At 40.3% G+C, this 72,089-nt stretch overlaps 2 long non-coding RNA genes and 6 other non-coding genes across 8 annotated transcripts; 1 reads left to right on the top strand and 7 right to left on the bottom strand.

The window, feature by feature from the left end:
• The first annotated feature begins 34,047 nt into the window (after positions 1–34,047).
• On the top strand, positions 34,048–34,452 carry LOC145156564 (uncharacterized). The gene is made up of 3 exons (XR_013736800.1): positions 34,048–34,143; positions 34,254–34,317; positions 34,400–34,452. It is a non-coding gene; the product is annotated as an uncharacterized LOC145156564 (long non-coding RNA).
• An 8,268-nt stretch (positions 34,453–42,720) lies between these two features.
• LOC145159629 (uncharacterized) lies at positions 42,721–45,641 on the bottom strand. Its single transcript, XR_013737813.1, has 2 exons — positions 45,190–45,641; positions 42,721–44,615 (listed from the first exon to the last, which is right to left on the bottom strand). It is a non-coding gene; the product is annotated as an uncharacterized LOC145159629 (long non-coding RNA).
• On the bottom strand, positions 44,223–44,316 carry LOC145161817 (small nucleolar RNA Z221/R21b). Its single transcript, XR_013738691.1, has one exon. It is a non-coding gene; the product is annotated as a small nucleolar RNA Z221/R21b (small nucleolar RNA).
• LOC145161816 (small nucleolar RNA R64/Z200 family) lies at positions 44,426–44,528 on the bottom strand. Its single transcript, XR_013738689.1, has one exon. It is a non-coding gene; the product is annotated as a small nucleolar RNA R64/Z200 family (small nucleolar RNA).
• LOC145161898 (small nucleolar RNA SNORD18) lies at positions 44,583–44,659 on the bottom strand. The gene has a single exon (XR_013738756.1). It is a non-coding gene; the product is annotated as a small nucleolar RNA SNORD18 (small nucleolar RNA).
• Positions 44,742–44,821, bottom strand: LOC145161810 (small nucleolar RNA Z199). The gene has a single exon (XR_013738684.1). It is a non-coding gene; the product is annotated as a small nucleolar RNA Z199 (small nucleolar RNA).
• Positions 44,885–44,969, bottom strand: LOC145161895 (small nucleolar RNA SNORD24). Its single transcript, XR_013738753.1, has one exon. It is a non-coding gene; the product is annotated as a small nucleolar RNA SNORD24 (small nucleolar RNA).
• On the bottom strand, positions 45,022–45,124 carry LOC145161813 (small nucleolar RNA R12). Its single transcript, XR_013738686.1, has one exon. It is a non-coding gene; the product is annotated as a small nucleolar RNA R12 (small nucleolar RNA).
• Positions 45,642–72,089: the final 26,448 nt, after the last annotated feature.

Raw genomic sequence — 72,089 nt, 5'->3', positions numbered from 1 at the left:
TGAATTAGATACTTATAGGTGTTCTTGTAGACTGCTCCATAGAGCATTGTATCAACATAACCACCAACATCACTATTGAGAAATGATATAGTTGCAACTGAATGCACACATCCATACCCATTAAGTTGCCACACTCTAAAAGTGCAAGTCTTCTTGTCCAGGTCAACAACATACGAATCAGCCATGTTTCTTGTTTCAAATTGGTTTAGACCACTTGGTAAAACCTGTCAATACCTAATGTAGACATAACATAAGTAATTACATACAATTATGAGTTTAAAGATTAGAAAGTACCTTTGAGCTTTTTTTTAATTGATTCAGTAGGAGTGTAATTGTTGGGCAAGGCTTGTAATCAGGCCATGAACTACCTTTAATCTTTAAATTGTATATTCTCTCCATAACATACAATCTAATCTCCTCTAACATGGTAATGATTGGCTTTTTCCTAGCATCCCTTATGACACTGTTGAAGCTCTCAGATAATCCATTCTCCACTACATCACACATCTTTCCCTTTTGAAAAAATGCTCTACTCCAAGATTTGGGATTTGTTTCCATAAGATAAGCAAAGGCTGCAGTGTAACACCCCAAGTCCAGGTATACCTTGTGAACCCTAATCTATTGAGCATTTGTTTCATTTGGCCCTTTATAGAGAAAAAGTGATAAATAGGTACGTGGGGCGTACTAGAGTGTACTCTCAGCGTACTCATGTGCGTGCATTGGACGCGGAGGCCACCTAGTACGCTGGGCGTACCAGAGGGTACACTGGGCGTACTAGGCCCAGAATGAAAACCCTAATTTGAGGTGTGGACCTATATAAAGGAAGTGATGGCCTCATTCCTGGCCACCATTCCCAGACACCAAACCCCTCTTAACCCTAAATATTCGTCTTCTTAGCTTGAGAGTGCATTGGAGAGCTTGTGAGCATAATCTTGTGTTTTTAAAGAGGAGAAGGAGCTTTGGAGAAGAAGGGTGAGAGTCCAGGCTTTTGGATCTGAGCTTAGCAGTGAGGAAAGCTTCACATAGAGGTATAAAGCTTCAAGCTTTCTCGCTATTTTGTTTTGTGCATTATATGGAGTATTTTAGGGTTTTGTCCCAAAAGATGGAGACTTTATGAGATAATGAGCTCCAAAGACCTTGATATACCCCTTTTCAGTGTATTTTGTGGAATAGAGTGATAAAAATCCAATCTTGGACGTTAGGAGTAAGCCATGCATGAGATATGAGCTTCATGAGGAAAGAGGATGGATGTTTTGAGTGTTAGTGACCCAATCAGCCATGCAAACGCTTAAAGTCACTGACTTTATGGATTAAGAGACATTATGGAGTCCAGATCTGTGATATGAGCCAATGTCTTAACGGATTAAGACCAAAAACGTGAGGAGAGTGAAACTGGGATGTACGCTGGGCGTAATCCCAATACGCGTAGCGTAGAGGTCGAGCATCCCCGATGACTTGCATGACAGCCGAGTACGCCCAACGTAGAGAGCTGGTACGTGCAGCGTACTCCCTTGCGTTAACTTTCGGTTGACTTTTAGGGTTTGGTCAATTTGTGGACTATAAGGCCATAGAGGGGTAAAATTGTCTTTTTCCCTTCTGTGAGTTTGTAGAAGGGTTAGTTTAGCTTCAGTGAGAGCCTTATTAATTAGGGGTTATTATCGTTGTGTTAGGCGGAGGCTAGACCGGTGATTCGAGTTCGAGACTATCCGAGTTCTTACGAGGTGAGTCTTCTCACTATACTTGCCTTGAGTGGTAATCTATGTGTGACCGGAGGGTCTTATGTGCATATACTATGTATTGAGTTATCCTGCTTATTTGTCTTTGTGATATGTATGATGTGTATTAAATTGAGTTACTGAGTTGAGGGACCGGAGGGTCCATCTGAGTTGTGGGACCAGAGGGTCCCACTAAGACACATTTGACCAGAGGGTCTTATCTGAGTATAGCCATGAGAGGCTGATGATTTACGAGTGGGATTTTGGGGAACTCACTAAGCTTTGTGCTTACTGTGTTATGTGTTATGTGTTTCAGGTACTTCGCAGGATCTCGGTGTAACGCCCGTAGATCCGGGCTAGTCAATTTAGAGACAATAAGTGTCGAAAACGACTTTTTGATAAAATATTATTTAGAAGTATTAATCTTAACCAAGTTATAGTATATGTTACAAGGGTTTCGCACATATAAAGAACGCCGAAATCCGAGTTATAACGAAGGAGTTATGACCTGTCGAAGTTTCGCGACAAAACCGGCACGGCACCGGGAGACGTAAATAGTGAATTTACGATAGAGCGAATTTTAGCCTTAGCGATCTAAACGAAAGTCGTAGAATACGTTAAACCGAGAGCGTGCATGAAAAGAACGCCCAAATCTGACTTCGTATGATGAAGTTATGAATTTTCTAAGATTTGGCTTAGCAGTGCACGGACCGAAACTCGAATTTTAGTTCGAGCAGTTTTTGGCTTACGCGACCTAAATGAGAGTTGAAGATCTCATTAATAGGAACTCAACGATAAAAATACAAACGAAAACGGAGTCTGTATGAAGAAGTTACGAATTTTACGCGGACATTTAACAGTGTAATCTTCTCATACTATTAAATTTAAAATCGGTCGAGAATTAGCCGATGGGTCAAAAGGAAATTCGTAGATCTTGTCTTTACCTACGTGTGGATATAAAGAACGTCAAAAACGGAGTTCGTATGCGAAAGTTATGAATTTTTAAAGATTGGTTGTTTTACCTGCGTCCGGCGCCACGTGTCAGCACCACACTTCGCCTTAGAGCCTACGCAAGGCTCACGACGTGAGCACCCTTTCTCACGACGTGAATCGGCCCAGACAGCCTATAAATAGAGGCATAAATCACCCCCAAAACTCACACCTTTCATACTCTTTCTCTCCCATTACCCCCAAACCCTCTTCCCCCTTCCCTAGCACCTCCTAGGTGTTAGAGGCGAGTCCCGGAGCGCCGGAAGGCTCCGAGAAGAAGAGATTTCGGCTCGGAAGTTCTGCCCCTGCAGATCCCGGCTCCTAGCCAAACCCCTGGTAAGTGAGATATGCTTACCCTACCTTAAGTATAGCTTATGTTTAAATATAGTAATGTTATTAGGACCTTATAATAAATATTTGGGCTATTTTTATGAGTTATATGAGTGTCGTTGACCACTCGCGATACGGAGAATCTGGTTTAAAGGGCCGCATAGGGTTGTTGGATTTCAGAAGTGTTATATGCCAAAATAGTCCTGCCCTCCGGTGTTTTTATGTCTGGCCCCTGTCTGTACATAGTGGTTGGAAAATATTGTTTAAACGCTTATATAATAGTAATAATAGCTAGACTATTAATTAGTCGCGGTTAACGTCGGACTAAACTCTAGTGGTATTGATACTAGGTTTTGTCAAGGGATAATTGTTTTGAGATAACGAAGTGTTGTCCGAGTACCGAGTCACCACCCTACCAGGTGAGTGCATAGTTACTTTCATCTTACAGATAAATATGAAGTATTTTATATAAACTACGTGTTATGTGTGCATATTATCTGTATACTTGTTATCTATTCTGGATGAACGATTTTATACAAGTTTTATATGATTTAAACTGTATATTTATTTATATCTACGTAATATGTTGGGTAAAACATAGGTAGATGAAATATGAGGTGGATGATAAGTTGAGAGATGATATAGACCATGAGGTAAGGGTGAGAGGTGGACGATGTGAGAAGCCTTGTTCCCAAATGTTGGCCCCGTCATCTAGCAGAGTATGGATGACAACCACGGACTATTCTAGACAGTCCAGTGGAACACTAGCAGGCTCGCAACCTGTAGGTGTTGTGAACGATGTGTTCACCGGTGTACTCTAAACCCTGGCGACCATGCAGACTTGGTGCCTAAACCTTGGCGATCATGCAGATTTGGTGCCTAAACCCTGGCGACCATGCAGACTTGGTGCCTAAACCCTGGCGACTATGCAGACTTAGTGCCCGTTGTGTAAACCGTGGCAACGATGGACTTCGTGTCGATTCCTTAGGATGATCCTTAGGAATGAATGAACGAGGAATAGCTGATTCTTAGGGTAGATCCTTAAGAGTAAAGAAGATAATGGGGATGGGTAATTGGGTTGATTGTTTGATGTTTAAACATAATAATTATATTATTGTGGGTTGAAAACCCTATGTACTCACCAGGTTTCCCAACCTGACCCACTCAGTTTATTTGAATCACAGGTGTCGATATGAAGTTACATTACACTGAGAGATTAAGGAGATATAAGTCACTAATGATAATGAATGTAAGTTCTGTTTATGCTTATGTTTCTGTATTGACGATGACATCCCAATGTTTTAAAATGAATAAAATACATTTCTTCGGAAATGCTTTGATAACGTATTTATCATGTTTTTTTTCTGGGAACAAATTCCGCAACATTTTTATTAAAAGGGTACTCTGATTTTTATAAAGCATAAACAAAATCGGTCTTTTCTGGCCGTGAAAATGGGGATGTCACAGTTGGTATCAGAGCATTAGTTTAAGCGAACTAGGAATAAGGATTTATTTCTAGACTTAAACTTAGAATGCTAAGAGATGATCGTGAGGAGTGTGTCTAATAAAATTTAGGTAATACACCTGAATTGACACAAGCACTAGCTTATTTAGGGAAAATGCCTAACATGCTTTATGTGCTAAATGATTTATGATATGCATTATATGATCGAATCTATGGTCTGTTGCCGACCGGATCTGGAAACTTTATGTGTTCAGAATTCTAAACGTTTAATTACGGTATTAGAACTGGCATGTAACTTTTCGGAGTAATAAGGAGGATTACACGTCTAAATCTTCTCTATCTATATTCTCGTCTTGATGCGCTGAACGCATGCTTCCTTGAACGTAACGTAATGGTGAAGGCTCGTAGTAAATTGAGTAAATGGAGGAAATGAAAAGGCTTATGATAGTGAATGACACCTATCGGAAGATATCGTAAGAGTGGTATCTTGCCTTTAGAATATGTATGGTAAAATAACAGTGTGTTTAGAAGAGTACGATACGTCCGAAGTACACCTTCGATCGGCGGGATGATGGAACGATTGGTGTAATTCCTGAAGTTGTCCCATCGTATGAAGTTTCCACCGCCAACCGAGTTGAAGTAGAATTAATGATTGAACATACGCATGGAAGAAGTCCTAGTAGAGTCTAGGGAAATATTTATGATTATTTGGACACATTCGTATGTGTTAAATTGTTTGGTGCTGTTAAGAAATAAGAACTTGGGGACTGCGAGACAATACTTGGGACAAGTATGAGTAGGTGTGGATGGTAGTAGAGGCCTATACTACCGGAAGCACAGGACTCACACTTGGATCAGGGAAAGTCACAAGGTTACCAAGAAGCTAGTAATTGATTCCGTTTTGTTCATGTATGTCGTTACCATCATTTTGGTAATGACTAAGAAGATGATTGTTATTTCGACCCTAGTGGTCATATCAAATTGAGTCCGGCTACGATGAGTATGTTACGTGGTTCAGAGAACCAAGTTTGATGTAGCATCTGACTTAAGCCAAGAAGATTGAAGTAAAAGATAATCAAAGCAGTATCGCGCTCATAGTTAAAGAAGTTGGTAGCTAGAAATGATACATGTTGAAATGTGATTATATCACATTAGAACATGAAGAAAAGTATATTCCATTCCGGAATTTGACTCTAAGAGACCTGAGTCTAAGCATTGCAACATACGTTGAGAGGTCATTAGAACATGACCCATCGGTCTATTATGGAAATCGAATAACTTATCTTAAGTTTGTTAAGAAGAAAAAGGAGTCTCCAATAAGGATCGGGAGTGTAAATCAAAGGTCATGATTAAAGGTCTAACATGAGACAGAGAGCGGGAGCGAGATCGAGCGTCGCCTGTAGTCAAGAAGTCAAAGAGTTAGATACGCATTCGAAGGAACATAGAAGTTACGATTATTACCTAGGATGAAGAGATAACGTATGGAGTCATTATACAACCCTGTTTCGTTGATGATTCCGGGACATAATCATCCTAAGGGGGAGATAATTGTAACGCCCGTAGATCCGGGCTAGTCAATTTAGAGACAATAAGTGTCGAAAACGACTTTTTGATAGAAGATTATTTAGAAGGATTAATATTAACCAAGTTATAGTATATGTTACAAGGGTTCTGTACATATAAAGAACGCCGAAATCCGAGTTATAACGAAGGAGTTATGACCTGTCGAAGTTTCACGACAAAACCGGCACGGCACCGGGAGACGTAAATAGTGAATTTACGATAGAGCGACTTTTATCCTTAGAGATCTAAACGAAAGTCGTAGAATACATTAAACCGAGAGCGTGCACGAAAAGAACGCCCAAATCTGACTTCGTACGAGGAAGTTATGAATTATCTAAGATTTGGCTTAGCAGTGCACGGCCCGAAACTCGAATTTTAGTTCGAGCGGTTTTTGGCTTACGCGACCTAAATAAGAGTTGAAGATCTCATTAATAGAAACTCAACGATAAAAAGACAGACAAAAACGGAGTCTGTGTGAAGAAGTTACGAATTTTACGCGGACATTTAAGAGTGTAATCTTCTCATACTATTAAATTTAAAATTGATCGAGAATTAGCTAATGAATTCAAAAGGAAAGTTGTAGATCTTGTCTTTACCTATGTGTGGATATAAAGAACGTCAAAAACGGAGTTCGTATGCGAAAGTTATGAATTTTTAAAGATTGGCTGCTTTACCTGTGTCCGGCGCCACGTGTCAGCACCAGACTTCGCCTTGGAGCCTACGCAAGGCTCACGACGTGAGCTCCCTTTCTTACGACGTGAATCGGCCCAGACAGCCTATAAATAGAGGCGTAAATCACCCAAAAAACTCACACCTTTCATACTCTTTCTCTCCCATTACCCCCAAACCCTCTTCCCCCTTCCCTAGCACCTCCTAGGTGTTAGAGGCGAGTCCCGGAGCGCCGGAAGGCTCCGAGAAGAAGAGATTTCAGCTCGGAAGTTCTGCCCCTGCAGATCCCGGCTCCTAGCCAAACCCCTGGTAAGTGAGATATGCTTACCCTACCTTAAGTATAGCTTATGTTTAAATATAGTAATGTTATTAGGACCTTATAATAAATATTTGGGCTATTTTTATGAGTTATATAAGTGTCGTTGACCACTCGCGATACGGAGAATCTGGTTTAAAGGGCCGCATAGGGTTGTTGGATTTCAGAAGTGTTATATGCCAAAATAGTCCTGCCCTCCGGTGTTTTTATGTCTGGCCCCTGTCTGTACATAGTGGTTGGAAAATATTGTTTAAACGCTTATATAATAGTAATAATAGCTAGACTATTAATTAGTCGCGGTTAACGTCGGACTAAACTCTAGTGGTATTGATACTAGGTTTTGTCAAGGGATAATTGTTTTGAGATAACGAAGTGTTGTCCGAGTACCGAGTCACCACCCTACCAGGTGAGTGCATAGTTACTTTCATCTTACAGATAAATATGAAGTATTTTATATAAACTACGTGTTATGTGTGCATATTATCTGTATACTTGTTATCTATTCTGGATGAACGATTTTATACAAGTTTTATATGATTTAAACTGTATATTTATTTATATCTACGTAATATGTTGGGTAAAACATGGGTAGATGAAATATGAGGTGGATGATAAGTTGAGAGATGATATAGACCATGAGGTAAGGGTGAGAGGTGGACGATGTGAGAAGCCTTGTTCCCAAATGTTGGCCCCGTCATCTAGCAGAGTATGGATGACAACCACGGACTATTCTAGACAGTCCAGTGGAACACTAGCAGGCTCGCAACCTATAGGTGTTGTGAACGATGTGTTCACCGGTGTACTCTAAACCCTGGCGACCATGCAGACTTGGTGCCTAAACCTTGGCGATCATGCAGACTTGGTGCCTAAACCTTGGCGATCATGCAGACTTGGTGCCTAAACCCTGGCGACCATGCAGACTTGGTGCCTAAACCCTGGCGACTATGCAGACTTAGTGCCAGTTGTGTAAACCGTGGCAACGATGCACTTCGTGTCGATTCCTTAGGATGATCCTTAGGAATGAATGAACGAGGAATAGATGATTCTTAGGGTAGATCCTTAAGAGTAAAGAAGATAATGGGGATGGGTAATCGGGTTGATTTTTTGATGTTTAAACATAATAATATTATATTGGGTTTAAAACCCTATGTAGTCACCAGGTTTCCCAACCTGACCCACTCAGTTTATTTGAATCACAGGTGTCGATATGAAGTTACATTACACTGAGAGATTAAGGAGATATAAGTCACTAATGATAATGAATGTAAGTTTTGTTTATGTTTATGTTTATGTATTGACAATGACATCCCAATGTTTTAAAATGAATAAAATACATTTCTTCGGAAATGCTTTGATAACGTATTTATCATGTTTTTTTCTAGGAACAAATTCCGCAACATTTTTATTAAAAGGGTACTCTGATTTTTATAAAGCATAAACAAAATCGGTCTTTTCTGGCCGTTAAAATGGGGATGTCACACTCGGGAAGGCACCGGCTTGATTGTACACACGTCAGAGATTTGAGTCATGTTGTGAGAAGATCCGGGATTTGTTATATATTCAGTTTTTGGGATATGTGTTGGATGATTTGATACTATAACACTTTTTGAGATGTTTGAATTGAGAAAAATGTGTTTTGAAATTGAAAATTTTGGTTTAAAAATTTACGTTGTTACAAGTTGGTATCATAGCCTTGGTTTGAGGGATTCGGATGCACCTTCGGGTATATCTGGACTCAAACTGAGGATTTGAGAAAATTTTACCAAGGAAATGAAATTTTCTAAAAAGAGAAAGAGTTTTAAGAGAAATCGAGATGGAGCAGTGTGTACAATCAGCCAGAGCCCGAACGGTGATTTCCCTAAATACCCTTACTTAGTGTGTTATGAGATAATTATGATATGATAGTGATGCATGCTAGATAATAAGCTAGGTATTACATATCTTAGGGCTAGGGTTGCCTTATTTGTGATGCCTTAGTTTAGGAGTTGTTGTTATCTGTTATGTGCTTTGAGTATGTGCAAATGAGAATAGTGAACAGGAGCACTTAGAGAGAAAATTCCGAGACGAGAGTAGTCTGATACTGAGAGAGATAGAGTACTTGGGAATTAGAATCCTAGGAGGAGGATTTTGGGTGACTACAGGCCGGGTGTGGAAGGTAGTATTGGGCCCGTACTACTGAAAACACCAGATCTGTATGCAACCCAAGTAAGAATCCTTAGGAAGCTAAGGAACAAGTAGGAATGGGTGATCGAGTATGAGTATGCTCGAGCGAGTCTCTGATAATTTTGTGTTGTGTTTCAGAGGCATCATGGTGGGTACACGCCACAACCCCGAGCGTAGTGGGACCAGTGACGAGGAGATTCGGAGGATGATTCATGAGGAGGTGGCAGCAGCCATCCGAGCATAGATTCCTGAGATGTTTGGGTCTATCAAGACCACCCTGATTGAGACGTTTGATGACCGATACGATGCTATCACTGAGGCTGCTGCTGTTGCCGCCACTGCAGCTGTCGCCGCTGCTAGGCCACAGGTAGGTGACTCGTTGTTGTTCCGGGAGTTCAGCAACACGAAGCCACCAGAGTTTGATGGGACACAGCATCCGATTGTTGCGATGAGGTGGATCTCTAATATTGAGGGTTTTTTTACACATGTTCATGCCCAGATCACTTGAGAGTTCGGTTTGCGTTGAACCAGTTTCGCTTGGGGGCAAAGGACTGGTGGAAGTTCGTGACCGCCAGTTTCACCTCTGCAGATCATGCTGCAGTGACATGGGAGAGGTTTGTCAAGTTGTTCCAAGACGATTATGTTCCCACGGTGGAGAGGGAGTGGTTGGCACAGGAGTTTCTGTCTGTCAAGCAGAAGACAGAGTCAGTTACTGACATTTCGACGATGTTTCACGAAAGGGCGATGTTCTGCCCTGAGCACGTGTCCACTGAGCAGGCACGTGTAAGTCGATATTTGAGCATACTGAGGAGGGATATCCGAGAGTTCGTGGTGAACTCGTCGTACCGGACATTGGCCGAGCTTCAGGCCAATACCAGGAGGAGAGAGATTGAGCTTGAGTTGCAGACCAGGGAGGAGGAGGAGTCCCGGGGTAGGGACCGAAGACCAGTACAGTCGCAGCCGACGACGAAGCGGGATAAGCCCGCTGATACCAGTGCTGGGGGTCAGAAGGGCCGCACCTATGGCAAGTGCGGTAAGAGCCATGAGGGTTCATGTCGAGCGGGGATTTGTTACAAATGTGGCAAAGAGGGGCACATGGAGAAGGATTTCCCCAATGGGTTCTCGGTTAGCTTCCATTGCAACCAGACCGGCCACCGGAAGGCCGAGTGCCCTCAGCTCGTGCAGGGGTCAGCACAGGGATCTGCATCTGCTTCCTTGCGTGCTACTGAGAGTCGGCTAGCAAAGGCCGAGGTGTCGAGGGTTCGTGGGAGAGTCTTTCAGCTGACAGCGGAGGAGGTCCGCGCAGCACCTGACGTTGTGGCTGGTATGTATTCTTATTATTATTTTCTTGAGATATTCTTGTGCTTATATAGTGTTGTGTATAGGTACTTTCCTTGTGAATTCTGTACCTGCCTTGGTGTTATTTGACTCGGGTGCGAGTCGATCTTTTGTATCTGTAGCTTTTAGTCGCCACATCAGTATCCGACGTGAAGCGTTGAGTCGACCTCTGAGGGTTTCCATAGCCGACGAGCATGCAGTTTTTGTTACTGACGTGATCCGTCAGTGTACTCTGGAGATTTTTGGTGTTGAGTTTCCGATAGACCTGGTGCCAATCGCTATGGGTGATGTCTGTGTCATTGTGGGCATGGACTGGTTGAGTCGATTTGGAGCCATGATAGACTGCGAGCGTCAGTTGGTGACTATACGAGACCCTAGTGGGGGAGTGCTTACGGTGTACAGCAAGGGCACTAGGTCTGGATCAGCCTTCTGCTCTGCTTCCCGAGTGAGACAGAGTTTACAGCAGGGTTGCATGGGTTTTCTGGCATACGTGATGGATACAAGGGTTGCCGCTGAGAGACCGAGTTCTATATCTGAGGTTCCGATAGTGTGTGAGTTTGCTGATGTTTTCCCCGAGGAGTTGCCAGGTGTGCCTCCTGAGAGGCAGGTGGAGTTTCGGATTGATTTGATTCCGGGTGCGGCACCTATTGCCAAGGCACCCTGTCGCCTTGCGCCGCCAGAGATGCAGGAGTTATCCTCTCAGCTCCAGGAGCTACTGGGAAAAGGGTTCATTAGACCGAGTAGCTCACTGTGGGGAGCTCCGATCCTTTTTGTGAAGAAAAAGGATGGTTCACACCGGATGTGCATTGATTATCGGGAGCTGAACAAGTTGACGGTCAAGAAACGTTACCCACTTTCGAGGATCGATGATCTGTTCGATCAGTTGCAGGGGGCATCTTGGTTCTCCAAGATTGATCTGAGGTCCGGATATCATCAGATGAGAGTTTATGAGGAGGATATTCCGAAGACGGCCTTTAGGACTCGTTATGGGCACTATGAGTTTGTGGTGATGCCCTTCGGGCTCACCAACGCACCGGCAGCGTTCATGGACCTCATGAACCGGGTGTGTAGGCCCATGTTGGATCGATCGGTGATCGTGTTCATCAACGATATTCTTGTGTACTCGAGGTCCAGAGAACAGCACGAGGAGCATCTTAGAGAGGTTTTGGGAGTTTTGAGATCGGAGAGGCTATATGCTAAATTCTCCAAGTGTGACTTCTGGTTACGAGAGGTTCAGTTCCTAGGGCACCTCATTAATCAGAATGGGATAGTGGTCGACCCGGCCAAGATTGAGGCAATTATGCGATGGGAGGTGCCGAGATCTCCATCCGAGATCAGGAGTTTTCTGGGATTGACCGGTTATTATCCGAGATTTATCAGAGATTTCTCCAAGATTGCCATCCCCCTCACCAGGTTGACCCAGAAGGGCGTTACTTTTACTTGGGGTCCCGAGCAGCAGGCCTCATTTCAGACTCTTCGCCAGAGATTGTGCGAAGCCCCGTTGTTAGCCCTTCCCGAGGGAGTGGAGGACTTTGTGATTTTCTGTGATGCATCGATATCTGGGTTGGGTGCGGTACTGATGCAGAGGGGGCACGTGATAGCTTTCGCATCGAGGCAATTGAAGCCTCGTGAGACGAGATACCCCACCCACGATCTGGAGCTGGGGGCGGTGGTGTTCGCCCTCAAGATCTGGCGCCACTATTTGTACGGAGTCTGGTGTACCATATACACGGACCATAAGAGCCTGAAGTATCTCACGGATCAGCCCAACCTAAATATGAGACAGAGGAGGTGGTTGGATGTGGTGAAAGATTATGACTGCGAGATCTTGTACCATCCGGGCAAGGCTGATGTGGTAGCTGACGCCCTCAGCCGTAGAGCAGAGGGTGCTCCGATCCGAGATGTGTGTATGAGGATGACGGTGATGACTCCAGTCTTAGATACCATTCGGGAGGCCCAGGTGGAGGCCGTGAGACCGGAGAACCACAAGAGGGAACGGGTGATTGGGCAGGTGTCCGAGTTTATGACGGATAGTCAAGGGCTTATGACTTTCCGAGGGCGGATTTGGGTGCCCTACACGGGAGGAGCTCGACGTATACTGATGGAGGAGGCGCATAGATCGAGATTCTCGATCCATCCCGGGGCCACTAAGATGTATTTGGATCTGAAGAGAGATTATTAGTGGCCCTGTATGAAGAGGGATGCTTCTTGGGTAGTTGAGAGGTGCTTGACCTGCCGTCGGGTCAAGGCAGAGCACCAGCGCCCACATGGTCCATTGCAGCCACTGGAGATTCCCCAATGGAAGTGGGAACAGATCTCTATGGACTTCATCACCAAATTACCGAGGACTGCACGTGGAGTTGACGCAATTTGGGTGATAGTGGACCATTTGACGAAGAGTGCTCACTTTCTTGTTATTAGTGAGAGCTTTTATGCGGAGAAATTGATTGAGATGTATGTGAGAGAGGTGGTATCTTCGCATGGGGTGCCGATCTCGATAGTGTCAGATCGAGACGTGCGCTTCACTTCCAGATTCTGGAAGAAGTTTCACGAGGAGTAGGGCACGCGCCTGCATTTTAGTACGACATACCAGCCGCAGACGGACTGGCAGAGCGAGCGGACGATTCAGACACTTGAGGACATGCTGCGTGCCTGCGTCATGGACTTCGGAGGAAGTTGGGATACCTACTTACCGCTGGCTGAGTTTTCCCTTAACAACAGCCACCATTCGAGTATTGGTATGCCTCCCTTTGAGCTTTTGTATGGGAGAAGGTGTCGGACTCCTATTTGTTGGGGGGAGGTGGGACAGAGAGTGATAGGTGGCACCGAGATAGTGCTAAGGACGACTGAACAGATCCAACAGGTTAGACAGAGATTGCTGACGGCCCAGAGTCGCCAGAAGAGTTATGCGGACAGGCGACGATCCGAGCTAGAATTCCAAGTCAGAGATTTTGTCCTCCTGAAGGTATCCCAATGGAAAGGGGTGATCCGATTCAGGAAGCGGGGCAAGTTGGGGCCCCGATACGTCGGTCCTTTTAGAGTGACCGCCAGGGTAGGCAGAGTAGCCTACCGGTTGGAGTTACCTGCAGAGTTGAGTCAGATTCATAACACCTTCCATGTGTCCCAGTTGAGGAAGTGTGTAGCCGACGAGACGGCAGTGGTGCCATTAGAGGACATTCAGGTAGATGCGGGCCTGAATTATATTGAGAGACCGATTGCGATTTTGGGTCGGAGGGTTAAGGTTCTGAGAAACAAGGAAGTACCCCTGGTTCTGGTCCAGTGGCAGCATCGGAAGGGGTCCGAGTTGACTTGGGAGCCGGAGTCGGAGATGCGAGAGCAGCATCCTAAGCTATTTGCGGAGCATGACTTCGAGGGCGAAGTCTGATTCTAGTGGGGGAGAATTGTAACACCCCAAGTTCAGGTATACCTTGTGAACCCTAATCTATTGAGCATTTGTTTCATTTGGCCCTTTGTAGAGAAAAAGTGATAAATGGGTACGCGGGGCGTACTAGAGTGTACGCTCAGCGTACTCATGTACGTGCATTGGACGCAGAGGCCACCTAGTACGTTGGGCGTACCAGAAGGTACGCTGGGCGTACTAGGCCCATAATGAAAACCCTAATTTGAGGTGTGGCCCTATATAAAGGAAGTGATGGCCTCATTCCTGGCCACCATTCCCAGACACCAAACCCCTCCTAACCCTAAATATTCGTCTTCTTAGCTTGAGAGTGCATTGGAGAGCTTGTGAGCATAATCTTGTGTTTTTAAAGAGGAGAAGGAGCTTTGGAGAAGAAGGGTGAGAGTCCAGGCTTTTGGATCTGAGCTTAGCAGTGAGGAAAGCTTCACATAGAGGTATAAAGCTTCAATCTTTCTCACTATTTTGATTTGTGCATTATATGGAGTATTTTAGGGTTTTGTCCCAAAAGATGGAGACTTTATGAGATAATGAGCTCCACAGACCTTAATCTACCCCTTTTCAGTGTATTTTGTGGAATAGAGTGATAAAAATCCAATCTTGGACGTTATGAGTAAGCCATGCATGAGATATGAGCTTCATGAGGAAAGAGGATGGATGTTTTGAGTGTTAGTGACCCAATCAGCCATGCAAAGGCTTAAAGTCACTGACTTTATGGATTAAGAGACATTAGGGAGTCCAGATCTGTGATATGAGCCAATGTCTTAACGGATTAAGACCAGAAACGTGAGGAAAGTGAAAGTGGGACGTACGCTGGGCGTAATCCCAGTACGCGCAGCGTAGGGGTCGAGCATCCCCGATGACTTGCATGGCAGCCGAGTACGCCCAGCGTAGAGAGCTGGTACGTGCAGCGTACTCCCTACCGTTAACTTTCGGTTGACTTTTAGGGTTTGGTCAATTTGTGGACTATAAGGCCATAGAGGGGTAAAATGGTATTTTTCCCTTCTGTGGGTTTGTAGAAGGGTTAGTTTAGCTTCAGTGAGAGCCTTATTAATTAGGGGTTATTATCTTTGTGTTAGGCGGAGGCTAGACCGGTGATTCGAGTTCGAGACTATCCGAGTTCTTACGAGGTGAGTCTTCTCACTATACTTGCCTTGAGTGGTAATCTATGTGTGACCGGAGGGTCTTATGTGTATATACTGTGTATTGAGTTATCCTGCTTATTTGTCTTTGTGATATGTATGATGTGTATTAAATTGAGTTACTGAGTTGAGGGACCGGAGGGTCCATCTGAGTTGTGGGACCAGAGGGTCCCACTGAGACACATTTGACCAGAGGGTCTTATCTGAGTATAGCCATGAGAGGCTGATGAGTTACGAGTGGGATTTTAGGGAACTCACTAAGCTTTGTGCTTACTGTGTTATGTGTTATGTGTTTCAGGTACTTCGCAGGATCTCGGGAAGGCACCAGCTTGACTGTACACACGTCGAAGATTTGAATCATGTTGTGAGAAGATCCGGTAGTTGTTATATATTCAGTTTTTGGGATATGTGTTGGATGATTTGATACTATAACACTTTTTGAGATGTTTTAATTGAGAAAAATGTGTTTTGAAATTGAAAATTTTGGTTTAAAAATTTACGTTGTTACATGCAGGGTTAAGCACTTCAATCTCCTTCATGGCAGCATTGAATAAAGGCTCAGTGGATGTCTTGCTTGCCTTCCAAAACATGGTTTCATAATGCACACCACTGAATCTTTTCCTAAAGTTGGCAACAATATGCCTTGCACACTGCCTATGTTCAGCAGTAGGCATTATTTCCTTCACAGCCTCTAACAGCCCCTGTGCAACAATGGTAACATGTTAGATAAAATGAGACTAGTATTTTATAAATTAGGAAGTAAAACAACTTACCTTATGCTGATCTGACATTAATGTTATACCAAAACCATTATCCAGTTGAAGGTCATCTCTAAGGTTTTCCAAAAACCATTTCCAATTTTCTTTGTTCTCTACACAAACAACTGCCCATGCAATTGGAAATATGTGATTATTGGCATCTCTTCCTACAACACATATTAGCTCTCCACTACATAAGCCCTTTAAGAAACATCCATCTAAATTTATAACCCTTCTGCAACTCCCTCTCCACCCTTGCTTAAGCCCATCAAAACACAAGTAAAGTTTGCTAAAATAATTCTTACCATTTGGCATAGAATTGACATCAATTTTGACTGTTGATCCTGGATTTGATCTTCTAATCTCCTCACCATATGACCACAACTTTGCATAGTGCTCCACTAGTGTTCCTTCAATTAGTTCAATTGCATACTTATTTGCTCTTCTACACTGTCCCATACTCACATCTATACCAAATTTCTCTTTAACCTCATCCCTAAGTAGCCTCACACTAACCTTTTGTTTCTGTAAGAATTGTGTTGTGTAATGGGTACCTATCCATGAATAATTCACAATTGAACCTAATTTGAAGTTTCTTGCACAATTATGCTCATTTATGAGACTCTTTATCTGGAAAGACTTTTCCCCACTCATCCAAGAAGCCCACATCCTAAACTTGCACTGCCCAGAACAACATTTCACTAATAGTCTCCTACTATCATTTTTTTTGTAACATAACTAATAACCATTTGCTACAGCATAGTTACACATCATATGTTTCAGTTGTTTAGGACTCACAAATCTCATACCTAATACAGGTTTTTGCTTTTTCCAATGAACATTCTCATTGTAAATAGCCTGGTCAGTAGAAATTACCTCATCTTCTTGTGGTGGATCATATGTATCTTCACGAGGTGGACTGTGGGGGGTGACTTGCTCCTTTGGGTACAACTTACTCAGAAACTCATCATCCTTTGTCTTGTTCATAGGAATGCACTCATCAGGTTCACTGTCCACTTCCATGTGAATGTCATCATCTTGCTCACCTTGCAAATCCTCCTTTGGACCTAGGATATCATCCCTACCACCGTGTAAATCTTGCATGTCGATTCCATCATCCATATTCATACGACTGTGAACTTCTTCATGATCTTCATTTGCACCAGATAATTGGTCTAAAGAACTGCCAACTTCTGCTTGCTCTTCAAGAATCCATTGATGTACATTAACACCAAGATGGTCCATATATACATCGATTACACAATCAGAAGCATACCCTACTTCGATTAGTTCCATGTAATCCATGTCATTCGCGATTAACCTTAATCCATCAGGAAAAACAATATCGGGCATGCAAAAGTACACATTCACACATATCTTACATGCGAATCTTTCAATAAACTCGACAAATTCCTTCTTGTCCATTCCAGCAAAATCAACATCATCAAACCTTTGCTCTGCTCCATATATGTAAGTAATAGAGGGGTACCTGGTAAAAATTCCAGCAAAATGTAGATCAATCTTCATGAAAACGGCCATAGCAACAACAAAGTTCCCCGAGTTGAGTCACGAACACTTGAAGAAAAGGATAGGATCGAAGAACATATCAACAACAAATTTCGATGCGGAAGTTAAAGAAGAAAGTTTTAGAAAGGGACAGTTGAGGGGTTTAAACGTACAGTATCTCTCATTAACTCCTATGCACACGTGGCAATGACATGGACTAAATTAATCTATTTGGATATGAGGTGGAAATAAAAAAATTGCTAGGTGAGTGCCCTTTTAAAACAAGAAATAACAAGTTTATGCCCTTAAAATGCAAAAAATAGTCACGAGGGACCATTTAAACCATTATACGTAACTTTGTTGGGCTACAGTGACAATAACCCTAAAAATTTGTATAAAATAGATAAATTATTGTATTTGCCCGAAAGTTACAGTAAAAAATAACTTGTTAAAATATTTCTCATAATTATTATAACAGTGATTTTATTTCAGAGAAATAGAATTTCATTTCTGTATTTAATACTAAAGAATAAAGAAATAAGGAAAAATTGATTCTCATTCCACATCTTTTATTAACAAAAGGAGGAAAATGAAATTTTGCCTAGACCAACTTGTTATTTGTATTTTAAATTTTTTTATGATTTTATTATATCGTTGAAAACTGATCGATTTTATTTTGCTGATTGCTCTTTGATGTTTCTACCTTCAATTCCGTTTTTTTTTTTTTTTCTTTCAATTTTCGACTCCTAAACATGAAACGAAATTTTGGTAGCATTTTAATGAAGATAAAGTACAATAAAGGTTTAAATTGCAAAATATTATTGAAATTGTTTTCGAAAGATAATCATAAAATAACCGAACGTGCTGACTTCAATTTAACCCGACCATGCATTGCAGACCCAAAAAAAAAAAAAAAAAAAAAAAAAAAAAAAAAAAAGACATATTCCTAACAAAAACATGATCGAAGTATTTAGTAACAAAACGAAACATATACAATACAATAACATAAAAGATGTTGTGTTGTATATGTTTCCTTGATATTCAAAATATTTGGTCTATTCCTTTCGGAAATAACTGATCTAGTATTTCCGTGATATTCAAATAATGGGTGTAGTTCCTTGTATCAACCAAATGATACAAAACACAAATTGCGTATTTTACAAACAAAAACGTATGTAAATTTTGAGCTCTTTGTTTGGAGCTTTTTTTTCATCACCTTTATCTAATAAGATAATGTTATAGGGTATACTGGTCACATCCTCACAATCTACAAGGAAGTACTTATCATTCCACGTCATTGTATTGCTTTCACTTTTTAATTTATTTAATAAAAATAATGATAATTGAAAATAAAAATATAAGATTAATAGAAATTTTTAAAAAGTAATTGATTTTTTGGACGGCAGATTATGTGGTTAGTATTTTTGTATACTCGTTAGTAAGAATCTCTTTATCCATGTTCGAATCTCGGGCTTCTACTCCAAAAAGTATTACCCTCTACAAACTAGGCTAGCTTCGGTTGGCAAATTAAAAATTACTTAATAAACTTAAATAAAAATACATAACAAATAAAGAACTAAAATATTATAATTTTTTGTTACATTTTTTCATGAATTGTCTTTTCTCCACTTCACATCTTTTTGAGGTCTTCACCCTCAAGATCATTGGTCGACATCTTTAAAACCTACATATTAGTTGAGACTTATTCATGAAATTACCTAAAGATAATGTAGCTCGCCACCCTTTATTCCCAATCGGTCATCAGAGCGGTTCTTTTAGTGAAATATCGTTGAGGTCAAATGTAGTTTGGGTGTATTTGTTTGATTTGGGTGTCTTACACCCGTTTTTGTATCGAGTAGATTGTGTAAGTACATTCATATTAAGTGTCACTTTGGGAATTTTTTTAGAACTTCTTATGCTTTGACATGGGTAAATGCTTTATATGATTTGACTTCATCGCTCAGAGCAGACGACGCAATAGGAATGGTTCGGAAAGGGGTACTTCAAGTGAAACTTGAAGGTGTATGTACGAGATGGCGTCGACAGTGGCGGATCCTGTATAGGGCCAGGGAGGCCTGGCCACCCCGGTTTTTTCCTTACTAATACCAGTTGTATACATGTAATAAATCCAAAAAAAATCAATCTCATGGCCCCTAAGGTGTTTAAAATATATGTATCCAAGAAAATCAAATAAATGAAGAACTCAAACCAGGTTAAAATAGTTAGGAATAAAATCAGTTACTAACAAACAACCAGAAATTAAGGAAAGAATTAAAGACGAATCCAAATAAAAAAATAGGATATTGAGCTCTATAAGAATCATAGAGTATTCACTTAATCTTTATAAAAATACAAAACTATGAAAAATTATCTCTCCTACCGGACAAATCTCACCGGTAAATCATATCTTCCTCACCTCCGCTGTTCACCGAACCATAGATCTTAACCTTGGTGTGAGCTCTGTCTGTTCTTCGCCCTTGCTGCTCACGTCTGTTTCGTTTCTCTATATCCGTTCCACCCTTTTCCGAACTGCTCATCATCTCCGATCAACAACCTCTGTGTTTATCTCATTCTCCTTTTCACTGGATTGTACTGTACGTGTTATCTTTCCTCTTTTTCTCTCTTTTTATTTTCTCTTTCTCTCACTAGTCATTTTCTTTCACTTTTTTTATTTCTTCCGCTAGTGACCAGTGAATGGGAGATAAACTAAATATGTGAATAGAAAAAAGTCTTCTGACTCTATTTGTTTATATACTATTTGTTTGCTTATTCTACTAACTTATCAAAATTGAACACATATACTTTATTTTATTTTATATAACGAAGGTATCTAACAAATAGTTAAATATAAAATTTAGTATAACCATGTTTATTAAATATGTCCATTTATTTAGTGTTATTTTATTTTATATGAAAATATATGTAAGATTGTTAGTTAGTTTCATCATTATTGGTTATAATAAATACATTTAATTTTTTCATAAAACAATTTCACTATGATCAAAATAATTAGTTTGTTAATTTTGTGGTTAATTTGATATTTATACAATTATTTTTTTTGAAATTTTAATTTTGGCCCCCCTACCAATAAGGTTCGTGTTCCGCCCCTGGGCGTCGATGAGCTGTGTGAAGAAGCATGTTTCTTTTAAAGGGGCTTTTACATTTGACCAAATCATATGTGTTTTTCTTTTTCAGGTCTTTTATTAAGAGGTAAACAAACAATCAGAATCTGTAAGATTCAGATCTATCATCTTTTACGAGTCATTAAACGGTAAACAAACAATCCCTTGAACAAAAACCAAAGAATCTGTAAGATTCAGATCTATCATCTTTTACGAGTCATTAAATAGTAAACAAACAATTCCCTGAACAAAAACCAAGGTGTTGTGGTGGTATTGTTTTTAAAAATAATTTATTCTAGAAAAAATGTTTAATTTCTCACAAAAATCAAAAGTTATTTAGAGAAGACAATGACCCGAGGTGGTGTGGTGGTACATTGTCTCTTAATTATACAAGATAAAAAGTTGACATAATCAACTTTTTTATTATTTTTGTTTACCATTATCCACGCCCTATGTCTCATTCGTTTTTCGAGAATTGATTTTATCACAAAAAGGTTTAGGGGCACATGTTGCATGTTTATTGAATCATCGGATACCTCACCTTAATGTTTCGTAATCATTGGGCTCATCTCATTACTTTAAAATTTGCGTTTTCAATTTGATATTATATATACTATTAATTATTAAAAACTTGGTGAACACAAAGCCAATTCTCATTTCTGCCACATTTTTTCTTCATTTACTACTTTTGCCACACCGGTTGCTCTTTGCTTCATTTTACTTCGCCGTAACTTTTATTTTAAAAGGTTTTTTTTACAGACCGTCTTAAAAATTTTGTGATCGTTATCTTCTACACCGCCTTAAAAATTTTGTGAGCGTTGTCTTCTATTTTGCATTTGCGATTGCCGCCTTCAGTGCCGTCGTTCTCTAAATCTGTTGATCCCTTTCTCGCGATTATCTGCTCCTCTAATCTCACGCCTCTTACAAGAAGATTGCCAGACCTATAACACCATCGGTGTACGTCCTCCTCACCGGCTACAACGAGGACGATACTATAGTGGACGGATGGTTTCATTCACCAGTTGGACTCCATCTACCTCTAACTTTTGTCGGTGTAGTGTTGGTGGTGTGCGATGGAGGTGGTTATCCCGGGTTCGCTGTCGATTGAAGCTTCAATTGATGATGGTGGGGAAGAAGCCGACGAATCACCATGCACCATCGATTCGGTTTTTGGGTTTTTATCATCACTAGGTTTGTCCTCTTTGACTAGGGCTTCCATTTCCAACAACAAATGGTGGAATCGGCCCCAGGTTTGTCTATCTACACCTTACGTTTTACCTGGATTTTTTGGAGCTCTTTCTAACCTCGATTTCCTTTATCGCTTCGTCCAGACTGCCATTCATTTACACTTGCTCGATTTTCCGTCTTATTTACCCGTTACATCCATCCACTGCTACTGCATCTTCGTTCCAGAACGAGGAAGCCCTCCACCCACCATCATCCTCTCCCACCTCCAGTTCGATAATATCAGGGCATGATTGAATACGATCTTACAGACCTTGATAGCCAAATGGACGAATCTTTTCAAGCATTCAACAGTGGAAAATGGTGGAATCGGCCCCAGGTTTGTCTATCTACACCTTATCTTTTACCTGGACTTTTTGGAGCTCTTTCTAACCTCGATTTCCTTCATCGCTTCCTCCAGACTGCCATTCATTTACACTTGCTCGATTTTCCGTCTTATTTACCCGTTACATCCATCCACTGCTGCTGCATCTTCGTTCCATAACCGGGGTATGTGGAACCAATTTTATAAGGTATGTCGAACTGTACATTTGATTTCATCTGATATTTCACTTTTTAATCAACATTGATAAGCGTTTTTGGAGCAATTGGGATATTTTTTATCTTTATAGTACTCTTCGGAATTTTAATTTAGGAAACAGTAAAATTTTGGTTTCTGAAGTAGGTTATTCCTGCTTTAGCAATAATTAATGATGAAATTAGGTGTTTAACTATTCTTGATCTGTTGTCGTTTCTGATGCAGTGGATGGATAAGGAAGGAAAGATTCCTCTGATATTAGCTTCCATGAATCCACAGCTATATGATGTCGCAAAAACCTTCATAGAATTGCGTGCCAATATGAATGGCTATCGTCCAGGTCCCAACTTTTACCCTTGAAAGAACATTGAATGGGACAAAAACTGAAACTTTTTGTCCAACCCAAAAATTTGCAACTACTCGCTCTTGATTTCTCAAAAGACTAGAATGCCCTTATCATTCTGTTACAAAGCACTGCTTACATGATATTTGTAACATCCCAACCGTCAGGTATTATTAATATTTTTCCTTTTAGACTTCACGTTGAAGGTCTACTCGACGAGTTGGCGCTATGACTCGTCGAGTAACAGCGGGTTGGTCTGCGTGTTTTAGTGACCTACTCACCGAGTCCAATAGGGGACTCGACGAGTAGGAGCTGGCAGACGAAACCCTAAATTTCGGGGGTTTGCACCCTATTTAAGAATCACTTATCCCCCCTTAGCCTCTCTTACTGCTCCCCTCGAATTCAGAAACCCTAATTCGTGTTGTTCTCCATATTGGTGTGCTTCTTAGCTTGGAAGGAGATTTGGTGAGGAAAGTTTTGAAGACCAAGAAGTTTTGAACAAGGAAGAGTTGGGGATCTGAAGTCTACCTCAGTTTATCATCCATTGGAGGTATCAAGTCATCACCTTGAGCTTCTTCTAGTTAAACCCCCTTTCTATATTGAGTTTTGGGACCATTTTGGGCGTTTGGTGTTGCATTTCGAGTGATGAACCAAGATCTGAAGTTGCAACTTCAGATCTAGGCTCATCTTGGCCCTTATCATCATAAAGTCTCAGTCTTTAGCATGTTGGTGAAGCTCTTTTGCGTAGAACCCCTTCTTTAGCTTGTTTTAGGTCATTATCACCTTGCATGCACGTAAAGTTTGCAACTTTACGTGATAAACATGCCTTGGGAAGCTGGATCTACAATATGGAGCCTCAGCATGGCTTAAAAAGCATCTGTATGGATGAAGGATTGAAGGGACTCGGCGAGTCGCAAGGTCGACTCGGCGAGTCATATGAAGATGGGCATGAACTCGACGAGTCGATGAACAACTCCGCGAGTCGGCTAGGGTTTCTCCCAATTCTTGGACACGTATGAACTCGGCGAGTTAAAGGGGAATTCGACGAGCCAATCAAGGATTTCACGACTTCTCGAGTTTAGGAAGTACTCGACGAGTCGGTGAACTGCACTCGACGAGTCGAGTCAACATGGACTGTTGACTTTGACTGTGGACTTTGACTTTGACCAAGAGTTGACCAGTTGACTTCTGAGGGTATTCTGGTAATTTGGAGATTTATGAAAAAGGGTTTTATGGTAACTATAGGTGGTGGAGTTCGTGTTGGTGATCCGGGAGTTGAGCTTTCTAGTTTCAGACGACAGTTGCAAGGTGAGTTATCCTCACTATACTAAGGGGTCTAAGGCACCAAGGCCGACCCATTGGATATGTTATCCTAGCAGTGTTAGATGTTGAGTATGAGTTAGTGTTGCATGCTAGTGGTTATGCCAGCTAGGTAGACCTGTAGGACTACCTGTGATGTTATATGATTATTGCATGCTCAGTGGTTATGTGGTATGTTATATGTTATGTGGGATGGGTTGAGGTTGTACTGCTCCGTGCGGTAGCCAACAGACCTTAGGAGCATTCCAGTTACGGGCTAAAGGGAGACTCGTATTGTGGTTTCGGGAGCATTCCAGTTACGGGCTAAAGGGAGACTCGTACTGTGGGCTCGGGGGTAATCCAATCTCTAAAGCTGGGGACCCATTACATGTTGTTCAGTTTGTTATGATATGTTTATATGGACTGTATGTGTATCGGTATTTTGGGGGAACTCACTAAGCTCTCGGGCTTACAGTTTCAGTTTATTGTTTCAGGTATATCAGGGGATCGCGGCAAGGCGAAGGCGTGATCGTACAGCTCCTCATGTTTTGTCTATGTTTCTGGGAAAACTCTGATATTATACATTTTGAAAACAAAGTTGTAATGATTTTTAATAGTTCGAAATGTTTTTTTTAAGTTTAAATTGGTTTGCATTTTTGGGTGTTACAAGTTGGTATCAGAGCCTTGGTTTGAGTGAATTGGAGGAACACTCGTGTAACTCCAGTCTCAAATCAAGGAAGGACTTTCAAAATGATTTTTCAAAAAGGTTTTCAAAATAAGTAAAGGAGGATGCAGGGTGTACGATCAGCCGAAGCCAGTAAGTAGACCCCAAAATACCATACAAGTTATTTGATTATGAGATATGTTAGAACAGCATGTTAGTTCTAGGCTAAGGATCTTCAGGAATTGCATGATAGAATTGCCTGATTTCATGATGCCTGCTTGCCTACGGTTTCCTTTATATGAGATTGACATCATTACTGTAGTTGCTTAGTGTATGCATCACGGTTATACATAACCAAGATCTTATAGCCTGAGAATGTTTGATTTGGCCTTATGTTCTGTTCTTGTTTGATTGGGAGCTTAGGGTAGGATTGGATATTCGAAAGTCTATAGGGTCCAGCGTTACATATGGCTAGCATACACTAGGGTTGCAGGGTTGGTGGAAGTTTCATGGATAAGTGGGTTGTATGAGGCCGAGAGGCCAGTTAGGAGATATTAGCATTCCTCTAGGAGTGAGGACTGAGTGCTCGCTATGTTGTGTATTCAGTTAGGGAATTGTGGTGATGCTTGAGACAAATATGGGTAGGTGTGGAAGGTAGTAGGGGCCCATACTACTGAAAGCACAGGACCCATAAGTGTGCCAAGTGAGTCACAATCCCTAGGGTTAGTTGGGAGTTGGCTCCCAGTTATTTATATGGATTAACTGATATCTTGTGGTATGTTTCAGAATGGTGATGACGAGATGCTTTGTGGCTGGATCCGGTTCGGGATCAGGATCAGGGGACAGAGGCCAGGAGGGGCCAACAGCACCTGAGCCAGTGGTGCAGATGGGTACAGAGGAGTTGGATACCAGGATTCGAGAGATCCTGCATGAGGAGGTTGCTGCTGCGTTCCAGGCACAGTTACCAGAGATGGTTGGGTCGATTAAGATCGCCATGGTGGAGTACTTTGATGAGCGTTATGCAGCCCTTGCGGAGACAGCCGCCGCGACAGCTGCATCAGCTGTATCAGCGGCAGGGGGAGGAGTTGGTAGGGGCTTCCAGTACAGGGACTTCGATAACACGAAGCCCCCTACTTTTGATGGGACGCAGGATCCCATCAAGGCTATGAGATGGATTTCAGATGTAGAGGGGTGTTTCTTCACCTGCTCGTGTCCTGCTGACCAGAAGGTCAGGTGTGCTCTGAACCTGCTTAGGTCTGGGGCCAAAGACTGGTGGAGACTTGCGACTGGGTCGTACACTGATGATCAGAGAGCTGCTGTTACTTGGGAGCAGTTCAGGGACTTGTTCCGCGCCCGTTACATTCCGCGGGTTGAGCGGGAACGTTTGGCACAGGAGTTTCTGAGTTTGAGACAGGATGGGGAGTCAGTGACGGAGATCACCCATATGTTCACTGAGAGGGCGATGTTTTGCCCGGAAATTGCTTCAGAGCAGGCTCAGATGACCCGTTATCTGAGCATGCTCAAGACGGATATCCGTCAGTTTGTGTCCACCCAGCGATGTGATACTCTTCTAGAGTTGCAGGAGGCCGCCAGACGGCGTGAGTTAGAGATTAAGCTGCAATTGAGGGAGCAGCGGCAGGCCCCAGCACAGTCTCAGCCGGCGCCGAAGCGGTCTAAGACCGCTGATACTAGGACCGGGGGTCAGCAGAGTCGCACTTGTGGGAAGTGAGGCAAGGGTCATTCTGGTGTGTGTCGAGCTGATTGTGGGTGCCACAGGTGTGGCAAGACGGGGCATTACGCGAAGGACTACCGCCAGGCAGTCCCCATTCAGGGTATGAGGTTATGTTATCACTGCGATCAGGTTGGCCACATTAAGGCCAACTGTCCGTTACTAGTCGCCAAGTCGGCGCATGCTCCAGCACCGACTACCTTGAGGATCACGGATGGGAGACCAGTCAGGGCAGAGCCTCCGAAAGCTCAGGGTCGTGCTTTCCAGTTGACCGCAGAGGAGGCCAGGGCAGCACCAGATGTGGTTGCTGGTATGTTTCTATCCTTTATCTCATTTTCTATATCTGTTGTATACTTATATGTTGTACCTGCGATTAGGTACGTTTTTAGTGAACTCTTTGCCTGCTTTGGTCTTATTTTACTCGGGGACGAGTCGGTCCTTCGTATCTCAGTCATTTAGTAGGGAGTTCAGTGTGCCAGTAGGCGAGTTAGAGTGTCCGTTGCGAGTGTCTATCTCCAACGAATACGGGGTTTCTGCTTCTTCAGTTTATCGAGGGTGTGATTTGGAGATTTTCAGGGTGTCCTTTCCGATAGATTGGATTCTGATCCCCATGGGGGAGGTGTGCGTGATTGTAGGCATGGATTGGCTCAGTAGGTTCGGTGCTATGATTGATTGCGAGTGCCAGCGAGTGGTAGTTCGAAACCCAAGTGGGGGAGAACTGATTGTATATGGCGAGGGCACCAGAGTGGGGTCAGGGTTTTGTTCAGCTGCCAGGGCTCGACAGTACATTCAGCACGGGTGTGCGGGTTATCTAGCGTATGTGGTAGATACGCGGGTCAGGGATCAGATTTTGGTTTCCAATGTATCGGTGGTCAGGGAATTTGCAGATGTGTTTCCGGAGGAGTTGCCAGGGATACCTCCGGAGAGACAGGTCGAGTTCAGGATCGACCTGGTGCCAGGAGCGGCCCCTATCGCTAAGGCGTCGTACCGATTGGCACCGCCAGAGATGCAGGAGCTGTCGTCACAGCTACAGGAACTGCTAGACAAGCAGTTCATTCGTCCGAGCAGTTCTCCATGGGGAGCACCGATTCTTTTTGTCCGAAAGAAGGATGGTTCGCACCGGATGTGCATCGACTACCGGGAGTTGAATAAATTAACGGTGAAGAACCGTTACCCACTCCTGAGGATAGACGGTCTCTTCGATCAGTTGCAGGGTGCATCTTGGTTTTCCAAGATAGACTTGAGGTCTGGGTATCATCAGGTCAGGTTCAGAGAGGAGGACGTGGAGAATACCGCGTTCCGAACTCGTTATGGACATTACGAGTTCGTGGTGATGCCGTTTGGGCTCACCAACGCGTCAGCAGTGTTCATGGACCTGATGAATCGGGTCTGTAGACCGATGCTCGATCGCTCGGTCATAGTGTTTATAGATGATATCTTGGTGTATTCCAAGACCCGAGAGCAGCATGAGGAGCATCTGCGGGAGTTGTTGGGAGTTCTGAGACGAGAACGGTTGTACGCCAAGTTCTCGAAGTGTGAGTTTTGGCTACGAGAGGTCCAATTCCTCGGACATCTCGTTAACCAAGAGGGGATTTTGGTCGATCCGGCCAAAATCGAGGCGATTATGCAGTGGGAGGTTCCGTGTAACGCCCGTAGATCAGGGCTAGTCAATTTAGAGACGATAAGCATCAAAAATGACTTTTTGATGGAAGATTATTTAGAAGGATTAATCTTAACTAAGTTATAGTATATGTTACAAGTATTTTGTACATATAAAGAACGCCGAAATCCGAGTTATAACAAAGAAGTTATGACCTGTCGAAGTTTCGCGACAGAACCGGCACGACACAGCGCGACGTAAATAGTGAATTTACGTTAGAGCAATATTTGGCCTTAGCGATCTAAATGAAAGTCGTAGAATACGTTAAACTAAGAGCGTGCATAAAAAGAACGTCTAAATCTGACTTCGTATGAGGAAGTTATGATTTTTCGAAGTTTCAGCATTAGCAGTATGCAGCCCGAAGTTCGAATATGAGATCGAGTGATTTCTAGCCAAAAAGATCTAAACAAGAATCGAAGATCTCATCGATATTAGTCCAACGGTAAAAAGACAGACGAAAACGGACGTCAGACGAAGAAGTTATGGATTTCTAACGGAGTTTTCCTGTCCCGGCCTACTAAAAATAATATAATAAAAATATAATAAAAATAAATCAAAATTAGCCGACGAAGTCTAAACGAGAGTTGTAGATCATAATCTCACCTACGCGTGGATATAAAGAACGTCGAAAACGGAGTTCGTATGCGAAAGTTATGAATTTCTGAAGTTCGGGGCGTGAAACCCCAAAACTGTTAGAGTTCACGACGTGAATACAGTGTTCACGACGTGAACTCAGTATTTATGACTTCTGGAGCCTGACAGACGCAAGTTGCGATGACGCACCTGATGACTATTGAACTCACAACGTGAATATTTGAGATTCACGACGTGAATCCAGAAAAATGGCCCTATAAATAGAATTCAAGGGGCAGCCGAGTTTGGTTGCTCAATCTCTTCTCTCCCACTCCCGATACTCTCTCTAAGCCCTATTTTAACCCCCCGAAGCCCCGGTATCATCTTGAGACACGAAGCAAGTCCCGAAGCCCGAAGATCCCGAGAAGAAAAGAGTTTCCGAGCCGAAGCTCTGCCTGCGAGAAGCCTGGTGTGTGAAGATCTTCCAGTTTCACCGAAGAAGTACTACTCTTAGAGCCGTAGTGCTGTCCGATCATCTTCTGATCAAGTGAGTGTATAGTCCCTTTCATAAACACGATTTTAATACAAGTATTGTTTGAATGTATTAAGTATACGTTTGGTGTGAGTGTGTAGTTACTTTCTTCTAACACATAAATACGAAGTATTTGCTATGAAATACGTGCTATGTGTTTATATATTATTTGTCTATTTGAAATGGGCATGGAATTGATTTTTATACAGGTGTTAAATGATTTAAACTGTGTAAGTATTTATATCTACGAAAATGTTGGGTAGAACATGGGTAGATGGGATAGTTGGTGACTATGGAGTTAGCGCCTGTTAAAGTGAACCTTGGTGACTATGGAGTTAGCGCCTGTTAAAGTGAACCTTGGTGACTATGGAGTAAGCGCCTGTTAAAGTAAACCTTGGTGACTATGGAGTTAGCGCCTGTTAAGTGAACCTTGGTGACTATGGAGTTAGCACCTGATAGCTATGGATTTAGTACCTAATAGATAAACTTTGGCAGCAATGGACTTCGTGCCAATTCCTTAGGTCAATCCTTAGGAACGAATGAATAAAGGATAGTTGATTCTTAGGGTAAAAACTTAAGAAATAAAGAAGATAATGGGGATGGGTAATCGGGTTGATTGTTTGATGATTAAATATAATAATTATATTATTGTGGGTTGAAAACCCTATATGCTCACCAGGCTCCCAAGCCTGACCCACTCAGTTTTCTTTGCATTACAGGTAATGGCACAAGAGTATAAGTTGGTGGACTTGACGAGAGATTTTGGATTATAGATCAGTAGTTATAAATAACTGTTGTAAGGTCTATTTTATACTGTTTATGCTTTTGGTCTGTATCGGAAGATGACATCCCGAGATTTTGTTATTTAATGAAAATACATTTCTTTAAAGAAATGATTTGATAAATTCTTATCACATTTTGTTTTGGGAACAAATTCCGCAACTGTTTTCTGTAAACGGTTACTCTGATTTTAAAACAAAGCATAAACAAATCGGTCTTTTCTGGCCGTGAAAATGGGGATGTCAAATTTCGAAATATCCCTCAGACATCAGGAGCTTTTTGGGATTGACAGGGTACTACCGGAGATTCATACAGAACTTCTCCAAGATTGTGGTACCCCTCACTCGTCCAACGAGGAAGGGGTGGATTTCCGGTGGGGCCCTGAGCAGCAGAGGGCGTTTGAGACCCTCCGACAGCGGTTGTGCGAGGCCCCAGTCTTGACACTCCCGGAGGGAGTTGAGGATTTTGTGGTGTTCTGTGATGCATCCATCACAGGGTTAGGGGCAGTCCTCATGCAGAAAGGACGAGTGATAGCTTATGCGTCTCGACAATTGAAGCCGTATGAGACAAGATACCCTACGCATGACTTGGAGTTGGGGGCGGTGGTATTCGCCCTCAAGATATGGAGACATTACCTTTATGGGGTCCGTTGTACCATTTACACGGATCACAAGAGCTTGAGACATATCATGGATCGGCCGAACCTGAACATGAGGCAGCGCAGGTGGCTGGATGTAGTGAAGGACTACGATTGTGAGATCCTTTACCACCCTGGTAAAGCGAACGTGGTTGTGGATGCTTTGAGCCGCAAGTCAGCTGGGTCTTCCACCCCAGCGGTATGCATGAGGATAGCAGTGGACTCCCCGCTTGGGAGTCTGATCAGAGATGCCCAGGTTGAGGCATGCGACCGAAGAATTCGAAGCTGGAGAGGATCAAGGGTGAGAATACACGGTTTGAGCAAGATATTGGGGATTATTGACCCGATGCGGTCGGGTCTGGATTCCGATGTCTGGCGGGGTTAGGCAAACGGTTATGGAGGAGGCTCATAAGTCTCATTTCTCTATTCACCCGGGGGCCACCAAGATGTTCCAGGATTTGAGTTTGAACTATTGGTGGCCGTGCATGAAGCGAGAAATCGCTTGGTACGTCGAGAGGTGCTTGACCTGTAGGATGGTCAAGGCCGAGCATCAGAGGCCGCATGGCAAGCTGCAGCCCCTGGAGATCCCCATGTGGAAATGGGAACATATCACGATGGATTTTATTACCAAGTTGCCGAGGACGGCAAAGGGGTTTGATGCTATATGGGTCATCGTGGATTGATTGACCAAGAGTGCCCATTTCTTGGCCATACGGGAGAGCTCATCGGCCGAGAAATTGGTCGACATGTACGTTCGCGAGATCGTGTCTCGCCATGGGGTTCCCGTTTCCATTGTCTCTGATCGGGATGTCCGGTTTACATCCCGCTTCTGGCAGAAGTTTCACGAGGAGCTGGGCACACGGTTGCACTTCAGCACAGCCTTCCATCCGCAGACTGATGGTCAGAGTGAGAGGACCATTCAGACCCTCGAGGATATGTTGAGGGCGTGTATCATCGATTTCGGTGGGAGCTGGGATTCCCACCTACCGCTTGCAGAGTTCGCCTACAACAACAGCTATCATTCCAGCATTGGCGCCCCGCCATTCGAGCTGTTGTATGGGCGGAGATGTTGCACCCCGGTTTGTTGAGGTGAGGTTGGTCACAGGGTGATGGGTCGGACGGAGGTGGTCTTGCAGACTACCGAGAAGATTCAGCAGGTTAGACAGCGGCTGCAGACCGCTCAGAGTCGGCAGAAGAGTTACGCTGACCGACGCCGATCCGAGTTAGAGTTTCAGGTCGGTGACATGGTACTCCTGAAGGTCTCGCCCTGGAAGGGTGTGATCCGCTTCAGGAAGAAGGGAAAATTGGGTCCCCGATATATTGGGCCGTTCAGGATCATTGCCAAGGTTGGCAAGGTGGCTTACAGACTAGAGCTGCCGGAGGAGCTTAGTCGGATCCACAGTACTTTCCACGTTTCGCAGTTGCGAAAGTGCATTGTGGAACCGGAGGCAGTGGTGCCACTGGATGACATTCAGGTTGATGAGCGCCTGAATTATATTGAGAGACCGATTGCCGTTTTGGAAAGAAAAGTGAAAGTCCTGCGCAACAAGGAGGTTATGTTGGTAAAGATACAATGGGAGCATCGGAGGGGATCCGAGTGGACATGGGAGTCGGAGGCTGAGATGCGGGAGCATTACCCGGAGTTACTCGCTACAGCTGACTTCGAGGACGAAGTCTAAGTCAAGTGGGGGAGAATTGTAACATCCCAACTGTCAGGTATTATTAATATTTTTCCTTTTAGACTTCACGTTGAAGGTCTACTCGACGAGTTGGCGCTATGACTCGTCGAGTAGCAGGGGTTGGTCCGCGTGTTTTAGTGACCTACTCGCCGAGTCCAATAGGGGACTCGACGAGTAGGAGCTGGCAGATGAAACCCTAAATTTCGGGGGTTTGCACCCTATTTAAGGATCACTTATCCCCCCTTAGCCTCTCTTACTACTCCCCTCGAATTCAGAAACCCCAATTCCTGTTGTTCTCCATATTGGTGTGCTTCTTAGCTTGGAAGGGGGATTTGGTGAGGAAAGGTTTGAAGACCAAGAAGTTTTGAACAAGGAACAGCTGGGGATCTGAAGTCTACCTCAGTTTATCATCCATTGGAGGTATCAAGTCATCACCTTGAGCTTCTTCTAGTTAAACCCCCTTTCTATATTGAGTTTTGGGACCATTTTGGGCATTTGGTGTTGCATTTCGAGTGATGAACCAAGATCTGAAGTTGCAACTTCAGATCTAGGCTCATCTTGGCCCTTATCATCATAAAGTCTCAGTCTTTAGCATGTTGGTGAAGCTCTTTTGCCTAGAACCCCTTCTTTAGCTTGTTTTAGGTCATTATCACCTTGCATGCACATAAAGTTTGCAACTTTACGTGATAAACATGTCGTGGGAAGCTAGATCTACAATATGGAGCCTCAGCATGGCTTAAAAAGCATCTGTATGGATGAAGGATTGAAGGGACTCGGCGAGTCGCAAGGTCGACTCGGCGAGTCATATGAAGATGGGCATGAACTCGATGAGTTGATGAACAACTCGGCGAGTCCGTTGAAGACTGCCTTGAACTCGGCGAGTCGCTCGGAGACTCGGCGAGTCGGCTAGGGTTTCTCCCAATTCTTGGACACGTATGAACTCGGCGAGTTAAAGGGGAACTCGACGAGCCAATCAAGGATTTCAAGACTTCTCGAGTTCAGGAAGGACTCGATGAGTCGGTGAACTGCACTCGACGAGTCGAGTCAACATGGACTGTTGACTTTGACTGTGGACTTTGACTTTGACCAAGAGTTGACCAGTTGACTTCTGAGGGTATTCTGGTAATTTGGAGATTTATGAAAAAGGGTTTTATGGTAACTATAGGTGGTGGAGTTCGTGTTGGTGATCCGGGAGTTGAGCTTTCTAGTTTCAGACGACAGTTGCAAGGTGAGTTATCCTCACTATACTAAGGGGTCTAAGGTACCAAGGCCAGCCCATTGGATATGTTATCCTAGCAGTGTTAGATGTTGAGTATGAGTTAGTGTTGCATGCTAGTGGTTATGCCAGCTAGGTAGACCTGTAGGACTACATGTGATGTTATATGATTATTGCATGCTCAGTGGTTATGTGGTATGTTATATGTTATGTGGGATGGGTTGAGGTTGTACTGCTCCGTGCGGTAGCCAACAGACCTTAGGAGCATTCCAGTTACGGGCTAAAGGGAGACTCGTATTGTGGGCTCGGGAGCATTCCAGTTACGGGCTAATGGGAGACTCGTACTATGGGCTCGGGGGTAATCCAGTCTGTAAATTAAGTTGGGGACCCATTACATGTTGTTCAGTTTGTTATGATATGTTTATATGGACTGTATGTGTATCGGTATTTTGGGGGAACTCACTAAGCTCTCGGGCTTACAGTTTCAGTTTATTGTTTCAGGTACATCAGGGAATCGCGGCAAGGCGAAGGCGTGATCGTACAGCTCCTCATGTTTTGTCTGTGTTTCTGGAAAACTCTGATATTATACATTTTGAAAACAAAGTTGTAATGATTTTTAATGGTTCGAAATGTTTTTTTAAGTTTAAATTGATTTGAATTTTTGGGTGTTACAATATTAATCATTTCAATTTTTCAGCTAATGCTTTGGTGATGAATGATGACTGTCATGATGTTGCAACAGTGAAAGCATATAGCAATGTTGTTGGTACAGTTGAGGTAAATAACTAAATAAAAAATACACATTCCAATTTCCTTTTGATCTTTTTAAGCTCTCATACTTAATAGAGTAATGATATTATGTTTGATTTTTAATGCAATTCTTTTAGAGCCGAATTCTGGGATTTCTCAATTATCATGGCTTTGATTTCTTCTACGATTAAGCTCTCAATGGTATGTTGACTTTTGATTACTTTAATTATTTTCAAATACTTTTTAATTTTTTTTTTATATTTTTAAATTATTTCTGTTTTAGACACTCTCGAAACCAGTGGAGCATCCTTCTGAGCTTCCAAAGTGGAATTATGAGACGGTTAGGAGCGGGCAACGCCTAATGGCGTTATTATGACGTGGCCTCCAAACACAGCGTTATAACGCCTGGAACACCGCGCCCAGGTGGCGTTTTTACGCGTTACATTACGACGCGTCACCTTGGTAACGCTTGAAAACGGCTATTTTTTCGAGGCTCAACGTATACATTTCGTTTTTGAACCGTTGTAAAACGGTCAAAAAAAAATTAATTTTTTGAATGTTTTTACCTCTTTACGCCTATATATATATATATATATATATATATATATATATATATATATATATATATATATATATATATATATATATAATATATGAAATCATACTATTTCTCAAAATAGATTGAATATAATAATAATATTTTTTTAAGACGTCCAAAACATTAAGCTAATAGTACAAACAATCACCAATAAAATAATATTAAATTTTAAACTTAACCTCATTTAAACTAAATTGTACAAAAAATAATACAACATGTACGAGCATGTAATGCAATAATAAAAGATATTTCATTTTCACCCGCCTCTTTTATCTTTCATATTATCCCTGCTTATCTTGATCTCGACCTGGTCCTCCCCCTTTATCTTCGAAAATGAACCCAAAATTTGAAAACTCTGATTCTCCCTCATCCCTCCGTCTTCATCTTTGATAAATTCAAGATATACATTTTCTTCTTAATCTTCTCTATTCACTATTCATAGGCTTTCTTGCTCTAGGGTTTTCACGAGGTCTGTTTTCCATGCAGGTAATCGAAACCACCAATATATTGATGAACATACGTAACAAGGAGTAAAAAGATTATGTGGTTCTGTTCCCTTCCTTGCTCCACTCTGAATTACCTCATCCCCTTTCATATGTTTCAGTTCTTTCTCTTCAATCCAACTCCTCTCCACTCTCTCTAAACGACTCAACCTAATTAGCCGCAATCCCACCAACAACACCAAACTATTGCACCAGTCACCACCACCATTATGGTCTCTCCCAAAGAAAACCCCTAAACAGTTGTTTCCACCACCATGGACCAACAAGAATAGAAACAAAAACAATCAACATCACCACTCATTGTCACAGGTAGGACCTATGTCAGTCGCAGTTCTCTCTCTCTCTCTCTCTCTCTCTTCAGCAAAGAAGAATATATTTTATTTTGTTTTTGGTCGATTTAATGTGTTTATATTTATTTCTTTGGAGATCTGATCATGGATTAATATTCACTTAGTCTTTGCAGGTCATTCTTATCAGACTAATTACCACTCTTTAAAGGAAGCATTTTCTGGCTTTGGGTTCGTCATTAGAGGTAACAATAACTTGTAATATTGTGTGTAAGTGTGTATCTATATGTATTTTTATTCTATATGTATGTGTATGTGTTTGAAAATGTGTATATTTGTATGTAGGTATGCATATGTGTCTACTCGTGCGTGTATCTGTGTATAGATCAGGTTTGTGTTTCCTTTTTCTTGTCCTCTCTCCGATCTCCATTGTACATAAAAATCCTATTTTGATTTTATTTTAATCTGATGCATATGGCTTTTTCAAGGTTTACAGGTGCATTTTTCTTATTCGACATCATTCTTATCTTCCAAATGTGCTTGTTTCTTGAAATCATTCCTATTTCTCCTATAGTTGTTTGAAGATAAAGGTGGTTGGCACCCCTATAGAGCAAGTCCAATGTCTGGATTGAGGACCAAATCTTGCTTCTTACTAATGAAATTTTCCTTAAAACTTAGTTGGTTTGTATGGGTGTCCAAACTCCAAAATCAGTTATCTGAAGTTTTAGACTTCATGGCAGTGGCACCTGGTGGTTTTGTTGTGGGATTTCAGTAGACCTTTTTGCCAAAACCCAATTTAGTGTAATAGTTTTTTGTTGTTCATGGTTACAAGGAAGAGGCATGGGAAGTGGTTGAGCATATGAGTCATGAAGACATGCATTTGCAGGAAGTTAGTGAAAGCCATGGTGGAAAAGAAGTAAATGCCCTTCTTATTCTCTTAATTAACATCATACCCTAAAAACTTTATGCAATTTATAGCATGATATGATATTGGAGGCTAATATTGGAAAAATATTGGTTTCTCAATTTGTAATTAACTTGGGATTGGTTTTTGTTGGCAGTCACCGTTGGGTTTTCCCTTTATTTACTCAGAATTTATTTGATTTTAGTTGTCACAGGAGGTGCATGATCTTTAATGTGATTTGCTCATAACTTTTATTTTCTTGTTTTATTATTTTATTGGAACATGTAAAAGATCTGGTGGCGATGAAGCAATATAAAAGAGTCCCAATACAAAGGTATGATGCTTGCTCCTCTCACTTTTCTATTATTTGACTGAGATTACATAAATTCACTTCTTTTTGTTGTACTTGTACTGTTGTACATCTAAAAATCTGTAGATGGTCTTACTGATGTGTTATATAAAAGCTTAGATTTTGATTCTTAAAGAGATGGCAAATTCATAACTGAGATATTTGCCAGTTTCCCAGGTTCATATTTTCCTTTTGATTCCCAAGTTTGGATTTTTATTTTCAAATCCTTTTGGCAAGTTGCTAATTCTTTATTCTTTGATCATATAACATTTTTTTCGTTTTACTCAAGAACTCCAACAACCCAAAAAGATTATCAACGAGGCTTCTGGTGATAGCAATTGTGCTTTTTCAACTGTTCTTTAAACTAAACTAGGGGATTTCCTCCTCATGATTACATATGAGGATAAGAAGCTCAAAATCTTGAATATGTTATATGATTTTTAATTGGTGAGATTTTGTGTTTTTTTTCCATTTACATGTATTTTGCTAAAAAATGATGATGGTCATAATTTTGAATAGGGATTGTCATGCTCTGTTTGCTGGGGAAGTTTCCAAATTTGCTATCTTATTAGGGGATGCTTACAATATCCTTCACCACTTGAGTATTGTAAATGTACAAATTACATTTACTCCACTCTCACTTCATGTGGATCCACACATATATCCAATGGATTCTATAAATGGTATATATAGAAATTTTTACCTCTCCTTCAAATTTTAATTTATATATTTTCAACTAGAATATATGATGATCGAACAAGTAAGCCAATTAGAATTAATGTTCAATTTTGGTACTTTTTATGCTATGGGAATTTCATTAGTTCCACGTATTTATTCACATAACAGTGTGTCATAAGGACTTTTGATATTGCTTTAAATGCTTTACATTTTATAATTATAAAATTAATAATGGTTTTTGTTTCTTCAATATAGTGGAGAACTTGAAAACATGTCTTCCCTTTTAATTATATGGACTATTTTGCCCTTGGTGTGACATTAGTGTTTTTCTTCAATTCTGGTGTTGGCATTGCTTTTAACTCAAGACTCAGAGTCACTCTACATATTTGCTAAGTGAAAAAAGTTCATCCCTTGGTGAGAGAAGACCGTTTGAACCAATATTTGACGGTATTTCCCCTGGTGTTGCTTTGGTGACATTAATCATTTTTTGGTGGTTTTATGGTGCTGCCCTTGTTTACAAATCAAGACTTCACAACAGGAACTTTACATACTTATTATGCGAAGATATCATGGTTTATTGATTTTCTTGGTGATGTTTGTATTCAAGACTTTAGTTATCTTCTTATTTCATGGTTGCTGATCAGTAAGCAAGCACTTTGTGCATTGGTTTGTTGATATTGATAGTTTTTTCTCCCTTTTATGTTTATCTGAACCAACTCTTTGTAGTGTTTACTTTTTTGTGCTTTCAATGTGTTTTGTGTGTGTGTGTATGTATGTGTTATGCTTCTTGGGTAGTCAAATTCATGATCCAAACTTTAGTCGTGAGGTTATCTGAACAAATATTACTGTCCTACAAGGATAAGAAAACAATCACATGATCACTAATACCAGATATACACAACTGAAGTTGGCATTTACTTTTTTAATGTCATATATCCATAAAGACTTAATAAGATAAAATACAAAAAGGATCTTAAAATTCCTTGACATGAGGAACATATTTTGAAAAGTCATTGTGAAATTGAAAATCTGATAAAATTTAGGTTATTTTGTGAAATCACGTCAAATGTGTCTAGATTTTTTCTATTAAATCAATGAGATCAACTTTTGTTCATTTAAATGACATTTTCCAGTGTTCATATGAAATTGGAAATATAAAAATTTAGGCTATTTTGCGAACCCATATGTCAAATGTGTCAATATTTTTTCTATTAAATCAATGAGATCAACTTTTATCCATTTAAATAAAATGACAAATGCAGAAAACAAGCAAAATATCATACCAAATAGTTTGCCCAGCATACTAACCCTAACCATTAATGTTTAACATCTTACATTCAAATACATTCTCCACATCACGTAATGATGTTTGAAAGTCAAACTTAATTACATTAACCTCTAAAAGAGAAAGTGTGTACCTTACCTTAATAAATATTAAGCAAATAGAACATGAGGGTGACAATAGAAGCAACAGTAATAAATGTCAACAAGAAAAGTTTTACAACATCTAACAACTTCTAATCTATTTCCCAATTTGAATTACAAACCAATGTTTTAAAAATCGGCTTTTTAGTTGAACCGGTATGGTGATCGGTTCCCGATACAACCGGTTTGACCGTCGGGTCAACTGTTTCTATAATTTTCATCTTTTTTTTCTATTTTCCTACACATACATACATATATAAAGACGTTTATATGACAAACATATCTCCCCAAAGCTCATTGACATCAAACGCCCCATTTTAAGTCATCTGACATTTCAAAAACATACTTAATTAATAAGCAGAAATATATATATTTTTAAAAGATATGATATTTTGGTCGAGTACCAGTTGGCTACAAAATCTTCTTCCCAAGCTCCTATCAACTTGCCTAGCTACAACCATATCATATTCACAAATACAACCAAAGTTGGATTCTATTGTCTTAAACATATACTTTCCTTGAAACATAACATTTTTGTAAAACCACTTATCAACGAAACTATTGGTTGCCGCTCCTTTGCGCGGGCACACAACTAGTATATATATATATATATATATATATATATATATATATATATATATACATCCATTTTATTTCTTATCTCATATCAAACTACATTTCAAATTCTTTAAAAAATTTATCTTTTGAATACTATGGATCAAAACCCCAACACTCCTCCTCTAAACACAAATACACATCCGCCTCTCGGTTTTGCACAATACGAAATGTATGCGGACATCCTCAACACTCAAGGCAATTTTTTCAATCCCGTCTCACCCCTTCCACAAAACATTTTCAACCCATTTGGTACAATGCAACAAAATACCACACAACCACAACCCACCCAACAAACTGTAACCGAGACGCAAGCGGGGGGAGCGGAAAAAAACGGCCCAAAAAGGGAGATCACGAAGGAAAGGGAAAGCGGTTGCGGTGGAGCAATCGGAAGACGAACCTCCAACATGGTGGACAGCGGAGGAAGAGTACGCATTGGCGGTGGCTTGGTGCGGGACATCAAAAAATCCAACGCAAGGAAACGACATGCGAAGAGTTGCCTGTTGGGAAGCCGTGATTGGGAAATTTCGTAGCCTTTTGAATAAAGATGAAAATTACCGCAATCACGACATGTTGAGTAGCAAATGGACTCAAATAAGCAAGAAGTGCACTAAGTTGAATTCCGTCTACAACAAGTTTTCCTCGCACAAGCAAAGTGGTGCGACCGATTTTGACGTTTATAAAGCGGCGAGGGAGCAATATCATGTGGAGACCGGTCACGTTTTTTAGCACGAAAAAATTTGGGAGATTTTGAAGGAAGACCCAAAGTGGAATAAAACTGACACATTTACGGAACAACGATCAAAGAGGTCGCACGGCTCGGGTTCGGTCGATGTTTTGGACGCACGCACGAACATCGACCTCAATGCAGACACGGATGAGATACCGGACGACATAAACGACATTGAAGAGATCTCCCCTCCTCGACGACCAATAGGCCGCGACAAAGCGAGGCGTGCTCAACGGCACGCGGATGAAACGAAAGTAGACAACGAGAGCAAGCCGAAATGAAAAAAAAAAATTTACGAGCATAACGAAATCGCGCGTAAAAGATATGATTTGCAACGGGAACATTTTGAGTTCTTGCGTCGTGAAGCCGAGGACGATCGTATTGCAAAAGATTTGACAATTCTTCAAACTAGCGAGGATAATTTGCCACCGAGACGGTTGGAGACACTTCGAAAAATGAAGGCGAAGATTGAGCAGAAATATTTAGACGAAGATTAGTGTTTTTTTTTTTTTCGTTGTAATGTTTTTTTGCCACCGAGACGGTTGGAGACACTTCGAAAAATGAAGTACTGGACAAGCACCACGTGAAGGCAGTGAAGTTATCTTATAGTAAGTCCAGTTTAATAAATAAATAAATAAATAAAAAATTAACAAATTTCATTTTACTTGAAGTAATTATAATTATAATTTTATTTTTGTAGTCCCCAGCCAATCTTTAAGGACCCTTTCCGTGGTGGCAACATCCTGGTGACTTTATTACAATATCATGCTTTCAAGTTTCAACTTTTTTCTTAATATTTTGAAAATTTGTTATTTTCTTAAATTATCTATTTTGCTTCTTTTTGAAAGATAATCTGTCACACATACACACCACAAGGACTGCCTATCCCTACAAACAAACGTCGTAAGGCTGCTGACATTTTCAGTGATCCTAAAGTTGTAGCACAAGTTCCCTCGTAGGTTTTTTGAGTGAAAATTTTAATTATTTTTTCATAATTATCTTTGTTTTGAAGAAAAACTTATATACATTTTATATGATTTAAGGTTTGGAATTGAGCAAGAGTACACTTTTATTCAACAAGATGTGAAGTGGCCTTTGGGTTGGCCTGTTGGAGGCTACCCTGGTCCTTCGGTATAAATATTATCATATTATGCTGGAATCCACCATTCCATTCCTTTCCTGATTCCGGTTAACCAGATTCCATGGAAATCATTTTTATTTTTTATATATTAAAGTTATGCACCCTTTAGGAACAGTAAACTTCCTAAGGGGTTGGCAGAAATGGTCCCCTGTTTACAGGTATGGGTCCAATTTCGGCTTCATTTTTGTAACGGGTCATTTTTCAGCCAATTGTTTCCAGTGTTGGTTCAACAGGAAAACAAGTGACATAGGTTAGGTTTTGAACCGATATTTCACCAATTTGAATTTGGAAGGTTCATTAAATGGCTTGAAATTGGAATCCTACCAAATTGATTTATCTAAAATGAAATGAAAACCGACTAATCATTTATTAAGTTATTAGATTAGATTTTTAAGTTAGAATACAGGTCCATATATAAAGCCATATCGATCCAATTAAATAATAATTTGGTTGGTTCAAATTATTCAAATTTTATCTATATATATTTATCCATTTTTACGAACCAAATACGAAATGGTTATTTAATTGGATTTGATTGAACCCATCCATCCGACTAAATAGTTTTTAATCCAAAATAGTAATAAGCAGTAGGTTTGACAAAACGAACTATACAAACCTTTACAGTCTTTTCCATTAATTCATAACTCCTAGGTATCATAACGTAGAAATTGCAACATCAGCCAACTATATTCAATTTGGTTTTTAAAAAAAATACCCTTACTTACAAACCTGATCCAACTTGGCGCCAGCAGGGCCACTAATTCCTACTAGTTACAATTACTTGTCATGTTTATAACAAGAATTCTGTTGATGAACAAAATGACAGTTGTATGGATTTATCTTCTCTAACTTCATTTTGCTTATATCTTTTAATATCTTTGTTTTGAAAGGCTTTATTGATTTTTATATTACGGTGTGAATCTAGTCATGACATTTATAAAATTTGATGATGCTACTGGGACAAATAATATCCTTTTATATGCTCTCGGTGTATTAATAGTGGGAATTCATGGAAAGGGGAAATAAAAGTACATTTCACCTTGATTCTTAAACATGTAAAAGCAATTGGTTTCGGATCCTTTTAGTACTCCTAATTATCATTTCAAGCGTCGTTGATCAAAAAAAATATTTAAGTAGGTTAGTAGGATTGTTAGGAAAACAATATTTTAAATTTTAAATTTTATATTTTCAAGAACATTTGTATTATAAAAATGTAGAAGTATTAATAAACTATTGGTTGGATTAGCATGGTCCATTTTAGTAAAAAATATTGTTTTTACAATGATTAAGATGTTAATTGGCAAGGTTGATGTGGATGTCAATTGCTTCGATGATTTATTGTTATACAAATTTTGCTATTTTATCCCTTTGCTATTTAAACAAAATGTGTAAATTGCCCAAAAATATTTGAACACACCAGCAAACAAACAAAAGTAGATGAAAAGGTTCAAGAATTCAGAACAATTCTACTAAAAAGTGAAAACCGTAAGAGAACATAAAAATAAAACATTATATGATCTAATATGGCATGTGTTGATTCGATACAACTCTAGATGCTCTAGTGGTGTTTGGCTTAGCTTTTGAAAGGCCATAAGTCTTTTTAGGAAAAGATCAAATCTAGTGGTGTTTGGCTTAGTTTTTGAAAGGCCAAAAGTTTTTTTAGGAAAAGATCAAAGGGAAAAGATATTTGGCAAAAGACTTTTAAAAACTACTTTTAGATTTTTAGATTTTAGATAGAAGGAAAATCTAACTTTTGATTTTAGATAGAAGGAAAATCTAACTTTTTGAAAAAGTCAGGAGAACCTCACTTTTTGCAACTTTTCTAAAAAAGGCTTTTGACCTCTAAAAAGCTAAGCCAAACACCCCTATGGCATGTTTTGATTACGCACATAATTTAGAGTAATGACAAGCCTCACACACGTCTTATAAAGCAACTCCCCCCTAAGTGATAATAAAGATGATACTCAGGTGAATTGATTAGATTTTTTATAACGAAAGATATTTATTTTCTTAAACAGCTTGCAAATTAAACTATAAAAAAATGAAAATAAAAATCGTTCGTTGCAAGAAAACCTAATCAATCACCTTAACAACATCATCAAAACCAATCATTGAGTTATTGCATTATCTGAGGGGCAAGAGGCTGCTGAGTAGCATTTTGCCAAGATCCAATATACAAGAGACTACACAAGTATAATTCTTCATAATATATCGCATATGGCTCAATGTATGGGAAAATAATAGAAACATGAAAGTTCAGAATTCAAATTATGATCGTTAATTCTTTTAATAGGCGAATGAAAAGAATTCACAAAATCATATGGCCTCGATATAAAATGGAGACTTTTTGTTTCAAAAAATTATTCTAAATGATAGATAGAAAAGTATCAACAAAAACCGAGTAAAATTTACCAAAAACATAAGCCAAATTTGATGAAAAACCTAAATCTGAGATCGAATAAAAACACTAATTTTTGGAATTAAATTTATGCCCCCAGAACAAAGCCATCAAGAAATGGATCATAAATCTTTCCCCTTGTAGCCGAAAGAAGAGGCAATATAACGTAATCACAAGGAAACTACAAATCGTAATGAATTTTACATAGATATCAATCGATAAACCAACTTAAAAAGATATATTTATAATATTTCAATACATTGCAATTTTTTAATCATAAAACTAGAGGAACCATCAGAAACCAAATATTTATCCCCAAATGCTTATAAAAGCTAATCGGTCCGCATCATGGTTTAATTTCTACCAAGAGAAATTCCATCACATGGATCCTCATTAATCTACAAATTGTGATTCAAGATAGAATAAAAAAATCTAAATCAATAGATTTTTTTCAAAATAAATTTTTCAAAAATAAATAGGGCTCAGAAACAAAATATGGGTTATGAGAAAGTTTATCGATCACAATGAATATCAGAGTGGTGCATGACTTTCCTGTTTTATCATCACTGCCCCTTCATGAAATAAATAATCGTTTTATATAAGAATGATTTCAAAAGCATAATGAAAGTTCAATCTATTGTAATAATAAAAAAGAAAAAAAAAAACTTGCAATATTTTTCACATCTGCTCAGATTTATGAACTTGTAATCTCATTGTTTCCTTTGTTTGAAAGAAACTCTGAAGTCTGACATGTGATAAGTTTCATAATTCATCAAAACAGAATACAGAAAAAGTAATAAGAAAATAAAATAAGATCGAATTTGGAGAATGGAGAATGGAGATCAGAGTTTGGTTAATAATTTGTCGATCACTGAAATTCAGAAACACGGACCAATTAATTGCTCATCATATCTCAAGATAATCAAAAGATTAACATATAAGAAATAAAAATAGAAATGAAATAGGAAGAACAAGAAGCAAAATAGGGCTAAATGTTGAGCATCAGAGACTTAAATACTAATAATCATAAACAGTTTGTTCGATCATCTTGTTGCAGTTATTTTCTCATCACTTGACATAAATTAGTTTATATGAAAAGAATAATTTCAAAAACGAAATACGAAAACGCAGATTAGAAAAGGCCTCAGAGATCTTGGTGGATAATGAATCATCAAATGGAATAATCCCATCAAGAGTAGCAAATATCTTTCTTACATCAATGGCCACAACAGTACACAAAAAACTCGATTAAAGTGATTTTGATAAATCGTAGTATAATGAGTCAGAAATGAAGTTTAAGATCACCTTCCTCTTCAAATAAAAACTATTATAAAGAGAAAATCATTGGGAATCCGAATGATTTTTTTTCATCATGCTCATCCTTATAACAACAAAACAAGTTTTTTTTTCTTATAGACGAGATAAGAGAGTATGAATGTATCTACCTTGTCACCGAAAAGGCCTAGCTAAAGAGGAAGATCCGGAGCTAAAGGTAGCCACATATAGAATTCAAATATATGTGATCGAAATAGTTCATTTAGCCTAATGATAGATCCCTTAATCCATCGTTGAAATTGGACAACGATCAAGGAATTGCAATGTTAGGCTTAATGATAACACAATTCAGCAGATTGAAAACGATGATAACGATGAAGAACAAGTAAATCGAGCATTATTGAAACATAAATAATGATGAAAGGAGGATGCGATAATAGATTCTAAGCTATTGAGAAGAGATGAAGTAGCTAGCTGCGATTGAGGTGTTTGGTTGCGAGGAGGATGTATTTTATATGCAGATGTAAATTAGGGATGGTTGTTTAAAACCCTAACGCCTTGTTCTTGCGTTTTTCGATAAGGCTACGGCCCTTCTCGCTACAAGTACAAGGACTCGTTACACCCAAAGTGAGAAGAGATAGAAGTGGGGCAAAGGGTTGTCATTATCTTATTTTTTTTTCTATTCTACTTTTTTTTCCAAAATAAAAGCTATTAAAAATACATCATATGGATGCTACCATTTTCTATCTTTTTACAACTTGGATGTTATCATTTTCTCTATCTTATGTGTCTTTAAAAACTCATACGTGGCTTCGAAAAATCTGATGTGGCGGCATGCTAAGCATGCTACCACTCCCTTCGGTAGGGATGAAAGTGGATCCAAACCTAGACCAGATCGGAAACCGGAATCGGTTAACGGAATTTTGCAACATCGGAAACCGGACCAGTATATACAAACTGGTTTTGGTTCGGTTCTAGGTAAAGTGGGTCTAGAACCGAAAAACCCATAAACATTAAAGTGGTTAGAGTGGAACCGAGTAAAGTGAGTTTAGAACCGAAAACCCCAGAACAACCAGAATTTTTTGGTAATTACTTAATGGGTTGAACTTTGAAAATTTCTATATTACTTCGGGGCACTGTAAGTCATTAAATATGAAACTAAAATTGACAAAACTATACTCTAAAATCATTTACAAACTCTAAACTATACTATGGAAAAATCGCATGCCAATCCGACTTTAAACAAATGAGATGTGCATGTTTTAAAATTTTCACAAAATACAAAGTACAAAAACAAATAGTTGAAAAGTTGAAAATTTCCAGCTTTGATATCCCGACTTCGGGGGACTGTAAATCATTGGCTATTAAACAAAAAATGAAAAAAGTATAGTCTAAACTTATCTACAATCTCTACACTACAAGTTGGAAAAAAAACTGCTTGTCAATCCGATTTTGAACGAATTAGATTTGTATGTTTTAACGTTTTCATAGAATAAAAAAAGAGCTGAAAAACTGAAAACTTTCAGTTTTGATATCTCGACTTTGTAGGACTGTAAGTCATTAAATATTAAAACAAAAATGACAAAATTATAGTATAAACTCATGTATAAAATCTAAACTACAAGTTGGAAAAAACTCTGTATCGATCCGACTTCAAACGAATTAGATATATATGTTTTAACATTTTCACAAAATACAAAAATAGCTGAAAAACAAAAAACTTTCAGCTTTGATATCTTGACTTTGGGGGGCTGTAAGTCAGTGAATATAAAACAATAAATGACAAATTTATAGTCTAAAACCATATACAAACTCTAAACTACACTCTGGATAAAATTGCATGTCAATCCGACTTCAAACGAATGAGATATGTTGTAACATCCCGATTTCCAGGTATGAGAATTTTTATTAAAAAGGCAAATTTTCCTTAGAACTCGTCGAGTTGATGGCCTCAACTCGACGTGTTGAAAGTTTTTGGGCTGCAGATCTTTTTAGACCAACTCGACGAGTTGGTGAGGAAAAACTCGATGAGTTGGTGGCTGGTTAAGAAACCCTAATTTTTAGGGTGTCGCACCCTATTTAAAGGCCTTAAGTACCCCTATGGTATTTCATTGTGGTAATGTTGGTAAGTTTTTAGACTTGTTTCCATATCACAACCATTCTTGGGCATATGCTAATCACTCCTCGGACCAGCATAGTTGATCAGGCTATGCCACTCCCAGGACTGACCATATATCCCCGAGCTTACTTGTGATATTCAACAATCGTAATACTTTTGTTTTTGTCGTTGTGACACTGATTTTAGTATGAATGCAGGCATGTATACTTAATTAAATATTTTATTATTTAAAAGTATAAACTCTTGGTCAGAGTATTTTATCCCATTGTATTTATAGTTAGTATATCTTTTATGGGTTGATATACTCAATTCACTATAAACAAAGCTCTGATACCAATCTGTCACACCCCAAAACCAGGAACGGCGGAAACGTTCAGGGGTGGAGGACGTCATGTAAGTATCATAACAGTGCAAAGTAGTAAACAAGCAACAACATCATCCATTTCATTAAAAGTAAAGTTTTAATACATGATGTGTTCTTTCATTGTAATAAGACACCAAAATATGTAAACAAAATAAAGATGAGTCTTGTCTGTGCTCCGTCTTCTCAAAACCCTGGTCATCGTACCTGTCTACTGGTGACCTGTGAATACAAGTTATTTTGAAAGTGTAGATCAGCATAAAGCTGGTGAATTCATAAGTATTATGGTGTCATTGATTCGAAAAGCTGTTATGAAAGACTTGTAAATGTTTAATGAAACATTTAGTATAAGTGTGAAAACCCTAGAAAATCCCATATTTCCTACTAGTATAAAAAGTAGTCTTCTACCAAGACCCGAATGCTTTGAAAGTTTGCATTTCTGTATCAATGAAGATTTTTCCCTGTACAACTATTATTATAAAAATATATAGTCTACCTCATCGTTTATGTGAATGTGTCACAAAATAAAAGTAATAGGGAAAATTATATAATCATTGAAATCGTATCCTTTTGCCTTAGGATAAACACGGCGTGGAAACTCGCCGAACAGTACAACCGAGATCATCCGTCGATGAACAGGTCCCGCTGTAGCTAGCAGCCAGGTGTAGGATGGTCAGTTCCGTATAGTATATATAGTATTTCTCTCTGTATAGATATAGTATTTCTCTCTGGAAACATGTAATAGTATCTCTTCGTATAGTAGTATAGACTCATGAATGAACTGACTCTTGTGTAATTCCTTGTAATAGGAATAGATATAGTATTTCTCTCTGGAAACATGTAATAGTATCTCTTCATATAGTAGTATAGACTCATGAATGAACTGACTCTTGTGTAATTCCTTGAAATAGGAATAGTAATTTGTATCCCCTAAACTATACCTATAATAGTTTACTGGAATGTAAATTGAATGTCCAAGTAGGTTTATACACCCTTGCTACTCAAGAGTGTTGGAACTGAAGAAAGAATGAACGCTCTCATATCAATACATATATACATGAAACATAAGTGTATAGATATGGTTTTTAACAGTAAATTGAAAGAGGTTTTGTAAAACATTTGAGAGTTTTGAACAATAAATAATAATGACTTGATGTCAGTTTATAAAATAATTCAAAAGTAATTTGTTGATAACAAAGTAAAAATAACTGAAAAGCATTGTATTTATCACATTTTGAAGTATGTGAAATCAGTTGTTTGAAAACACAGTTATAAATCACATGTGATTGATTATATAACTTCCTGTTTTCTACTTGTATTCCCCCCCCCCCCATGAAAGCATTTAAAATCATTTAAAAGATTGATTAAGGAGGTATGAACTCACCTGTAGTGAGTAACTCGAATGAAAGATCGATATAAGATTGTTGGGTGTCAATTGGAGTCTTGAGCACAAACGAATCCTATTTAACATATAAATACACATATATGAATACATTCAATGTATACAACCACCCAAAAGTGATAGGGACACGCCTTAGGGACATAAAAACACTTAGAATTAAGTGTTACCAAAACCTATGGTTGTATATAAGGGGTATATGGCTATACAAGGGAGTGTATGGTCAAAATACACAACATTTGAGTGTGTGCGGCCAGGGTGGGTGTGCGGCCGCACATTCCCTATGGAATGTGCCAAAACGTATTTTAAGGCTTTATGACTCATCTAGGAAGGTTTCGTACTTCATGCTTCAGCCTTATAAGAAGTTTATTGCCATTTTTGGTCCTAAAAAGGGTGTGTGCGGCCACCATGATGTGTGCGGCCGCACACCCTTGATGAACATGATAAAATCATGTTTTTCTAGCATATCATCAAGTGTTCTTAGCATATAACAAGTTATGATAAGTGTATACACGTTATAGAGGCTTGAAAGGGTGATTAAGGTCCAAAACTAGTGTGTGTTCTTGGTGTTCTTGGTGTTCTTGACTAAAAATGGATGTTTTCATGGATCAAACCAAAGGGTTTTGCTAGTTAGGGTCGTGTATCAACAAATAAAAAGGAAGGATTACTACCTTTTTTGAAGATCAAGATGAAGATTTGGATGATACTTGAGAGGATTTCGAGTTCTAGCTTTGAAGAAGTGGAAAAGTGTTCAAAAATAACTAAGTATTGAATATATAGGGGAGAGTGTGCGGCTGGGATGGGTGTGCGGTTGGCTGTGTGCGGCTGGCTGGCCGCACACTCGGGTGTGCGGCCGCACACACCTTGTGTTGGTGTGTTTGGCTCATTTGCAAGGTGTTACACTCACAAAACTCATCCCACGACTCATACCCTGATTATACTAGATTTTAAACACTCTAATTGACTCTAAACAGTGCTAGAAAATAGCAAAAACGAGTCTGACCTTCCTTGATTTGAATAAGTGTATAAGATAAAAATTTCGGATTGTCACAATGTATCATAGAAATCAAAGTAACACACAACCATTTCATTAATATTAAAGTGTTTACAAAGTATGTGATTCACAAAAGTTAGACTCCAAAAGTAAATAACAAAACAAGACATGAAGCTACTATGCTCCATCTTCTGAATCCCAGTGCGCGTACCTGTCTACTAGTTCCTGAGAATACAAGTTATTTTGAAAGAGTAGATCGGCATTTAAGTTGGTGAGTTCATAAGTATTTTAGTGATGTAAAGTAAGTTGTAAGTTCTTTTAGAAAAGTTCGCCTATTCCTCCATAAGATCCTATACCTTCTGATATGATGAAAGATAAGTAAAAATGGCTCTACAATCCCTTCTACGAGTACTAAATGGATACAAGTTATATTGAATCCAGATCAAACAAACAATCGATTGTGTGAATCTGCCCTAAGCCCACAACCAAACAAGGAACAAGGAATGAGGCGGAAGTCACACATCCCATTGTTTGTTAGATCTTCGTTGTATATAACCCTGGCGTATTCATTTGGTACTTACGAAGTTAATAGTAATAGTTCCTTTATATTTGATGAAAACATTCTTTAAGAAAAACCCTTATTTCCTTTAGTAAAAATGGTAACCCCAATAGTTCCTTCTATAATCACTTAGTTTATACTAGCTATATATAATCTAATATCGAACGGATAGTTAGTTGTGTGAATCTGCCCTAAGCCTACAACCAAACAAGGAACAGGAAGTAAGGCGGAAAGCGCACATCCAACTACCTATCAGATATTAATTATATATAACTCTGATGTATAAACTAGGGTATTATAGAATTAACCATTAAAGGTCCTTTAAGTTATACTGGTTTAATAAAATGGATTAAACCCTTTACTGATAAGTTTCTAGTTTAGCCTACTAAGTGTTCTATCTAAAAAGTATATGTTTGTACTAGAAAACGGTATATTGAATTACTCCTTATGATTACTTGGCGTATACGGAATATATATAGCTAAGATCGAATAGATAGTAGACTGGATGCATCTGCTCTAAGCCCACAACCAAACAAGGAACAGGAAATGAAGCGGAAAGCACACATCCTACTATTTGCCGGACCCAATTAATATATATCTCTGATGTATCTACCGAGGAATCATAAAGTTAGCATTATAGGCCCCCTTCTAACTTATTGTACTAAGACTCGACTGTCCTGTTTGTCCTTTGTAATGATGAAATTATTCAGTAATGTTGTAAAAGTGACTACTGAAGCACTAACTACCTTAAAGCCAATTTGTTAATTAAGGTTAAAAATGTTATGTGGTTATAACCATACTGATATGACACGTGTTTTAACACGACGACCTAATGGCGCCGAAACTGATGTGATATTTGTCACCCGTAGACTTGCAAGTCCCACTGTAGCTAGCAGAAAGGTGTGGGGTGTCAATCTCATATAGATCTATACACAAACTGTAGCTAGGAGACTCTAGTTACAAAACGCGACCTAACAAGTATATTGCTAAGTCGTGAAGTAGTGGTTTCACATTATTGTTATAGTATTCTTGTATTTGTTTAGTATGTTCCTCCCTGTTTCTCTTTATAGTATGTTCCTCTCTGTTTCTCTTTATAGTATGTTCCTCTCCATTTCTCTTTATAGTATGTTTGAACTCCTAAACTATACCTATTATAGTTTACTAGTATGTTTGTTTGAGCTGTTACTGATTTGAAGAAAAGACTCATTTATCTACTGAGTTATGATTGTACTTTAAAAACAAAGTTTTATAAACAACAAAGTGACATAACTTTAAAAGAGTGTTTGAAATGATTTGATCACTTATAAAAGCATAAGAAATCCTTTAACGTGATGGTTATCACAAATAACATTTACACAATTATCATTGTGTTCAACTTGTATTCCCCTCTTAAAAGCATTTAAAACATTTAAAAGATTGATTATAGGGGTATGAACTCACCTTATGTGGGTGATTCAATTGAAGGTTCGCGTAAGGATGAGAAGTTCCATGAATGAATTCCCGAAACACAAACGAGTCCTAAATGACATATAATGGCATATATAGGCATGTAATTAGTGTTTAACACCACTAATATGAAGGGAAACACCCTTAGGGACTAGGAAACTCTTGAAATGAAGTGTGACAATCACATGTGATTGTCTAAAGGGAGTTTACGGCCAAAGGGAAGTGTGTTCACGGCTACACTTGAGTTCACGCCCAAGACTCTATGTGTTCACGGTCAAAGGATAGTTTACGGCCGTAAACACTCCAAAATGATGCATTTTGGATCTTGCTTCTTGCTTGTAGGGTGTTTGTCTCATGAGGATACAAGAGTTTCTAGTGTATAACAAGAATATGGAAGAATTCTTACGATTTGGAGGTGTTTGGGAGTTCACAGCCACCAAGAACAAATGTGTGTTCTTGGTGTTCTTGGTGAAAGGATGATGATCTTGAAGATCTAGACAAAAGAGATGATTTCACGGATGAAATCATAGGGTTCTACTAGATTAAGAAAGTTATCAAGAAACAATGGAATAATCACTTACAAAATTGACGATAAATCGATGTGTTCTTGATGATACTTGAGAGAGAATGGAAGTTCTTGACTTGAAATTGTGAGAAATGATGAAAAATGAAGGGATATCATCCTTATGGAAGGAGTTCACGGCTAGGAGGGTGTTTACGGTTGTGAATAGAGTTTACGGCCGTAAACCCCATGTGGTTGGCTTTCTGGTTCGGGTGCAGCCTTCTGATCTCGAGCTAATACTTCATAACACTCAATCCTTAAGTGTAATAGGCTTAGAACTCATTAGAATGACCCTTAACAAGGATAGAAGGCAATAGAATTAAATTTGACTTTTGGTTGATTGAACTGACTTTACAAGATAAAAAATTTCGGGTTGTCACATCATCCCCCCGTTAGATGGAATTTCGTCCCGAAATTAGCTTTCTTAGCAGTACTCCTGGGGTTGTGCTCCTCTGATTGGCAGAATACTCGCTCGTAGACCCGGGAAACTTTGCCCTTACGCTCATGATAGGATTCATACCTGGTCCATCTATCATTATATGGTATATACAAGTCGTATATAATTAAGATTAATAAGACGGTCAGATGTGCGACTCTGCCCCAGGTCCACAACCAGACAAGAAACAGGAGATAGGGCGGAAATACACATACTAAATATGCATAATCATAATTATATACCACCATCGCGTATACACTTAATAGTGATAAGTGGGCTGTATTTGTCCTTAGCCTATGTGCTTGAACTTGATCTGCTGGACGAGTGGTAGTTCGGGAAGGTCTGTTGAGTATATGGTCGTCAAGGTTTCGGAAGGCAACATACTCCTCGCATGAGTACTTTGGGTTTAGAAGATAAGAGACAAAGCTGAGGTCTAGGTCGGGTTGTCGTTACGAATGACGAGGGTTTCGTGAATTTGACGGTCGAGGCGATGGAAACATATGAACTTAGTATGGTGAGGACCACGCCAATCCATGACGAATGATGACAACAGACTCTTTAACGAAACAAAAGTTAGGCCGATTTGAAATAAACGTTTGTTATACGACGGTGTATCTCTAGTGTGCTCGATAATGTACTCTGTGTAAACGTTCTAGTGCTTTCTGTTTTCTCCTTGATATTACCACTGCCACAAATCGTACCGCGATGAGCGAGTACTAACAGTTTAAGTGTTTTGATAACTAGTGTCGATACTCTATATTATGATCCTCCTCGGTACCTCTATGATCGCCTGACATATACAAGTTATGTATAATTAAGATGAATAAGACGGTCGACTGAGCAACTCTGCCCTAAATCCACAACCAAACAAGGAACATAAATTAAGGCGGAATCACTCACTCTAAGTCTGCAAAATCTTAGCTATGCACAACCCTGATGTACATACTAAGCCATCATAGCTTCCCTAAACGAATCTTTAGTTCTCTTGTGAATGTTGTGACTTGTTCAGATGAGGGAGTTATTATAATTACTTTTAAATGTTTTCCCCAAGTTTTAATCTTATATAAATATAAATTAAATTTTAAAGTAATTCTTATTTCGAAGACGTACTGCTGGTCGCTGGGGACTCTGGGGTAGATTCTCCTGCGGTGATCATCAGAATCCGTCCATCCGCTCCTGAGTTCTTCGCTATCGGGGCAGTCCCTCTTGTAGTGCCCTGTCTCACCACAGCCATAGCAGGTCTGGTTTACTTCTATTCCGTGGACTTGGGAGATCGGTTGTGCCGGTGCCCTGCAGAACCGGGCGGTGTACCCCTTTCTGTGGCAATTCAGGCATTGCATTTCCCGACATACTCCGGTGTGGTGGTAGTTACAACCATCACACTTCGGGAGAGTTCTAGCATATCGACTGGCAGATGCTGGAGTAGCAGGTGTTGTGGCGGCGTATATAGTACCCATTTGTTGCTCCTGCGGGGTTTCCTGTGTTGTTCGCTCCTTCCTCTTGTTCCCCGACTTTCTCTTATATTTCCCTCCCTTTGATGGCTCGGGAACAAGGACCTCCACGCCATGGCGGACTCCATGGTCAATGAGTCGCTGAGCCAGGCGTTTGGCACTATCGAATGTAGTTGGGTTAGAAGACAGTACATCTCCTTGAATCGGGGTAGATAAACCCCAGATGTACCTTTCTATCTTCTTATTTTCCAGGGTAACCATCCCGGGGCATAGTGCTGCCAGGTCGCTAAACCTGTCAGTGTAGGTCACTATGTCTGAGCCGACCATGGTATGCTCCCATAGTTCTTGTTCCAACTTTTGAACTTCGCCCCTCGGGCAGTATTCTTCCAACATCATCTCTTTTAGGTTCTCCCAACCTATTGAGTTAGACACTGATAGGGTCAGTGACTTAACATGGCTATTCCACCATGTTAGGGCTCTGTTGTAGAAGGTGCAGGCAGCAAACTTAACTTTGCTCCCTTCTGGGCACGAACAGATTTCGAAGACCGAATCTGTTTTCTCGAACCATCGCATCAGAGCAATGACTCCCCCGTTTCCATTAAAGGATTTGGGTTTGCAGTTCATGAAGTCCTTGTACGAACACTCTCGTGGGTGTCCGTGGGTAACTCCGGGGTTGGTTAAGTGGGTACCGGTACCAATTCCGTTGGTACCACTTTCGCTGATGTGCGTTAGAGCAGTTGCTACTGCGGCTGATATCGCTGCTTGGAGAGCAGCTGGATCGAATTGTAGAGGAGGTAGTGGAGTTTGAACTGGAGTTATTGTAGTAGTGCGCCTGTTCGATCTACGAGGAGGCATCTTGCTAAAAAGAATACAAATATGAGATGGAAATAAGTCTATAGCAGTGGATATGAGCCGAAAGCTGGTAGACTAAGTTAACCTAGTTCTGAATGTATCTGGTTCTGACTTTCATAGGGTTCTGGAAACAATTCATAAAGGGAGTCTATATAAAATAAACTTTATGAATCAGAAGTAGCTATCCTCGAATGAATTTCTGGGAATAGAATAACTGATACTAGTTGCACGAAAAAGAAATAATCCTACCACATAATGTGAGCAGTGTAATCACTAGCTCACTAGGTCAACCAAGGTTATTGTTTATTAGTGTGACGCATAGGACGTTTTAGTTTCTTCGGCTGATCCTTCTCTAAAAACTTCTCATGAACCTGCTCTACTTCCTCCTTGACTCTTCTGCTGACTACTATGATGGAGTGGTTACACATATCTGGGTTTGTCGTGCGAGAATGGAAGTGTCTAAAGAATCTATGAGATTTAAGTGATACATTATGGGGTGATCCTTACTGGGTCCTCCTATAATCGTGCAATGTATACAAGTTGTATATAATTTAAGATTAAACAGATCTTCCAATAAGTGATCCTACTCCAAAACCACAACCAAACAAGGAACTGGTAGTGAAGCATAGATCACAAATTCTAAGTCTATAAAATCTCAATTATATAAAACCTTGGAAGTATACACTCCGGAATCATAGACCTACGAGAAGGGTCTTTAAATTATCACATAAGTTATTTATATAGTGCCTAAAATACTCCTATAGTATTTTAATGTAATGAACTTGGTATGTTTTAAACTTGTTGTTGTCTTATAGTATCATAAAATACTCCCATAGTATTTTAACTTTATGTACTGATCTAGAAATCCCTTTAATAGAGTTATGTAAGTTTTAAGACCGTTGCAACACCACCTCACTCCCAAACACATGTCAGTCACATCTCAAATGAATATAGTTGATCAGGCTATATTGGTCTCAGATATGATTACATAACTGTTCAGGTTTGACCGTAGTGTTCAACCGTTAAATACTTATGTTATGTTCTTCTTGTGATACTTGTTCTAGTATGTATATATGTATAAGCATGTATGTATACTTTTATAAGGTATTGTTATATCTTTTATAGGTTGATATACTTAGTTCACTATAAACAATGCTCTGATACCAATCTGTCACACCTCCAAACCGGAACGGCGGGAACGTTCGGGGGCGGAGGACGTCATGTTTAGTATCACAACACATGTATCATAGAAATCAAAGTAACACACAACGTGACCTCCAGGAGACTCTGGTTACAAAACGCGACCTATCAAGTATATTGCTAAGTCGTGAAGTAGTGGTTTCACATTATTGTTATAGTATTCTTGTATTTGTTTAGTATGTTCCTCCCAGTTTCTCTTTATAGTATGTTCCTCCCAGTTTCTCTTTATAGTATGTTCCTCCGTGTTTCTCTTTATAGTATGTTTGAACTCCTAAACTATACCTATTATAGTTACTAGTATGTTTGTTTGAGCTGTTACTGATTTGAAGAAAAGACTCGTTTATCTATTGAGTTATGATTGTACTTTAAAAACAAAGTTTTATAAACAACAAAGTGACATAACTTTAAAAGAGTGTTTGAAATGATTTGATCACTTATAAAAGCATAAGAAATCCTTTAACGTGATGGTTATCACAAATAACATTTACACAATTATCATTGTGTTCAACTTGTATTCCCCCCTTAAAAGCATTTAAAACATTTAAAAGATTGATTATAGGGGTATGAACTCACCTTATGTGGGTGATTCAATTGAAGGTTCGCGTAAGGATGAGAAGTTCCACGAATGAATTCCCGAGACACAAACGAGTCCTAAATGACATATAATGGCATATATGGGCATGTAATTAGTGTTTAACACCACTAATATGAAGGGAAACACCCTTAGGGACTAGGAAACACTTGAAATGAAGTGTGACAATCACATGTGATTGTCTAAAGGGAGTTTACGGCCAAAGGGAAGTGTGTTCACGGCTACACTTGAGTTCACGGCCAAGACTCTATGTGTTCACGGTCAAAGGATAGTTTACGGCCACACCAAGTGTTTACGGCCGTAAACACTCCAAAATGATGCATTTTGGATCTTGCTTCTTGCTTGTAGGGTGTTTGTCTCATGAGGATACAAGAGTTTCTAGTGTATAACAAGAATACGGAAGAATTCTTACGATTTGGAGGTGTTTAGGAGTTCACGGCCACCAAGAACAAGTGTGTGTTCTTGGTGTTCTTGGTGAAAGGATGATGAGCTTGAAGATCTAGACAAAAGAGATGATTTCACGGATGAAATCATAGGGTTCTACTAAATTAAGAAAGTTATCAAGAAACAATGGAAGAATCACTTACAAAATTGACGATAAATCGATGTGTTCTTGATGATACTTGAGAGAGAATGGAAGTTCTTGACTTGAAATTGTGAGAAATGATGAAAAATGAAGGGATATCATCCTTATGGAAGCAGTTCACGGCTAAGAGGGTGTTTACGGCCGTGAATAGAGTTTACGGCCGTAAACCCCATGTGGTTGGCTTTCTGGTTCGGGTGCAGCCTTCTGATCTCGAGCTAATACTTCATAACACTCAATCCTTAAGTGTAATAGGCTTAGAACTCATTAGAATGACCCTTAACAAGGCTAGAAGGCAATAGAATTAAGTTTGACTTTTGGTTGATTGAACTGACTTTACAAGATAAAAAATTTCGGGTTGTCACAATTTTTGTTCTCAAAAGTTCATAAGAATTTTTTCCAATCTTCAAACCATCTTCATACAATCTTCAAATATTCATATTCTTGCCCAGTAACCTCATCAAACTTTCCCAGGAAAACTCCTTCAAACCTTGTAAGTAACCTTACACAAACTAGTATTATTTAACACTTAAATTCTTAGTTTATCTAATTTGCACATGTATTATGTATTTAAAACAAATTAGGATACGACTAGTTTCGCGTGTTCTAACCTGAAGAACATTCCTATCATTTCGTAAGCCAGCCAAGAACACACCTGAGGTGAGTTCATACCCCTACAGTTTTTACGGTTTTTCCATGTTTTTAAGGGGAGAATACAAGTAAAACACAAGAAAACTTGTGTTAAAATACGAACCGTTACATTTATATTTTTTTTACAAAATATAAATATACATATGGATACATGTTTGATTATAATAAAACTTTAACCGTTTTGTAACATGTCGAGCAAAAAGGGTATAATTATATAAACGAACATATGGTGATTTAATTTCATTCTATTATCATGACAAATTGATAACAACATACAAAGGGTTCACAATTTCATCGAAACATTTATATAAATGATAATATGTATAGTTTATGGAACATACACACTATTTTACCCTGTTGAGGGCACAACAAATAATTATTTAAAAGAACAATTATTTTTCACATTATGTAAAAACGATGAAGAGGTAATACATACAAATATTACAAGAAAAAGGGATTTCACTACACTATACGTAAACCATTAATATAGCTTTGTGAGACACGTCTTCAAGTACTTACCTAAGTACCAACAAAAGTCTTGTTTTTATAACCAGAGTCTCCTGGAGGGAGAGCATGACAATTGTGTATAGATTTATACGGGACTGACAATCCCGCACCTAAACTGTTAGCTACAGTTAGACCGGCAGGTTTGGGGTGACAAATGTCGTACCATTCCGACACCTGAAGATCGTCGTAACAGGCCATCAATCATTAAGTATGGTTATAATAACTTACAATTGAGTATTAATAATATGTTTGGTTTACATACATACATTCGAATGGTTATTTAGATAAAACTATGCTATACTACTATCCATACAATATCGTTTACATTTTTGGTAACATGTATTTAAAGAATTACATTCAGATAACTCTACACTACGCTATTTTATAGTACAAATGGCAGTTCCAAGTACATACGTTAAAATGATTTACACATATACAATTACAGATACATTATTTTCCAATACAATACAGTTTACATCTCTGGAAACATACATTCAAATGACTTTATATATGTATAAAACTACATATTACTATTTTAAGTACGGAAAATACTTGTACATTTTAGCCTTGGAATATTTAAGACTACATTACATATAAAAGAAAATAGTTGATTTTCTGGAAGAACATACTATCATTTTCTAGGAACAAAGACACATATTTCTCATACAAAATGCTTATGAACTCACCAACTTAATTGTTGACACTCTTTTCAAAACCACTTGTATTCTCAGGAAATCAGTAGACAGATACCCTCTCAGGTTTTGTGAAGACGGAGCTTAGTATTGTAACATCCCAAAAATACAACCCAAAAATTTTCGTTTGAAAACTTTACTAAATCATCACATCAAATATTAAAAGATAAATCCATGGATCATGTGTCTCAAAATGTCATAATAAGTTTCTCAAATCAACTGATGTCAAAACATATCAAAATATCTGAATAAAACTCCCAGGAATAACTGAAGCTGTGGTGTGTGCCATGCCATCATCCCGAGCTCTTCCCCTTACTAGCGGAAGTACCTGAAATCAAAAACTGAAACTGTAAGCACAAAGCTTAGTGAGCTCCCCCAAATTACCACATACCATACAATATCATATAAAGCAACTACTGGGCCTTGCCCACTGCATCGGATCGAAGTCCGGAAACTGCATCGGACCGAAGTCCGGAACTAACCAGGGCCTTGCCCTCTGCATCAGACCGAAGTCCGGAAACTGCATCGGACCGAAGTACGGAACTAACCAGGGCCTTGCCCTCTGCATCAGACCGAAGTCCGGAAATTACATCGAACCGAAGTCCAGAACTAACCAGGGCCTTGCCCTCTGCATCGGACCGAAGTCCGAAACTGACTGAACATAGCATAACATAATCATAACTACTGGCATAAACACATATACTGCATACTGCATCAGACCGAAGTCCGGAACACATAACACAAAGACATGCTCGAATCACAAAGACATCAAGCACAATGAACTACTGCATCAGACCGAAGCCCGAAACTACTGTTAACTAAACGGGCCGGCATTGTGGCCGTAGACCCGTTCCTACTGGAAGGAAACTCACCCCGTAACGCTGGCTGCTGAGGTGCTAAATCTGGAACTATCTGACTGCTGCTCCGGAACTCCCCGGCTACAAATCCCATAAACACTAAATCAGATACTGATAACTAATCTCAGGGTAAAATGACTATTTTACCCCTGGTCCAAGTCAACTTCCTGGTCAAAGTCAACTTTCCAGTTGACCGGACTCGCCGAGTTGGGCCGCCAACTCGTCGAGTCCCTGTTCTCATATCTAATTCTCTGCCTGCTACTACTCGTCGAGTTTAGCATAGGCTCGACAAGTTCCACTTCGATGCTAAAAACCAGTCCATCTTCAACTGACTCGCCGAGTTGTATGAACAACTCGTCGAGTCTGTTCTTAAGGCAAGAAGATTGCCTTGGACTCGCCGAGTCAGGGCGCAGACTCGCCGAGTCCCTCCATTACTAGATCTACGTTTCAACTCACTGAGTCCAATTTCCCACTCACTGATTCCACTCGCAAACTCTCAAAGGGGAAATCTCAGGGACTCGCGACCCGACTCGTCGAGTCTGAAGAACGACTCGCCGATTCCCAAGCATGTCATTACCAAACAGTCGATTCTGCTCGAATCCAGTGCATTCCATTCATAGATCTGGGCTCCTAGGGCTGGTTTTTCACGTAAAGTTTCTCACTTTACGTGCATGCATGCTAAGTTGAAGCTAAAAAGCCCAGAACAAGCCAAAGGAAGGGATCTAAGCTTAGAATGGAAACTTGGCTCAATAAAGGTGGCAACCTTGAGCTTAATAGGCTCTGGAAAGCTTAGATCTGAAGTCCATTCATCATATTAACACTTAATTCGACCTTAAAGTCTAGAAAGGGCTCACAATCCACAAAAGTAAACTTCTCAAGAGATCTAATTAATAATAAGCAAAGATTCGAGCTTGATACCTCAAAGAGGACTGAAATGCAACCAGGAATCCGGATCTACTTGCTTCCTTTGAATGCTTCTCTCCTCTCTTCTTCCCCAGAAAATGGGGCGTTACAATTCTCCCCCACTTATATGAGACTTCGTCTTCGAAGTCTGCTGCTACTGAATTTGAGAATAACTCTGGATAATGCTCCCTCATCTCCTCCTCGGCCTCCCACATCCACTCTGAACCCTTTCGGTGCTGCCACTGCACCTTCACTAACTGAACCACCTTGTTCCTCAAGGTCTTCGTCTTCCGATCCAAGATCGCAACTGGTCTCTCGATATAATTCAGGCTGCTATCAACCTGAATATCCTCCAAGGGTACAACTGCTGACTCGTCCACCAAACACTTCCTCAATTGAGAAACATGGAAAGCGTTGTGGATCTGGCTAAGCTCTGCTGGAAGGTCCAACCGATAAGCAACCCGACCCACCCGGGCCAAAACCCTAAAAGGACCAATAAACCTGGGACCCAGCTTGCCCCTCTTCCGGAACCTGATAACACCCTTCCAGGGTGATACCTTCAGGAGGACCATATCGCCCACCTGAAACTCCAAGTCCGAACGCCTCCTGTCGTCGTAACTCTTCTGCCGACTCTGCGCAATCTGCAATCTGCTACGGACCTGTTGGATCAACTCTGTGGTCTTGAGCACCACCTCGGTACTTCCGATGACTCGCTGACCGACCTCGCCCCAACAAATCGGGGTCCTACACTTTCTCCCGTAGAGCATCTCGAAAGGAGGGCGGTCAATACTAGCGTGGTAACTGTTGTTATACGAAAATTCCACTAATGGAAGATACGTATCCCAACTGCCACCAAAATCTAGGACACATGCCCGAAGCATGTCCTCGAGAGTCTGAATCGTCCTCTCGCTATGCCCGTCCGTCTGGGGGTGGAAAGCGGTGCTAAAATGAAGACGAGTTCCCATCTCGTCGTGAAACCGCTTCCAAAACTTGGAAGTAAAACGGACGTATCGGTCTGATACTACTGATACAGGCACCCCATGTCGTGCCACTACCTCGCGCACATAAATATCGGCTAGCTTCTCGGCCGATATGCTCTCCTGAATCGGTATGAAATTCGCGCTCTTGGTCAGCCGATCCACTATGACCCAAATCGAGTAAACTCCACGTGCGGTCCTGGGAAGCTTAGTGATGAAATCCATAGTGATATCCTCCCATTTCCACACAGGAATGTCTAACGGCTGCATCTTGCTGTGGGGTCTCTGGTGTTCTGCCTTGACCTTCCTGCAGGTCAGGCATCTCTCTACGTACCAGGCTACGTCCCGCTTCATGCAGTGCCACCAATAATCGGGTCGAAGATCTCTATACATTTTCGTCGCCCCTGGATGGATGGAGAACCGGGACTTGTGGGCCTCATCCATCAGTACCTGCCGTACTCCGCCCCAGTACGGTACCCATACTCTCCCATAAAGGGTCAACAATCCTCGACTTTCATAGTCAAAGGAAGCTACTCGGCCCACAATCCTCTCACACTTCTGCCTCTCCTCCTTCAGGCCCTCAACCTGTGCCTCTCTGATCTGCTCCAACAATGGAGTAATCACTGTCATCCTCAGACATACATCTCTGATTGGGGCTGCTACCGCCTTGCGGCTCAAGGCGTCGGCCACTACGTTGGCCTTGCCCGGATGATAAAGAATCTCACAGTCATAATCCTTCACCACGTCCAACCATCGGCGCTGTCTCATGTTCAGATTCGGCTGATTCATGAGGTACCTCAAACTCTTGTGATTCGTGTAAATGATACATCGGACCTCATATAGGTAACGTATCCAAATCTTGAGGGCAAACACCACTGCCCCCAGCTCTAAATCGTGCGTCGGATAGTTAGCCTCGTGAGGCTTCAACTGTCTAGAGGCATAAGCTATCACATGCCCTCGCTGCATCAACACTGCTCCCATACCTGTGATCGAAGCATCACAGTAAACTACAAAATCCTCTACTCCCTCTGGCAGGGTAAGGATTAGCGCCTCGCACAATCTCTGTCTGAGGGTCTCAAATGCTACCTGCTGCTCAGGCCCCCAACGAAACACCACCGACTTCTTGGTCAGTCGGGTGAGCGGAACTGCTATCTTGGAGAAATCCTGGATGAATCTCCTGTAATACCCTGCCAGTCCTAGGAAGCTCCGAATCTCAGTTGGAGACCTCGGGACCTCCCACTGCATCACATACTCTATCTTGGCCGGATCTACTAGTATACCCTTCTGGTTGACGAGGTGACCAAGGAACTGCACCTCGCGCAACCAGAACTCGCACTTGGAGAACTTCGCGTAAAGTCTCTCCCTCCTCAGCGTCTCTAGCACCTCTCTTAGGTGCTCCTCATGCTGCTCCTGAGTCTTGGAATAAACCAAGATGTCATCAATGAGCACTATCACAGACCGATCCAGCATCGGTCTGCATACGCGGTTCATGAGATCCATGAACGCGGCTGGAGCGTTGGTGAGCCCGAACGACATCACCACAAACTCATAATGACCATAGCGCGTCCTAAAAGCAGTCTTCTGCACGTCCTCATCCCTGACCCGCATCTGGTGATATCCTGACCGTAGATCAATCTTAGAGAACCAAGATGCTCCCTGAAGCTGGTCAAACAAATCATCTATCCTCGGGAGCGGGTAATGGTTCTTCACCGTCACCTTGTTCGGCTCCCGATAATCTATGCACATACGGTGCGACCCATCCTTCTTCCTCACGAATAAGATCGGGGCTCCCCATGGTGAACTACTCGGCCTGATGAAACCCTTGTCTAGCAGCTCCTGCAGCTGCGTAGACAACTCCTGCATCTCTGGAGGAGCCAACCGATACGGTGCTTTGGCTATCGGAGCCGCACCCGGGACCAGGTCAATCCGAAACTCAACCTGTCTCTCCGGAGGTATTCCAGGCAAATCCTCTGGGAATACGTCTGGGTACTCTCGTACTACTGGCACATCATCAACTGTCGTCTTACCCTTCTCCCGGGCATCTATGACATAGGCGATGTACCCTGCGCAACCCTGCTGAACGTAGCGCCTCGCTCTCGCTGCTGAACACAGAATCGGTCCGCGCTGCGGCCTCTCGCCCTGAATCACTAACTCTCCCCCACTGGGAGTGCGAACCCTCACTAACTACAGCTCACAATCAATCACAGCCCCATTGGGGCTCAGCCAATCCATACCCACTATAACCTTGTTCCCTCGCAGAGGAATAGGAACCAAGTCTACTGAAAACTACTCATCGAATAACCGAAGCGAACACCCCTTATGCACTCTTGCGACCCTGACGGTCTTGTCGTCCGCTATTTCCACCTCGAGTGGATAATCCAGCTCCCCCGGAGCTCTGCTAAACCTCTTGCTAAGCGCAAGCGAAACAAATGATCGGGTAGCCCCCGAATCAAACAATACTGTAGCTGAAATGCCGTTCACTAGGAACGACCCTATATATACAAACATACAATCATAAGAAACAATCAATATCAATAAAGAGATGACAGGAAGATACATACCCGTCACCACATCAGGAGTCGCTCGCGCCTCCTCTGCTGTCATCTGAAAAGCTCTACTCTTCACCACTGGCGCCTCACTCCGGCCCTGACGGCCGTCTATAATCCTCAATGTTGCAGGGGCAGGTGCTGACACCTTCCCTGCTGCTGCCAAACTCGGACACTGGGACTTTTTATGTCCTCTCTGATTGCAATGGAAGCAAATCAGATCAGATGCTGTGGTGGTGGTGGTAGCTGTACAATCCTTTCTCATATGCCCAGTCCGACTACACTTGTAGCAACCGACACTCCCTACCTTGCACGCCCCATCGTGCAATCTCCCACAATTGCCACACCGACCGTGGCTCTACTGTCCTCTAGATCTGTGATCTGATACCTTGGGCTTCTTGCCCGAACTCCCTGTGCCAGATGCCGCCTCTGGCTTCCTCTTCTTCTCCATCTCTAGATCAATCTCTCTCTCACGAGCCCTCGCAATCATATCATCCAGCGTTTTACAGCTGGACCGACTCACAAACTGGCATATATCACTCCGCAACATCTCATGATAACGGGCCTTCTTCATTTCCTCATCAGCTGCATACTGAGGAACGGAAGAGCCCTCTCCCTGAACTTGGCGGTAATCTCCGCCACTGTCTCTGTAGTCTGGGTGAGATCCTGAAACTCCCTGGCTAATTGCTGCACCTTAATAACTGGTGCAAACTCGGCTCTGAACCTGGTAGTAAAATCAGCCCAGGTCATCGCATCAAGCGCTGCGTCATCCCCGATGACATGCTCGATCTCCTCCCACCAATCTCGTGCCCTGTCCTTCAGAAGACAGGATGCTAGTCTGACCTTGTCCCCCTCGGGACATCTGCTGGTGCGGAACGCATTGGCAACATCCGCCAACCACCTGGTACTCGCAATGGGATCCCGCGCCCCATGGTAATCTGGAGCTCCACAAGCCCGAAACTCCCTGAAGGTGAGTGTGCGTGACCCCATCATGGCCGCCACCTCAGCACGGAAGGTGCTCAACCTCTCGTCCATCAGCTCTAAAATACCCTCCTTGATCGAACCGAAGATCACAAGAGTCTGCTCAAGTATGGTGCGAGTAATCTTCGAAGAGAGAAACTCCCTAGTCTGCTCGTCCAAATGCTTGGCCCCCGAGCCTGATCCTGCTCCCTCCCCGGCACCTGAACTGCCGACTGCTGGTCTAGGGCGTAAAACCATCATTCTGAAAACACATCTTGACAACGTCAGAAACACTGATATATCTCGAGGGATCGCTACTACTACAAGTTTCCTGGTCTCATCTCAGCCTTCCTCGATTCAAGTACGGATCCTCTGCTTTCAGTAGTACGGGCCCATACTACCTTCCACATCTATCTGTACTTTCCTCAAGTACTGCCTCGACTCCACCAAGTCACTTCTACTGCTACTGATCTCTACTACTCTCATCCTAGGCTTGCCCTAGGGAAATCTCTGACTCCACCCAATCCAGTCCTCAGCTGCTGAAGGCCTCCTTGTAATTCCAATTAACTATCACCTGAATACCATCACATGTAACGAGGCTCAGATAATCCTTCGAGTAAAAGACTCGTCCCTACAACGGTTAGACTCAGACAAGAGCTGCGCAATAGGGCCAAATCCCTCACTCTGAGATTATTTAACCCTGATCACATGTGACGTGACGTATTCACCTAATGGCTAACTCCCATCACTCCGAGTCCTACAAATCACGAAGCAAGCAACATTCGGACACACGAAACTACTCAAGCACTTCTATCCTCATAACGAGAAACTGTACTAGCATACAATGCTAAGCTCATACTATCAGGCATAACCTAAACAAGCTATCCTACTACTGTCTACTCAATACTAGCATGCAATTCTTAATAAGCTGAAACACATATAACAGGCACATAAGGCATCCTCCTAGATCCTTAGTCCTATTCTAGCATGCTGTTTTACTGAAACTGGAACTGATAATTATAACATAAACTTGTATGGGTAATTTGGGAGTACTTACTTAAGCTCGGCTGATCGCATGCACCACACCCTTTTCCTTTTCTCAAAACTCTTTTCTTTTTAAGTTTCTTTTTCAAAAATTCTTTCGAAAACATTTTTCTTTTGAAAATCTTTCACCATTTCCTTAGTTTGAGTCCAGTCATACCCGAAAGTGTGGCTGAATCCCTCAAACCAAGGCTCTGATACCAACTTGTAACATCCCAAAAATACATCCCAAAAATACAACCCAAAAATTTTCGTTTGAAAACTTTACTAAATCATCACATCAAATATTAAAAGATAAATCCATGGATCATGTGTCTCAAAATGTCATAATAAGTTTCTCAAATCAATTGATGTCAAAACATATCAAAATATCTGAATAAAACTCCCAGGAATAACTGAAGCTGTGGTGTGTGCCATGCCATCATCCCGAGCTCTTCCCCTTACTAGCGGAAGTACCTGAAATCAAAAACTGAAACTGTAAGCACAATGCTTAGTGAGCTCCCCCAAACTACCACATACCATACAATATCATATAAAGCAACTACTGGGCCTTGCCCACTGCATCGGACCGAAGTCCAGAAACTGCATCGGACCGAAGTCCGGAACTAACCAGGGCCTTGCCCTCTGCATCAGACCGAAGTCCGGAAACTGCATCGGACCGAAGTACGGAACTAACCAGGGCCTTGCCCTCTGCATCAGACCGAAGTCCGGAAATTGCATCGGACCGAAGTCCGGAACTAACCAGGGCCTTGCCCTCTGCATCGGACCGAAGTCCGGAACTGACTGAACATAGCATAACATAATCATAACTACTGGCATAAACACATATACTGCATACTGCATCAGACCGAAGTCCGGAACACATAACACAAAGACATGCTCGAATCACAAAGACATCAAGCACAATGAACTACTGCATCAGACCGAAGCCCGAAACTACTGCTAACTAAACGGGCCGGCATTGTGGCCGTAGACCCGTTCCTACTGGAAGGAAACTCACCTCGTAACGCTGGCTGCTGAGGTGCTAAATCTGGAACTATCTGACTGCTGCTCCGGAACTCCCCGACTACAAATCCCATAAACACTATATCAGATACTGATAACTAATCTCAGGGTAAAATGACTATTTTACCCCTGGTCCAAGTCAACTTCCTGGTCAAAGTCAACTTTCCAGTTGACCGGACTCGCCGAGTTGGGCCGCCAACTCGTCGAGTCCCTGTTCTCATATCTAATTCTCTGCCTGCTACTACTCGTCGAGTTTAGCATAGGCTCGACGAGTTCCACTTCGATGCTAAAAACCAGTCCATCTTCAACTGACTCGCCGAGTTGTATGAACAACTCGTCGAGTCTGTTCTTAAGGCAAGAAGATTGCCTTGGACTCGCCGAGTCAGGGCGCAGACACGCCGAGTCCCTCCATTACTAGATCTACGTTTCAACTCACTAAGTCCAATTTCCCACTCACTGATTCCACTCGCAAACTCTCAAAGGGGAAATATCGGGGACTCGCGACCCGACTCGTCGAGTCTGAAGAACGACTCGCCGAGTCCCAAGCATGTCGTTACCAAACAGTCGATTCTGCTCGAATCCAGTGCATTCCATTCATAGATCTGGGCTCATAGGGCTGGTTTTTCACGTAAAGTTTCTCACTTTACGTGCATGCATGCTAAATTGAAGCTAAAAAGCCCAGAACAAGCCAAAGGAAGGGATCTAAGCTTAGAATGGAAACTTGGCTCAATAAAGGTGGCAACCTTGAGCTTAATAGGCTCTGGAAAGCTTAGATATGAAGTCCATTCATCATATTAACACTTAATTCGACCTTAAAGTCTAGAAAGGGCTCACAATCCACAAAAGTAAACTTCTCAAGAGATCTAATTGATAATAAGCAAAGATTCGAGCTTGATACCTCAAAGAGGACTGAAATGCAACCAGGAATCCGAATCTACTTGCTTCCTTTGAATACTTCTTTCCTCTCTTCTTCCCCAGAAAATGGGGCGTTACAAGTATTGTTACGTCTTATATTTTTGCTATATGTTTTTGGAGTCAAACAAACAAGGATTCGAACTCAATGTAAATATTAAATTATCAATACAATGTTTCTAATGCTTTGATCTCTATTATGCAATTGTAATGATATTGTACATGACGTCATCCGCCCCCGGACGTTTCCGCCGTTTACTCGGTTCAGGGTGTGACATAAGATCTTAATTGTTAGGATTTATATGTTAAGTACTTGCATGCATTGATGTCTATATCGCCTTACTATTGGTTAAAGCTTTAATTATTTTTTTAATTTTGTTTTCGTGTACCATGAGTCTAAAATCATGTATCTCATGAGCCCTCGGTCTTATGTACTATATTTGTTAATGACTATGTACTCGTGTTCAGGTATCAAGTAGAAAGGTATAAGCAAACAAGCATTTTTAGAAGACTTAGTGTAGTCTCCATATGCATTAAACTTCTCTTACCCTATGAAATATATCTTTTGTAACACCAATGTTTTAACTTTGATAATGGTTATACTTTTGGGAAATGATGTATTTAAAATGGTTTGAAGGTGTGAAAATGGAAATTTTATATGTTTTTAAATAGTTTTGAAAATATATGTGTTACTGTTAGAGTAAGGTGTCTAAGTTCATAAATAAATTGGTATAAACTTGCAAATAGAAGCAAAGTCCTTTTTGGGTTGCCTTCATAACCAGAAATAACTAGAATTGATATTAGGAGAGAGAGAGAGAGAGAGAGAGAGAGAGAGAGGCATGATTTGTTAATATATTATGCGATTAATATATTAATTGAGAATTGATATTTGATATGTTAATTTGTTATTTAATTAATAAATTAACATGAGTTAAGTAATTAAATAATTAATTTGTTAATTTATATGGTTAATAAATTAATAAGAAATCAATTAGAATTAATTAATTATTAATCAAAAATAATCTTGAATTAATTTGGGATTAATTGGAATTAATTAAAGGTGGAAGGGGTGAATTGTGATTGTTCAATAGTTGAACAAAAGAAGGCAATTCTAGAACCATACAAGGGTGGACGATTTCCAAGGCTCTTATAGGGTTTTTGAAAGCCTCCCGGATGCAGATAAGGAAATGATTTAAATTGGGATTGAATATATTATTTATTTAATTCAAATTTGGTGTTGTCTGCAAGTTATCTAAACTATAAATAGGACCCCAAGACCATCAAATTTCGTTCATGCCTTTACCTACAAGCTAAGAAACGAAACTTTTATCCCTCTCTTATCTCTCCTCTCATTCTAGGGTTCCAAAGTTTTACGTGTGAGCCATTAGAGACATCATATTTATGGTGCTTGCTTTCCAAGGCTTTCAAGAAGGAATTTTGTTTGGTTATTTATTATAATAATCAAAAGGTATTTAAACTCTAACTTTATGCTTATGTTCGATTATTATAGAGTTTATTTAGGGTTCTTGATGTTCATAGGTTATTGCTATCAATAAAGAAAACATAGATCCAAATAGGTTGCATGTGAACTTAAGTGTTAAACATTTTTCCTCCTCATGCATAAATTTATAACTTATAAAACCCATCAGTGGTATCAGAGTCTTAGTTTTCTATTTGATTGTGCATAATAGTGAATGGATCAAATTTAGGTTTATAGAAGTTAAACCCTAAAGGCTTAAATTTTCGCAAAAGGCTAGGGTACTTGAAACCCTAGCCTCCACCCTTAATTTCGAAATTCCTAGGGTTCCCTTAAGGTTTTCTAGTTTCCTTAATTATTATTTTAAAAGCCTTAAATTTTGAATAATTAAAATTGGATAACCCTAAACCCTAATTTCGAAAATTAAAAAGGTTTTGGATTAGGATTAAATTTGAGTTATTTTATTAATTGTTTAATAGAAAAATAATTATTTAAGTCCTAAATGATTCAAATTAATTTAATTAATTGTTTATTTGAAAGATAAAGATTAAATCATAATTGGTTTAAATTTTAATTGATTAAAAGTTTAATTTAGATAATTAACATTTAAACCATGTATTTTGAAAAGTCTTAAAATACACCTTATACTATATACGATTAAATGTTTAATATATTATATGTATAATATAAGTCAATCAACAAATAGTAGACATCATTCACAAGACCATGTTATAAGGGAAACAACCTATAAAATAACCGTTGACAAAGTGTCCACTCTCACCCACCGCTCTCTTGCGTGGTGGAGGGTCGTTAGCCGAATGGGTTGATAGGACATAACCTCTCCAACGTATGATGATATTAAAGTACTAGAAACTTTTATATAACTCCCAACTCTAGTTACTTTAGGAAAATGTGGAAAGTGTGCTTGTGACAACCTAGAAAGTTTGTCATTGGCCACCGTTAGTATTTAACGATAGAGCACGGAAATTTAATAAGGAAAATCTTGTAAACACCCATTATATATAAATATATTCAATTTTTCGTCCTTAATAAGGTCAACCTTTAGACCCAAAATAAGTTCACGGAAGGTCGCATCACTTTAAAAGCAGGTTAACATTTATAGATTCTATAAGCTACAACGATCTCATAAATATAAATTTCGCAAAAAATCGACTCAGTATAGGTGATATATGACTTTTATAGTAAGTAAATATCTACCATATGTAAGAATCTACAACGACGAAAACTACAAAGACAATGGTGGACTTTTGAAAAAAGTCACCAAAAGGATAATTGTAATGCTACTCAAAGTAGGAATTATGAGACAAAGAGTGCATAAAGTGGAAATTGTGTGAGAGAGTTATGTTTTCTATAAAATCATAAAAGGTAATAAAAAAACTAGTCGAAAAAAAAAGTCAAAACTAGCCAAAACGACCAAAAGGAAAGTTGTAGAGTACATCGAGACCTACAAGGATATACAAGAGTCGTTGAAAATGGAGTTCGTATGCGAGAGTTACAAAATTTTAAAGTTTGATTTTTACCGTCATGTGCGCCCGTGCGCAAACTGACACCTGATCCGTCTGGAAACGGGGTGACGTGGCACACGGAGAGGACGACACGTAGCACCCCCCATCCACGTGCCTCACGTGAAAATGCGTGGGCGCACCCTAAATTTTGCTATAAATAGTAGACTTTGGCATACCTCTTTTCACACCACTTAGAATCTCTCTCTTAATCTCTCGATCCTAGTGGCACTGCCCCCGAGCGCCTCTCGAAGTTCGAACTTCCGGTTTCCACACTACAACAATGGTATTATAACTCAGAGGTGAGTTCACGATCCCATTTTCCATATATATATATATATATATATATATATATATATATATATATATATATATATATATATATATATATATATATATATATATATATATATATATTGGGGAGTGGGGTGAATATACTCTGCCCAACTTTTAAGGTTAATATTA

The sequence above is a fragment of the Lactuca virosa genome, chromosome 2, assembly GCF_052849685.1.
Source record: "Lactuca virosa cultivar CGN04683 chromosome 2, Lactuca_virosa_CGN04683_v6, whole genome shotgun sequence".
NCBI classification, from domain to species: domain Eukaryota; kingdom Viridiplantae; phylum Streptophyta; class Magnoliopsida; order Asterales; family Asteraceae; genus Lactuca; species Lactuca virosa.
Note: the sequence above shows the minus strand (reverse complement) of the source record. Positions and strands in the feature narration are given on the sequence as shown.